The following is a 72,089-nucleotide window of genomic DNA, read 5'->3' as shown; positions in this document are numbered from 1 at the left end:
ACACTGTTACTAAGGTTTGACACGCCACTCCCCATATTGAAGATCCCTGCCTTTCCATTGGATGGCACTTGGCAGCAGCATTCACTTTTTTTGTTGATCACACCTCGTGTATAAATCATGAAGTCAGTTTCTTGTATACCCTCCACAAGTTACAGGAAATATGAGAGGAAATATTAAAATACAACTGTCCAAATTTATATTTAAAATTAAATTCAGACTTACGTGAAACTGATTTGTATAAATGGTTAATTTTTTAAGAAAAATTGTTCTTCAAGAATCACCAGCTCTAGATGTATTTATATTTGTATTTCAAAATAATTAATCAGAAATTTATTACAATGTTTTCACAGCCTATAAAATACTTTTAACAGCTCCAGCAATAGTGGCATCAGCAGATAGATCCTCCTTAAAATTAAACATTATCAAAAAATTGTTTGCAATCTTGAATTGTTCAAAAGCAACTCAGATTGCTTTCAGTTAACAATTGAAAATGAAGTTGCTAAAGGTATACATTTTGATCTCATAAATACATTTGCAAAGGAGAACCAGAAAAGTTTTGTAATTATTCAAGCTATCACACTAATAAAGTATTATTGTAGTATATAAGATTATGACACCAAAATATTATTTTCTTCAATTTGTAAGTTTGTGTTGTTATCTATGTATCACTATTATCCCATGATATGAACTGAATAGTGTGCCCCCAAATTCATATGTTGAGATCCCAGTCTATGTGACTATGTTTGGAGATAGGGCCACTAAAGAGGTACGAGTAATGAAGATTAAATAAAGTCATAAGGGTTGGGCTCTAATCCCATAAGACTAACGTCTTCATAAGAAGAGGAAGAGACACTAGACGTCTCTCTCTGTGGACACAGAGTAAAGTTTATGTGAGTTACAGCAAGAAGGCAAGCCAGGAAGCAAGGTCTTACCAGAAACCCTGACAGCAACTTGATCTTAGACTTCTAGCCTCCAGAATTGTGAGAAAATAAATTTCTGTTGTTTAAGCCATCTAGTCTGTGGCATTTTGTCATGGCAGCCTGAGCTAATATGTGCCTATCTATTTTATAAATAATAAATATTTTAAAGAAAAATCTTTATATTTTAATACCTTTAATGGCATTTTCCCTTGTTTATGAACAAGGGGCTTCTCAGTTGCCTTTTGTACTAGGCCCTGCAAATCGTATAGCTGGTCATTCTCTGAATTGAGGTCACACTCCCTGCCTCTCCTAGGGCCTCGGAGTAGTTCTTCCCTCTGCTCCTTCTCTCTCTGGATCAGCTTTTCCTGGTTGCATACAGCCCGACAAGACCACTTCCATCCTGACTTGACATGACCTTTCAGGTCAAATGCTCAGCATCAACCCATTAATTCTGTCTTAGAGCCCTAACTTGACATTTCCAAAAGAAAGAATCTAATTGGCTTAGCCCAGCCTATGAATTTGTTGGTCCAGTGTAAGCTGTCCATTTGTTCCAATTGGTCGGGGCCACACATGTGTACTTGGCTGTCCAGGTTTTCATTGGCAGGGGTTTACTCAAAGGAGGTGGTGTGAACTGGGTTTGTGCTCTCAACTGAGGCAATTGCAACACTTACATGGAGGATAAATTGATATCAGTTCCAAGCTCAACTGATTTTTTCAAGGATGTTCAGCATCTACACTTCCAAATATTAAAAAGAGAATGCAGAAACCAATGCTCTGTACTGAGAAGTATTTTAAGGTTGTGTTGCTCAGCTGTCCATTAACAAATAATCCATTAAGAATAGGATTGGACAGTGATTTTCAACAGAAAAATGTAGTGTCCATGCATTTTCAGTTGAGGGTACTTTAAATTCATTTTAACATGGATTTTTGATAACCTGTCTCATGTAACATTAAACTGTGTTTGAAAGAGTTAAACAGCAAAAATATAAATAATAATGGGAATATCAATATTTTCATGTGAGGTAAATTTTAATAACTATTTTCAGTAAGATTCACATTTATTTAAATATAAGTTTTGCTATACATTTCCAGAAGCAAATTTCTAAGATTCCTGTTGAAATAAAAATACAAATTAAAATCATTGATTTCCAAAAAAATTAATTCAGTCTTATTGACAACTTCTATATTCTGGAACACAGCAATGGAACAAAGTTCCCTGAGGGGCTGAAACAGCTCTCACAAAACCACTGCACTAAAGCTCATTTGCTTTAATTGTAGAAGAGGGACTCAGTCCGAGCATATTTACTCTTACTTTATATACTCTCTAGAAACTTCTTTGTGTAGTTTGCCAGTCCACAGCAAATCAACACCAACAATTTATTAGTGTAGTGAAAATAAATGAATAAAGAGTAGAAATGCAAAAACAATGTGATTATTGACATCTGAGAGGAAACTGAATGGGAGGAACTATAAAATCACAATAGTTTGGAGACATTCAATGCACACATGTATGTATTTACCATTCTCGCATACATTTAATAAACATGGGCCAAATGCCTGCTGTAAACTTATCACTGTGCTAGGTGCCCAGGATGTGGCACCTAGCCATATCCTGGTGGTGGTGAAAAACTCAGTGCTTGCCCTCAAGGGCTTATGATCGAGCTAGAGTTTGACAAATAAACATGCAGTTATGAGATAGTATGGAGAACGGTTAAGTGCTAGATAAGACTGAAGCCAGGGCGATGAGCCAGAATGCATTTAAAGTATTCCAGGTGAGGTGATGAAGCCCTACTTAAGACAGCGGCAGTGGGAATGGAGACATGTGTTAAGACTTGAAAGATCAAGGAGGTAGAATTTCTAGTGTAGGATGACTGATTGGACGTGAAGGGTGAGAGAGAAGGAAAAGTCACAAATGTCTCTTCAATTTCTGGTTGGTGTGAAGATGGAATTAGAAGCTCCAGTCTCTCCCAGAGGGCATTGCCTTTGTACAGCTGACATTTGAAATGAAGACCTGGGAATTACTGACGAAAGGTCGGAGAAGTGTGAAATCCATTTAGTAGTGATTTTCTCTGTTGGGGAATAACTCACCTCATCCTAAATGAATGGTATACAGAGCAGTCCTTGTAAGTTCCTTGAGGGCAGGGCACCCATCATTTGTCCGTGTGTCGCCAGTACCCCAATATGGTGGCTCCTTAATAATAATTTATTTATCTGACTTATAGAAACCAATTAAAATCACTTTGACCTTTTCTAGTCATCTCCCTTTAGGGAATAAGACTGAGGAAATTTAAAGATATCCTTTGTCCTTAAGCAGATAGCTATCGGCTGCAGATATATTTTTCTTTCAAACAGAAGTTTTCTTAAGGGAATTGAAAAGTCCACGTTGTCTTATTGGATCAGATCTGCTGAAAACCATGACAAGCAGCCTTTCCGTCTCCTCAGGTTTCCAACAGTGTTTACAATAGTCATAGGCGCCACTTCTCTTCCTGAAGCTGCGGGGTATGCAGTGAGGCAAGCACTGGCACCTTAGGGCACTGGGAGTGGCCCTGAGTACCCACAGGCACTCTGTATGCTTACAGGTCCAGGGATGGGGGAGCAATAGAAGCCTGTCATTCCCTAAAGAAAAGCTGGTCTCATTCAGCCAAACTCAGGGGACAAAATGTCCCCTGAAACCTTTCTGACCCCCTAGATGTTTACTCAGGGATTTTTATTCAGAAAAGAGGCTCATCTGTGAGAGGCAACCTGTAAACAGTTAATTAAGTCAAGATGCACTTAACAGCTCAGAATTAGGTCAGGGTTGGACAAAAGGAAAAACCAGTCTAGATGTATTATGGAGCATCTATGGAAAGAACTATTTTCATGATTTTAATCACTGACATCTACTGGGGAAATACTATTTTTTCATTTGAATGCTTAATTTTGAAAGCTAAGCCTGAGAAGTAGAAGTATGTTATCGTTTATCAAATTGCTATGAGTACTGGTTGATGCGTCTGAAAAATCAGCTACAAAATCTCAGTTGGCTTTGAAGCAGGAACAAAAACAAAATAAAACAAGAATCAAATTGCACAAGGAAAACCAACTTCCAAAAACACCCCCAAGAATGTTCTTTCTTGCATACGAAATATAACTTCTTATATCAGATTGCCAAATTTGTGAGTTGAAATAGCAGATTCTGTCATTACAAAATCTCTGGTTAGATGAACATCATTTGCAAGGATATGGATGTTTGAACTAAAACTACACTGGGCAGTGGATGGTCTTGGTCTAGCTTTATGTCTCTTGATTGGAGGAGCCATTTCTTTTGTTTTGTTCTGAATCCTCCTGAAGGAGCTGTAGTATTCTGCAAACCTGAAAGTTGCTCCAGAAGTGTTTCTCGCTAATTACTGAAAGAGCTAACTCTGAGGTGAACCGGTCCTACTTCAGCCACCTCTTTGTGGGGAGATCATTCTGGAAGCATTGAGCTGGGAGGGAGGCCACCTAGGAAAGGGTGCACAGCCTAGCTCTTGGGGGCAGAGGGGAGGTGTGGAGGGATGGGGCACTCATCATCTCTCCCTGAACTTGCTGCCCCCAACCAGCGGCCACGTGACCGTGAGACTTGTTCACCCAGAGCAGACCCCGGGAGCAGGCGTGGCCTGAACATAGGCAGCAAAAGAAGTTTGTGGGGGCAGCAGGATTTGGGTGGGCAGGGCCAGGCACAGGGACTAACCGGATTCTATTTCTGAATGCAAAGCAGGCCACGGATAATGCAATCTCCTGTTAAGGACGGATCCTTGTCCTTAGTGCAGGGTGGTGAGGCCATGACAGACTTTCCTCTGAGAAGACTGTGGGATCAGAATGAGCCATTTTTGGATATAAATGTCAGTGGCTTTGCTTGCAGCATAATTGCTGTGTGCTGCCTCCCTCCATTACTTTCCTTGCACTGAACCACCCACCTCCCTTGAAGTAGATTCACAGAGTCGGGTTGGGGGAGGTGGCAGAGCTGCACCTGCTCACGATTCTTTCCCACTCTCTCAGCGGGTGTCTCTAACCTCTCAGAATTCTGACCCTGAGAGCAGAGAGGGACTCCAGCAGGCAGAGGGTAGACATTCTACCACATATGTGAAGACAGCTCTGGCAGCTTTGGAATTGAGGGCAATTTGAAGTAAGCCCAGGAACTTTCTCTGTCAACGATGTGCTGACTTTATATACTCTGAGATGAAGTCTGGGCTTTTCAGAAATTTTACTGGGGGGACAGTGGGGGAGTCTCAAAATTTAATTCGTAAGCACTAGCCTTCTGTATTTTCCCTTGAAATACAGATGTGACACAGAGATATTTATGTTTATCAACTACCCCCATTAGATATATAGGTCTTTACTAAATCCTTATAAATGTTGAAACTTCAATAATTCTTTTTTTTAAAGATTTTATTGGGGAAGGGGAACAGGACTTTATGGGGGAACAGTGTGTACTTCTAGGCCTTTTTTTCCAAGTCAAGTTGTTGTCCTTTCAATCTTAGTTGTGGAGGGTGCCATTCATCTTCAAGTTGTTGTCCTTTCAGTCTTAGTTGTGGAGGGCGCAGCTCAGCTCCAGGTCCAGTTGCCATGTTTCTAGTTGCAGGGGGCGCAGCCCACTATCCCTTGCGGGAGTCAACCGGCAACCTTGTGTTTGAGAGGACGCGCTCCAACCAACTGAGCCATCCGGGAGCTCAGCGGCAGCTCAGCTCAAGGTGCCATGTTCAATCTTAGTTGCTGGGGGCGCTGCCCACCATCCCTTGCGGGACTCGAGGAGTTGAACTAGCAACCTTGTGGTTGAGAGCCCACTGGCCCATGTGGGAATCGAACCGGCAGCCTTCGGAGTTAGGAGCATGGAGCTCTAACCTCCTGAGCCACCAGGCTGGCCCCAATAATTCTTTTTTATCATACGTACCACCTAGCCTCAAATGGCATTTGAAAGACAGACTTATTGAAGGTTAGGACACTTGCTTATTTAACTGTACATTTATATTTCAGATTCTATACAAACCAAAGATGGCTTCTGTAAGGGAGCATCAGTTCTATACCTAGCAGTGTTAAAATATTCAGAAAATTCATTGCACTTACAACTACAGAATCTAATTTGGTTCTTTTAACATTTGAAATTAAAGTCTAACGTTTCACAAGGTTGATGAGTTCCTTTTTCTGTGACTGAGTTGAAGAGCTATTATTATTCTTATGGTCACAGACTCTACTGTTTGCTAATTTCAACCTGATAGACATCTTGTGGGACTATTCATCTGCAGCTGTATTCATCTGGTTTTATTCCTATTTCAAATATAATACATGTTTGAATGTTCCCGTCTGAGCTTATCCACCAGTCCTGTTTTTTAAAGTTATTCACATTTGTTTCCCAACTAAAGATAGTGTGCACTTAAATGCCTGTGTCTTTGCTCATTCTTTCCAATGCTTTTGTTTGTTCATCACAGATTCAAGCAGAGTGTTGCATACTGTACAAGGTGCTGGAGATATTGCATGCCATTTTCATGTTTTCTACCTGTTGGGAAAGCACAGTAATACAGTTTTTAGATTTGGGCATACCTGAGAACTTGAGTGCAGTAAGAAATGAGATAACTGTCTAAGCTATATATATATATTTAATAGCTAACTCTATACTTCCAGTGAACAAATCTCATTTCAACGTTAACTGCCTTGGGGTTTTCTGGATAATTGGGATGCGAACAAATATTTATTCAGATTGAAGGGTAATATAGGCAATGTTTTCAAAATGTACACGGCTCTTAATCGATCATTTATTTGTACTTCTCTGATACATAATTGTTCCGGTAATGTCTAGTTCAGCTCTAGGAGTCAGAAAGAGGTTTATGGAAACAAGCTGGTTTTGAACTTTATTTGTGTGCAGTAGTGCCTTTTCTGACAACTCAAAAACTTCTTTAAGGAAAAAAATACTGAAAGGGACTTGTTTAAGAAGGATAGCAATGAAGAGGGAAATTTTGTTTTTTAAAAGTGACATTTTTAGACTCAAATGGATTTTTTGTTAGGGTGAGAGCTCAGAACTGTCTGCTTCGTCCTGAATTCTTCAGGTGAGAATTTCTAAGCTCCTGTGTATCACATTCAAGGAAAAGCCTTGCTTGGCTCCCCTTAATTATCTGCAGAAAGCAGATCTATGGCAATTTATGAAAAACAGAGAATGAGTTACTAGCTAGTGAACTTCTTGAAAGAAAAAGGGGAAATAAAGATGATTTCAAATACTGCTTTTTCGACATAGATATTAGGTTGATGCAAAAGTCATTGCTGTTTAAAAGGTTAAAAATAATTATAAAAACTGCAATAACTTTTGCACCAACTTAATATTTAGTAGTAGAAGAGATCTTAGAGATCACCTATTCTAACCCCCAACTCTGTGGAGAAATCCTCTGTACAAAAGTTTCAGCAGCAACCAGCCTATGCTTGAATCCTTCCCGTAACAGGGAACTCAGTACCTTGTATGGTTAAGAATTAAGAGCTGCCACTTAATTATGGAAAACCCTTCCTTCCTTGGAACTGAACTCTCCCTCTAGCAACTCCCAAATACATGTCCTAGCTCCATTTTTCTAAGGCAACAAACACATGTCAAATGTCCTCATCCACTGGAAAGTCAAATCCTGGATTCCCTCCACACTTCCCCTTATGTCCTGGCTATAGACCTTCTTTGAAATATTTTCTGGTTGGTTAAAGCCTTTGTTATAATGTGATGCTCAGAATGAACATATGATCCAGATTTTTGAGACTAGGATTTAGACAATGTGGATTGCTCAGAAGAAATATTAGCAAATGTTTTAATTATACTTCTATTTATATTTGTTTTTTGGTAAAGTTAAATGTTTAAAGTTCATCATTATGTCCAGATTAGGTGTTTCCACTTGAAAGTGTTTATATGCAATTTCTCAAATCGTTTATTTTGGAAGCTGGTGGCAACACACGGGCAGGAAATAATGGGCCTTAGGAAAAGCAAACACATTCTATTTCCTAATGGTCACTAACCATTTGTAACCAAGGCAAGCTTACTACAGAAAGAAACAGCTGAAGTGTAAAGGCCAAGCATTTAAAAATCCTGTTTATTTCTTTCTTGCATCCTAAAATTAGTTAACAGAAATCAAGGAAGGGATTTGTTTACACTACATAATTTTTTTTGCAGTGGGACTGCCTGCCTGCTTGCCTGAGAGCTTATTACTTATTAACTCATTATTACCCGTGTTTAGGAGACAGTGTTTGCATTTCATAAGTCTGTGTGAATCATGTGGCCTCCTCATGTCCTGCCAGGGCTCAGGTATGCCCTCTTTCAATACTGGCAGTTTTCACCAAAGCCAAGGTTTTCAGCAATGCCCTTCATCATAGAAACCCAATCAACCCAATTAATTTGCCAATAGTTCTTTCCCGTTCAGAATTTTAGACATAATCAAAACTTTGGAAACTCAGAAACTTTGTAAGCAGATTCTCATAACCATAAACATACTTGTTTCTAACTTCCAAGGAAAAAGGTCTAACAGCTCTCATAATTCCAGATGTCTTGCCCAATGGTACAAAGCTGACCTTGATTATGGAAACTATGAGAGTGACACAAAATTCAGGAGCTTTGGAGTTCAATTATTGTTTTTCTTAATTAAATATGCATACATTAGGGCATATATAATGTACATGCTCAGTTTCAAGAAGAATAATCAAAGAAATACCCTGTTTGTGTGTCTAAGGAGAGTATTAGCAATTCCACTGAAGCTCCTGTGAGCTTCGTGTACTCCCATCTCTGTTACGTCCTTGGGGGAGTCACGCCCCTGAGCTTTGTGTTAATCATTTCCTTGTTTTTCTTTATAGTTTCACGACATGTATACGAATAGTGTTTAATTTTGTATGTTTTGGGGCTTCTAGTTGTATGTTTGTGTGTTTTTGGACTTAACATTTATGTATTTGTATGTTTGGAGACTTTATATTAATGGAATAATTTTTCCGGGAATCACTCTTTTTGATCATGTTTCTGTGATTCATTCTTGTTGCCATGTATAGGTGTAGTTCATCCATTTTCACAGCTTTCTTCTTCTGACAATTATTAGTGTTTTCTCAAGGTTGCTTTCTTTTTTAATGAATAATGCTTCTACAAAAATTTCTCATATATGCCTCCTAGTGCTTTTTTTATTGCTGACATTTATCAAGCACTTATTTTTGAATCAGGCGCTCTCCTAAGCACTTTAAATGTATTGATTCACTGAAGTCCCCCATAACCCTATGAGGTAGGTGTAATTATTATCCCCATTTCATAAATGAGGGAATTTGGTCCAAAGAGGTTAAGTAAATTGCCTAAGGTGAAGCGCTAAGTAGAGACAAAGCTGGATGTGAAGCCAAGCTTCTTAGCTTCAGAGTCTATCCTTTCAGTAAGCACACCATACAGATTCTTCTGCTAATCAATCAATTTGAACAATTCTAAGGTTTGTTTTCATTTGTCCACATATCCTTTTGTTAAGCCAAATGCTGACAAATTCTTTTAAAAGTAAAGTTTAAGTTTTTTAAGTGAAAAACTTAATAAATATCCAATATCCCATGTCTCTTTTTGGGGGAGGTTGGAATTAAAATTCCCATTGTTTTCTCCCCCTCACGTCAAATATTCTGAAGTGTCTGCAATTACAATCAATTTCAGATTGGGGTAGAATGCACTTTATTAGAGAAAAGCATCGTATGTAAATTATCTTAAGTATATGAGCCCTTTAAAAGCAGCATCTAATTCATATACTCCACAGACACCAGTTCCAGGCACAGGCACACGGTAGATGGTATTTTTCCTCATCACTCACTGTTCACTGTCTCAGTGGCCTGTGCCTGAAAACATAAACACGAGCCATATGTCCACCTTCTGAGTTGGTGGGAAGCCTCCAAGCATCTCCTAATGCAGAGACTGACAGATTGAGAAATCAAAAGAAATATGTTGAGAAAGTAAGGGAGAAAATACCTCGTCTGCTTCCAAATTTAGCAAAGTGCCAGAGACAGAATTTTAGGAAACACATGAATAGACATTGTTTCCTCCAGGACAGAAGGAGCTTCTCTCAGCCGGCACACACACAACGTAACACACAAGCCCTCCCTCTCCTTTAAGGGAGCCTAGGATAGAGCAGTGCTTTCGGAACCTTAACCCGGCATCTTCAGGCATTCAGAGATGAAACGCAACTGGAAAATGTGTTAAAGACTGAAAGTAGCAAAGTACGCAAGAACTGTTGCAGCTGCCACAGTTCCTGCAGAAAAGAATCTGCAGGAATATCGGTGATAAACATGAATGTTTATCCAGGATTTACAGTGAAAGCTAAGGTTGCCTGCAAGCACTTGTCGCTGAGGATCCTGAAGACTAAGAGGAGAGGGAGCAGGAACAAAGCACCGGGGAGTCTAACGTCTAACGTCTCAGAGGGAAGATAAATGACCACCTCCCAGTCACCCAGTCACTTTGCAGAAGCAGCGATTTTCAGGAAATAACATTCTGGAGAGGTTCAGTTATCTTTAAAGGACTCACAGTACTTTGCTCTTAATAACTGCAACTTCTGCTTGCTAAAAGATTTTCTGAGCATTAAGTTGAGAAAAAAATAATTCATAATCTGTCATTTTGAATAGCTCTAGTTGAATAAGATTGGTGCTTCTTAAAATTAACTTAAGTGTAGCTAAAATAAGATAGTTTGTTATATATTTTTGAGTGAAAAGAGCAAGTTATAAAAAGTTCAGCATGATCCCTCTTTTTGGGAAAAAATATATACATATATGCATTGAAGTGTCTGGAAATTTCTACACCAGGGTTTATCAATCCAGGCTATACTATTGATGTTTGGGGCTGGATAACTCTTTGTTATGGCAGGGGGGAGGGCTGACCTGTGCATTGTAGAATCCTCAGCAGTATTCCTGGCTTCTCCCCACTACAGGCTGGAGCACCCTTCCCAAGTCTTGACAATCAAAAATGTCTCCAGCCATTGCCAAATGTCCCATGGGAGGCACAATCAACCCCAGCTGAGAATCATATCTCTACACTACTATGTTTAGAGTGGCTAAATCTGGATGGGAGTAGTACAGGTAATTTTTTGTTTTTCCCCGCTTAATTTCTAGTTACACTTCAGTGAATATGTGTACATTTCTCTCTATATTAAAACATAACATATTAGAATACCCACAGCCACAGAACTATTTATTAAAAAATTATAGGCACGTGCTTTTGAGCAAAGTCTTCGTAGAAACTGTAGATAGAAGACGTATGGAAGATATAACGTGAGGAACCACAATGGAAATAGAGAAAAACAGTTCTTCCAAGATAATTTAGCAAAAAGTGATCTCAGGTTATGGGAGTGGCCAGAAAGAATTTGATTTATGACCCAGGTGCACCGATCCATGCTGCTGGAACTTTCTATTTGATGTTCCCATTAGAGTCACCACGCTGGCTGGACTTGCACTCTGCATTGTACGAATAGTTTTTCTTTGCACTGATTTCCTTGAGTTGAGCTCAGCCTGGGGACACCAGATCTTTACCACGTTGGAGGCTGACAGGACAAGTGTCCCTCTCCCGTACTTTCTTCCTGTGCACAAGATGTGGCACCAGGTTTTACTCACTTTGTAGTGGGGGTGTTTTCATTCACCTAGTTGTTTGGAATTTGTGGGGTGTGGAAATAGAGCCACCGACAGATGTTTTCATGAAGACAACTTACCTACTGTGGAAGGTGTGTAAGATCCTAGAGCCAAGAGACAGCCAGTGACAGCATGAAGAGTACTTTTCAAAGATCCTGAAACCTTCACTTCCCAGCTCCATTTGGACCATGGGCCTAGGAATTGAATCCAATGAGGTCCCAGGGAACAACTTCTTGGCAACTGCTGAGGCCGTGCCCACAGAGGTGACAGGATGTATGACAGCTCCCACCCACACAGATAAACCACATTTGAGAGTGTGTAACCTTTGCCCCACAAGAAATACCTACCATATGCTCACATTTGAATGTGTGTGTGTGTGTGTGTGTGTGTGTGTGTGTGTTGCAAAGTACGGAAGCAACATTTGAAAAATGCTCCAGACTTCTGACATGCGTAGAACGACAAGAGATGTAACAGCTATTCAGAATTAGATTCCCTTTTACAAAACCGCTGACAGATTTCAATCTGAAGGCATAAGGTGGGAAGCAAATTACTATTTTACTTTCAGGTAAGAAAAACAAAGTGAGGCAAATTCTGCCTTTTAATCAAAATAGTCATATGTCTAAATGGCTTCTTCTTGGTGCCAAGCACACGTTCTGGCTGTTACTAATGATAATAACAATCACATTACTAGCACTTGTGACGTTCCAGGCTCCGAACTAAGTGCCTTCTATATTCTCTTTTATCTTCAAAACAACCCTAAGGGAATTGTCATCCCTATTTCATAGAGGGGACCCTGTAGGATGTGGTAGGTGCTCAATATTTTGTGAATGAAATGAGTAAGCCAAACTAGCATCAATCGCTTTATTTTCTTTTTGCTCTTAATAACAAGTTACTCTTTCCCACTCCTGATCTTCTTTTACAGCTAGTATTATAAATCCTCAAAACTGTCAGAATCATTTCTACAAAGATTGAGAAGAACAGAACACTCTGGTTAATATAATTCTGCTCTAAATTAAACCATTAGATCAGAAACGGTTTGGACTTGTGTACTATCTCAAGAGACCATGACTCCAGAATCCATCTCTACTACCAGGGCTGTCTGCCTGTGCCAAAAATATAAATAAGGAAATATGGTGTCTGTTTTCCTGAAAGAGCATCAACGGATTATGAGCTTATGATTAAAACAAATATATATTAAGGTAAATCATATGAAATTGCTATTTCTGCAGGTCAAAACCCAACATTTTATATGGTTCAACTTAATAGATTCTGTCATATTTTAAAGCCGTGTGATTGTAGAATTTAACTCTTTCACTGTGTTAATTGATTTCAAGTTTTTTCAAAATGTGTTAAAAATCCACAAAAAATAAAAAGTTGATATTTTGACTATTTTATGCGTTTAATAACATTTTGAGCTGCTTTGTACATAAATGGCATTATTCTTATTTTAAACATTTGTTATATGGTAATAAATTTACCATTACATTGAATTTTAGCAAAAAATACTCAAAACACACTAAGTGGCATCAATTAAATTTAAGTATAGATAAATTAGAATCTACTGGCATTGATGACACAAAAAATTTTTTACAAAATGTTACACAACATGGCATACAAAATATCTTTGTTGTTGATAGAACAAGCCACAGGAAAACATATCCGAACACCCAGCAAAAGAGTTTAATTTTCTAAGCGAATGGTGAAGGAGATGGGAATAGTTACTGGAATTTAACGAGGACAGTGTTGTTTTATGGTACGCTTTAGTTCCCACAATAAATGATGCCAAATTTTTAAAACACTTCACCTTACATATTCATTTAACTTATTTCTTTTGTATGCCTTTGTTTACTTATTGATTTTAAGATTATGTGGATGGGGAATATTCATTCATATATATTCCAAGGAGTCTTTGAGGCACTGTTCATTGTAATAGAATAATATAATAGCAACAAGTGCTAAACATGTTCTAGTTTACAGACTATGTAAATATCTTTTAAAAACACATCTCCAGAAATAAATGTAATTGTCTATTATAAAATAAGACTTTTTTTTCCAGGCTAGTCCTCTACTAGCCTGAGTTGTTAAGAGGACATTTTCTGACTACAAATAATAATAACAATTTGTGTTTATACGCCACATATAAGCATTAATATGACCCAAGTAGCCAACAGCATGTGATAGCAGGAAGATCTGTAGCTGATTTATTCAGTCTGAATGGATTATTATGATTGAATAGTGGGTTAGGGTCCTCAAATGTGACCAAGTTGCCACCCACTTAGTGTGTGTTTTAAGTATCTCATCCTTCTTCCAATAAAACAAATTCTAAAAATGTAGTATTTAGAAAATGAATATAATTATAGAAAATAATAGACAAAGAGGCCATAATATCCCCACCTGAATAAATTCCTCATCCAATTTGGCAGTTTTGAATACTTACTGGGTAGAAAGCAATGGCTCAGCCACTGTACCCAGGTGCCCCCCTCCCCCCCATTCTAAGAGACCCACAGCCATGTACCAGCCACCTGTATGAGGCAGAACGAAACAAGTGCTCTGAGAACAGAGAGAAGAAATAAGGAATTCTCGCTGACACAGAAGAATCTGAGTAAACTTCTTTTATCTCAGGTCCTTTATTGTTTGGTCACACATGCATGTACACTCATGCGCTTTGAACAGTAGGGGTCTGGCAGAGGCAAGTTTGGGCATTAGTCTTCCATTTGTACATATAATCCCCATTCCTCCAAAAATTGCATGAGATAGATTTCATCTTCTTCCGGTGGCTTGTCTGGAGCCTGCTCCTCATAGAGTCTCGACAAAAGGCCCTCCTCATCCGTATGCTCCTTATACTCAGGATACTCGTATCCTTCTGAGTCGTGTTCAAAGCTAGGTAATGAAGGCAGACACAGCCTGCCGGTCCGAGGGTCCCAGTCAACCAGTGTGGTGGATGGCTCTTCCTCTGGCCCCTCTTCCTCGTCTCTGTGCTCCTGTGGCTGGTGGTCCAAGTCTCTGAGCTGAGGGGTATATGAACACAGTCGTGTTTGGGGGACTGTGTCTGCCAAAGCTGCCTGTGGATCAAATGATTTCCCTTGTAGGACCATCTCCTGCAAAGTGAGCTCTTGATTTCCAGACCCCACACAAATGCCAATAGTTCTTACATCATATTCGTATTCAACGACTGTTTTATCTGTGGGTGTTGCTCTGCTGAGTGACTCTTGCGGGCTTAGGGAAGTCCCTTTCCTGCTTTCCTCAGAGTCACAGAGAATGTCCATCAAATGTGAAGCGTACCCTAAGTGCTTCACCTCCATTTCTTCCTGATGGGGCTCTTGGTGCTCGCTGGGCTCATTCAGGTCCAATACATCGTTGCTTTTTTCCATTACACTTAGATCTTTATGAGAAGTTTTAGAATCTTCCAAAATATTGAGGGTGATAAAGTTCATCACAATTTTTTCAGCAGGTACAAAGAATCTTTTTTCAAGTTCATTTCCATAAATCAAAATCTAAAAGAGAGAAGAGAATGGTTTTCACCTTTTCACTTAGAGAGACATTAAAAACAGCTGTTAAGCAGAATTTATACTGTCATCGGATCTATTCTTACCAACTCATGGACGTAAAAGCTATGCTTAGAATATACAGAAAACCTCATTCACATGGACCCAAGACATATGAAATGCATATGGAAGTGAAAAGTGGTTCACTGGGTGGGTATTTGTTCAGGTCAAAAATCAGGGTGTGATTCTCTAACTGTCTGAGGGTATTCAGGGGAGTTATTTAATTTCTCAAGGCTTGATTTTTAATTCTGAAAAATCAGAATTTGCCACATGAGGAATAGCGAGGACTAAGTGAGATAGAGTTTTTGAAATTGTTTCGTTAATTATAGTTTACTATGTATTTGTTAAGAAGCTGTGATTACCTGAGCTCTCAGTCCTCTTTTGAATATCCTCTGGACCTGAAATGGGGATGGGCAAGAACACTGGACATAAAAGGGATATAAGCACATAAGTAGGGATGGTTTTACTCCTGCCAGTCACCATCCTGTTCATGCTATAATAAAGCCAAAAAGGGAAATCCATTGGCCAGTTTATGGCAGATGGAGAAACTCTAAATTATGTCAGGAAAACTTGTTTCAGATTAAAATTTTGTTGGAGATATGTGGAAAGTGCCCGTTTAGGTTGCCGACGATGAGGTATGTTACAATCCTCATTGTCTATCCAATTATGTGATTTCATTTAACATTATGAAAGAGGTCCTTCAGCTTCCTTTTTTTACAAATGTTCTGGTTTCAAAAAGTTGCATGTGGTGGTCTATTCTGTAAATTTTCCTCCCAAGAAATCTTCATATGCCATCAAAAAGCTAACTATAAAACTACCTATATACAGGCTGATTAAGAGGAACATTTTAAATCTGAACTAACGGGAATACATGAATGTGTCACATACATGGGAACATATATTTTAATAATTCCCAAAGGAATCATTGTTTTGTGGTTAAAATGTGCTCAGTCTTTCAAATCCCTTTGGTGCATGGTCCAGAAGGATAAAGTTTATTCCTTTTCCTTTATTGCTTCTCCTTACTGTGAATCATTAAGTCCTAGCCATTTTCCTCCTAAATCTCCGTTCCATGTCTTGGTCTCCAGCCCTATATCCCACTCTCCTCTTTTAGACTCTCACCTTCTCTCGTTTGGAAAACTGCCATAGTTTCTTAGCAGCTTTACTTGTTTCTAGTCTTACTTCCCCTAAAGCTGTCTTAGACCTAACATCCAGTTGGATCTAAGACACTCCCAACACAAAACCCTGCAGAGATTTCTCTTTGCCAGCAGAACAAAGCCCAAGCTCCTTAGAATAACAGCCCAATTCTCCCGTTACCTGGCCCTACTACCCACTCTCCAGTCTCAGCTTTCATGACTCCTTATGATTTAGCAATAATATGTGGTTTCCCAAACAGCTACCCACCTCTGTTCCTGCTGTTTCTTCTGCCTGCAGGAGGTGCCCTGGCTCTTACTCACTATTCATAACCAAGCCCAGGCATGAAACTTCTCCTGAGCCCCCACGTAGGGTTTCAGCGCCTTCCCTGTACCCCCAGCACACCCAGTGCCTGCTTTCATCTTAGCCTTCACATATCATTTTGAAATTCTCATCTCCAAGTAGACTTGAACCTCTGAAAGGGCATGAATCATGATTTAATTTCTCTTTTACCTCAAGACCTTGTCTAATCTGGTCATTAAATATAGAATCTTTGTCAAAGTAAGGGACTCTTTCTCTTTGGCTATGTTAGTGAGTTCATCTAGTAGAGAAACTGTTTTTTGATTCATCAACTCTTTCATTTTAAACTCACTCTGCCCATAAAAGGAACAGTATCTATTGAGGGCCTCCTTTTCTAGCTTCCTGGAGGCGTTACGACTCCTACCACACCTACGACTCACCAAATTTGCTGGGTGTTTCTCTTTGCCAACACGGGTGTATCTGTACATGGAGAAGCCCATCACAAAAAAAATAAACACGGTAACAGATACGGGCAAAACATACCAGAAGATGATTTTAACCTCCAATGCTGATGTTTGACCTGTAAAAATAAAAAAAGTAAATAAAAGGGAAGAGGGGTAGATAGTTGTGGTTTGGTGTGGTGGGAAGACACTGCAATGTCAAGAGGCAGAGCACTTAAATTTAGGAATTCAGTTTTCTCATTTACAAATTGAGAAGCTTGAGCTAAATATTATAAGGGGTCTCAGAATTCTTTCTCTCTCTGAGAATAGGTGGTCTTAAACAATCATCTGGACTCATCTCAAACCTTTAGAGTAAGGATGAGTTAAAACCCAAGTCAGCAGCTATTCCAACATTTTATGTCTGGCTCTGAGACTCATGCTGGTTGTTGTATTTGAAGGTAAGTATGTCTGAAATTAAGGCAACTCACAGCACTTCAAACAGCAAAACTCTCTTGTGAAGACCCCACTAAGTGGCCCAACTTTTCCATGCCATTCATTTAACTCAATCTTTTCCATGTATTTAGTATAGGACAGGAATACATGTTGTCACCTTCTATGTGACTAATGGAACTATCCTCATGCAAGTTGGCCAGACTTTCTGGGTACATCTGGAGCCTGGGGATCTGTGTAGGGAGATGGCTGAGCTGGTATGTACTGAGAATGGCAGTAACTCCCCACCAGGGCCTGATGTGCTGTACATTCGAGTTGAGTAAAAGTCCATAGGGAATGAAAAGACCTGATGAATAGTTTTAAAGAAAATTGTTCTGGTCCATACTGATCAGAGAATACAGTTGATGAACAGGACTCATTATGACTAATTTATGTTGGTTAAGCTTCTATGGGGAACTTGGAAGTTGCAATGGTTAATTCTATGTGTCAGTTTGGCTAGGTCACGGTACCCAGGTTTTGGTCAAATATTATTCTAGGTGTTTCTGTGAAGGCATTTTTTTAGATGAGACTAAATTAGATCTGAGCAAAGAAGATTACCAGGAACGGGGGGGTGCAAATGCAGGCTCTTGCACCCTGAACAATTCCTAAAGGGTCCATCTGTCACCAGGTTCCACACAGAAAGGTGCCAACACCACAACGCAGATGTTGCAGGGGGTTCGGCACCACCTGCCTCTACTGAAGGCTACCGCTTAGTCCAGTCCTCTTAAAACAATCCCTGGTTTTGGGACTGAACTTGCCCGAATTCAAAAAGAGCCATGACAACAACGACCAGTGGCAGTTAAGGTACATTAGCACATGTTGGCTACAATAAACCTAACACACTGTATCTGTATTGGAAGATTGTGGAGAGAAAAAATAGTTTTCAAAGCACAGTCCCCCAAAAAAGATAATACTGATTTTTTTAAAAAGTAGGTCCTCAGAGCAGTGTTTTGGAAAGGTATTTGGGGTAATCTAACATCTGGGATATCATGGAAAAGGTCAGAATCTGACATGGGGCCTCCTCCTTCTTTTGTTACCTTTCCTAGGCTAGTGAGAAAGTCACTCCATCTGCTTACAGGGAAGTATTTAATTTAATCTGACTCTAGTGGCGTTAGCTGTGCCAATTGCTTAAATGACTTCCATTGGAAATTGATTCTAACCATTTGGCCACTGACCAAGCTGTTAGTAAACAGGGTACTTTTTCCAAATACAAAAATGATTTCTTCAATCTGCTTTGGTTTGCCTTTTGCTTGGTTGGCATTTTAGTTTTATTTGACATAAGGTAGAGAACCCTTCATTTTAAAGGGAAAGGTATGATAAGGACAGATTAAAAAATAACACATTTCACTTTTGATACGTACTCACAAATTTCCCTTTTTATTCCTTGGGACAGTTTCGTCATGAAACGTGGGAGGTGTGAGGGAAAAGGAAAGCAGGGGTTCTGTCACTGTGCCTATCCCATAGCTGGCGATGGAACCAAGGCTTGGGGGCAAAGGTTGTGACATTTGTCTTACGCCAGCATGTTTGGAAGAGAGAAACAGAAGAATAGCGGATGAAGAGTCATTCGATGATGGTAAACTTGAGGGTTTATTTTTAATTTTCAGGTTTTGAGTACAAGGTCCCCTCACCTTGCGGGAAGAATATATAAACAAATGTCAAGCTCCTAACTCTATGTCTTTGACTAGGAAGGAGACTCTACCCACAGTTCCTTGGCAGCCAAGTTCAGAAAACACTAGAAAGAGGCAAATAAAAGGAAGAAGAGAGAAGCAACTGCAAGGATGAGGCAGTAATTACTGATTTGCGGATCCCAGACCCTTGTTCAGTCAATGACTTATAAACGCAACTTGTGGAGCCTGTAATTTATATTCCTGATGGGGAGCAAAAGATTCTGTCTTAAAGTGTTTTTAAGATAATGTTTTGTTTCTAGCAATAAAATTGTCTGATGTTCTTGAAGACCACAGAACTTCTATCGACCAGAGTGTAATTTTAAAGAAGAAAAAAGATGTGCGAAAAATTCCTAGGTGTTATTTTAACAAGGAAGAAACTTGTTGGCAGCAAACGCCAGGACCTGTGAAAACACTCCCTAATGTTGGCCAAGTTCAATGGCAGACGCCCAGGCTGCTCAATGCATTTCTGGTGATGGCTGTTTCTGCCTTTGCCTCAACCTGTTTCTGCAGAAATGGATTTGACCAAACCTTGTCTACACTGTCACCCTTCCTTCTAGTTTTCTCAGGTTTTCTTCCTCAGAGCAGCTGAGATTTTTTTTTAAAGTTACCTTTCAATGTACTGACACACTGCTTCTTGGAAGGCTGAGCAAGGCGAGGAGGCCCTGGCACAAAGGACTCCACCTGGACGCAGTACAGAGTGTCCGGCTCCAGCCAGCTGAGCAGCAGCGTGTGGTTGGTAACACACTGGGACCACTAGGTTAGGGAAATGCAAACAGCAGTTAGAGGCAAAGATTTCCAGTACCACTCCAGACAAATTACAGGGAAATAGAAGACTGAGCTACCATGAAATCCTTTCCTATCACTAAAAACCTTCTTTTCAACAACAGCGTTAAAATACCCCTTTCCTTCAGCTAGGCAGAGCATGATCAGGAACTGGAATTCTGGGAACAATGTTACATAATAACATACGGATGCGTTTCTTATTCAACTTTGTCCCATGTTCCTGGTAACACTTTTTTTCTTTCTTGGAGAGTGACTGACAGATGTTCTACAAGTAAAAGCTGTCCGTCAAAGTGAGGTGGGCAACTACTCCAATAGCAACATCGTGTCATACCCCATTAGCAGAGAGTTTCTGTAAAGGAAATTTGAAGAAAGTTCTTTAAGTTTCTACATAGCAGCTTCAATCGTATCTTAGATGGCATCTCTTTTGAATATCACATCTCCCCATTTCCACATGCAGACGATTAAAACATCAGGCTGCTTGTTCCAGAATTAACTGCAAAAAGTGACAGAGACTATAAGCCCCCATTGCAGGCTTACCGTTCTGTTTGATTTAGTATTATATATAGACACATTATACTTCAGGTTAGAGTATATTTGTTGCATGGAAACAGAACTTTCTTCTGGATTTTTCTTCCACTTCTCTGGAGCCGTCAGAACAATAGAAATGGATTTCTCATCAGTAGTCAAAGCAAACTCTGGTGGTCCAATTTGTGCTTAAAGGGAAGGGGAGAGGGAATTACGTTAGATGTAGCAATCACCCTGGATAAAAGTACAATATAATCCTGCTGGGATCAAAGCTCTACCCACCCTCTTATCTGAGGTACCTCAGAAGGTGGGCCCAAGTTATGCTAGTTCTTGAAACCACCATTTCGTGCACCCTGACACAATGTTCAAACAGCTAATTGAAGTTCTGTATTTACTTACGTAGTTTCTTGTTACATGGATAAACAGTACTTGGTGATGGTAAATGCAATGAAAAGTGTTTACAACACTCCTGTGACTTAAAATGTTGGTGATAAATAACATTAACATGATTTGGTAAGTGGCAAAAATCAAACATGGAGAAATGAAGCACTGCTAACGACCTTTGGAGATGTGATTGGAATGATCCAAAACAGAGGCTAGCAAAGTTTACCAAAAAGGCCCCGGCAGTGAATATTTCGGGACTTGCAAGGCCATGTGATCTCTGTTGCAACTATTATTTAGACTAGTATAAATGTAAAAACCATTCTTAGCTCTTGGCCTGTAGAAAACAGAAAGGGGGGTGATGGTCTGAGGGCATAACTTGCTGATTTCTGATCTAGAAGGACCGAGGGGAAAGGCTCCAGCTCCACGACCTAAGGGGAACTTGTAAACTTCACTACGTCAGCTCTGAGTGGGTCCTGTATGGGTGAGTCCCCTACAGAGCAGGGGCGGAATAATTTAAAAGCAAATACCGGGAAGTTGGTGCCTTAATTCCGAGTTATACCTAGATATTAAATCATCACACTACCAAGTTTATAACAAGAAGAGATTTAGTTTGGTGATCAGCACAATCTTTAACCAATCTCATGGGCATAGATCAATGATTTATAAACCCACAACATTTTTAAAAAATCTGTCAGTTGTTCCTCAAATTACACAGTTTCCACTAAATAATAAAATAAAACCAAAATTTGAGAATATTGGCATCTAGCATCAATTTTGGATCTGGGAGCAATCTTAGAAATCACTTGGCCAAGCGTTTTGTTCTAAAGAGGAGACTGCAATCCAGCCTTGGGATGGTCACTCCACCAGCTGATGGACAGAGTGTAGAATAAAGCCAAGCAGAGCACTGGCCTCTTGGGCAAGGCTGTCTGTGAGGCTGAGACAGGTCCACACTATGTGGTCAAATGAACTGGATATTAACATGTGTTTAACAGACAATTGTGTTACTTACTTTCTAAGAAAGGATAGAATCGTCCAGTTTCTGCCCATTTGGAACAATTGGTTCCCCACACGGTCTTCACTTTGGCATAATATTGATGTTCATAGTCAGAAGTTTCAGCAGACAGATCACAGTAGGTCCTATTGGTATTTCTGCATTCAGATTTATTCAGCCATTTCTTTTGCCCATATCTGCTGAGAAGGAAACTGAATTAATAATGAGGTGCCCTCTATGCTTTACAATAGGAAAAGAAAACCAGTCATTATATAAAACTGAATGGAACTTAAGACCTTTTCTTCAGAGCAACAAAAGCGCCTGTCATTTAGATAAAAAAGGATCTACTTTTGCTGCTGGCAATTATTTTCATTAGCTGTCAGGAACGTGACTCAGAGTTTCTGTAATCACCTTTCTTTTCTGTGAATTATAAAGTGGCTAGTACATTTTGAAAGCATGTATTTTATTATTATTCTTGGGCTACAGTAAAAATTTTACATATTGTATGATCAATTCTTCTAGTAATTATCTATGTAAGTTATTAGTCCACCATGCATACTGAGGTCAGTTTGATTGGTTGTTTTAAGAAAAATATTCGTCATTTATTTTTCTTGGAAGAAAAATTACCTTGATATTCTCATAAAATTTAAAAATCTATTTTCCATTAAGGGTTTGGGGAAAATTCACTAGGTTGGAGCACATACCAAAATCTGCATTTTCAATAAGTATTGTGATTATGGCAATGATGATATTAACTGAGTTGTTCACATCGATTTTTCTTTTATTAAAAACACAACACCCAGAGTAAACAGGGAGGGGGAAATATTTTGAGCACATTTCAGGTGGGAGACACTGAGGTATAGAGCCAGTGACAGAGAGGGGGTTGCACGGGAGGATACTGAAGGGATTAGAGCAGAGGCGTTGGGGTTGCAGAAGGATCACTCTGGTGGTCTTAGGGAGAATGTGATGGGTTAGGAGTGGCAGACTGGAGAGGGGCTGAGAGGATACTGCAGTCATCTAGGTGGAAGATGTAGGTGGCCTGGACAAGTCTGGTGGCAGTGGAGCACATGAAAGGACAAAAGGAAGAAATATTAGGAGATAGGACTCAGTGACTGAGTGCATGTAACTGATGAGTAAAATGAAGGTGTTAAGAGTGACGTCTCTTTCTGTCTGGGACAGGTGAGTGTTGTAACATTTACCAAGATACGGAACACAGAAGAAGAGTGGTCTTGGGAAATGGGGAGTGGGAAGTAGAAAGGAGAGATAATGAGTGCAGTTGACACACTGAGCTTGAGGTATGTAAAAGATATCCAAACGCAGATGCCCATAGACATTGGGCTCGGGAGGGAGGTCTGAGTGGGAGGTAGTGATTTTGAAATCAATGGCCTAAGACTGCTCATTGAAGGCGTAGGTGTGAATGAAATTATCCATGGAGACAAAGCAAAGCCAAGGATAAAATTTCAAGAGCATCACGATTTAAAGGTTGGATACAAAGTACACTTAGAAATAGCAGCAGAAGAGAAAGAAGGAAAAACACACATCACAAAAGTCAAGGGAAGAGCATGTGTTAAGGAGAAAATGTCAACTTATCAAGTGTTGCCAAAGCTTAAGTCAGAATATGGCAACAGATTCTTGAAAGTAAATGTCTCCTCGTTCATAAGTACCACACCTGCCAGAAGACACTAGAATATTATAGTCAGGTATTGTTGACCAACTTCTTCATCCAATTTATCATCATGGCCTAGGGACTTTCAAACTTTTTTTGACTGTGAGCCACAGAAAGAAATACATTTTACATTGTGACCTAGTTCACAAAAACATACATATATCTAACATACTAAAACAAAGTTTTTGTAAGATACTACCTAAACTTTAGCACGTGCCATGCATTCAGTTATTTTCCAATCCAATCCACTCCATACCATCCCCATTCTTTCCATTAAAAATAATGCTAGTTATGTCAATCAAAATTGATTTCATGGCCCACCAACAGGTCTGGACTTGTGTTTTGAAAAATATTGACATCCCCTATTTGACCCTCCTTCCACAAACTTTCTCACTCTGACAAGGGCTGGGCAGCTTCCCATGACAGGGGTTGATGGAAGAGAAAATGCTTTCACTCGGCTCTGTACAAAATGCTTTGTAAGTCTGATAAACTGATAGACATGAATCATTCAACGAATACTCCAGTAATGATGTTTATGCAAGGCAAAAAGTCATCAGGGGCCCTCAGTGGCCTCTGATTGCTTTCTGGACATGGCAGGAAACATTTATCACGTGTCTATTGTGTGCCACATGGTACTTAGTATTTGCTCACTTTATCTCATTTAATTATCATAGGAGGCAGGTGCCATTATTTTCATCCTATTTTACAGATGAGGAAACTGAGGCTCAGTGAGATTAAGGGAACCAACTGCTCAAGTTCATATGACCAGTAAAAGGCTTATATGGGATTTGAACCACTTTTTCCTGATACTGTGCTTTTAGTGCTACACTATATTTTCTGCACTAAATTCTTTTGGTAGATATAATTTAAACTTTTGTTCAAATTTCATCTTTTACTTGCAAACAAACCTCACTCAAAAGTATAATATGTAACCTGCCCAAGGTCACCAGGCTAGGTTCATAGCCTGACTCTGAACCCAGCACTGTCTGACTCTGGGAGGAGCTTGGAGCCCTGTCAGTGAAATACACCGCCCTCTGTTCCTGTCCACTGCCCACATGAATGGGTGTGTAAGAACTCCAGTATAGCAAGTTTGTTTTTACATATTCTTTTTCGAAGTTTGCACAAGCTAAATTATCTGCTATCACAGAGCAGTGATGAATCTCCCATTTTTCAAAATCCTTTTCTGAATCACATAGACATAGAAAGGACAGAGCAAGCTCCTTACTCCACCTAATGGAATAGGCGGTAAGGGCATCTCATGAGCCATTTCTCTTTGCACAGTGATGTCCTCTTTCTTAAAACCCCATCTCCTGGGATACTCCTCAGGAATGAGAATAAGGTTCTAGATAAATGAGGTCATGCTGAATAGCAGCTGAAGTCTTTCACTGCCTTCTGTGGTCAGCATTTTTTTGCAAAGACAAAAATGACTGTATTCTCTTTTTGTTTTTTTAATGGTACATTAAAAAACACAATCAGAAAAGTATAATCTTTAATTAAAAGAAAGAAAAAAGGAAGGTATAATCAAGAGAGAAATAAATCACCATGAAATATATTACCCTGAAACATTTGGTATGCAGCTCATTATGCTTATATGTAACCAGAAGGATAATTAGATAGTTAAATATATAGATAAAAACTGGATTATACCAGATACAGTTTTAAGAAAAATACTAATTTAACCTGACTTGAACTTTAATATAAAAAATAAATTGAAGTAAATTACAGGAATTGCTGTAGTTCAAATGTTTCATCATCGCAAGCGATATTAGTTCCTAAAAATATTTTAAATTAAGAAAACAGTTTATTGGAAAATATTGAGAGTTTAATTATTAAAATGAAGTATTTTCATTTTAGATCGCATTTAATGATTTGCTACTGTAAAAATCAGTACACTTACAGTTTTTCCCCACCTTCTGATTTGTTATATTATTGTTTAGGTTCAAACATTTACAAGAAAGTTTGATAATCATATTTCCCATCACTATTTAGTCTTAGTTCTACATTTTGATGGTTACAATGCGTGCTACCAATCTTTTTGCCATCCTAGTCATTGCTAATTTCTTTTTTCGGTAATATCCACCGATATTACCTTCCATATTGGAGTTAGTGACTTTATCCTTAGTTAGTGGTTTTTATCCACCCAAGAAGGTCTCAGGAGATTGATATCCTGAATTCCAACCTGCTCGAAAATGCATCTGTTGAACTTGATTAGTCTTTAGCCACTCCTATTTTTCCCCTAGAAGATGGATCACTGTCTTCTGCTGCCAGACAGAAATCACCTCATCCCCTTGCCTGACCTGAGTTCTGCTTTTGCTATGATGGCCAGAAATCATTTCATTGTCTTAAAGTTCAGCAACTTCATGAGAAAATGTTTTGCTATTCTTTTATTAAATTTTCCTAGACATAACATACATGTATGATAAGCAATTTCAGACAGTCATTACTACCTGTTCGAATATTACTATCAGTTAGTTGTAATAGGTTTCTCAACTCTATGTAACATTTTTATTTCCCATCATTTCCTTAAGTTCTGCCCATTAAAAAAAAAAAAAAGCTCTTCCTCTTGTCTCAGAATCTCTTCTTTGAGAAGAGACTGTTACTTTGAGCTTTCTCATTAGAAACATGTTGCTTATGGACTCAAACTATGAATAATTATTTATCTGAATCTTTCTCCTACTTCCTGGGAAAGCTTTTCAAAACTTTTAACTTGTGTTCATTTTTGTGTGTCTCTCCCTTCCAGTAATTATGGATAGGTGCTGTGCTGGTTTCTTTGGGACCATTACTGCTTGAATGGAGCCAGCTGTTTTGTTGCATATTAGGTGAACGGTTATAGGAGAGAGGGTTTGTCACACACCTGCTCACTGAATTATATTATTCCCTTTGCCTGGGAGCCTGCTCATCCTCAGGTGTGGGACTACGGGAGGCTGATGTGGCTCTTGGCACGTCTGCCAAGTCACTCCACCTCACTCCAGCCTTCCCCCGGACCTGTGATGTCACATGAACCTGATTTCTCTTTCAGCTCCTCCTTCTCTGACGTTCCGTGGCACCAAACCAAGGCTCCATGGGGACATTTCCTCAATTTCTGGTGGCTAAGATTACACATCCTTAGATTGTTAGGTAAGCCTCTTAGTCCTGTGACATTTATTCTTGGGAAATCATTTTCTATTGTTAGTATAAGAAGGTATAGGTTTTCTTTTAGCTTTTGCAGTTGTTTTCCTTCAGATTTCACAGCATTTGGCTTGTATGCTTCATAGTTTGTGACGGGGTTGTGGCCATTTCCTTCTTTGCTTTGAAGACGGGTATTGTCTATCTAATTTGCACTCTTTCTTGCTTGCAATGAGTTTTGCGGGAGAGGTGAAAAGTAAAAATGTCCAATCACTACTATCTTTAACAGGAACAGCTAGCTGCACAGAATTCTGCCCTCAATTTCACTTAAAAATGTCTGTAATTCCAATAAATTTAGATGTTTCAGAGATGATGGAGTTCCCACTTTGTTCAGCCACAGAATAACATTTTGACCAACTTTTCTCCATTTAAATAACTTCCCCTTTCCTAAGCACCCAATACTACTGTTTCCATGAATAAACTGTTTTCTAATTTAATCTAACAAAACATAGCAAGAAAATCAAAATGAAATCATCTAAAATTTGTTTCAAATATTTATTTAATACAAAAGATGGTTTATCTTCACACAATTCATAGGAGTTTGAGTCTTATGTTTAAAAATTAACCAAAAGCAAAAGAGCCAACTTACATGAAATACTGCACTGTGTAAGTAACTTCCATCCCTGGTAGGCCCTCTGGAGGACTCCACTGTAGGACATTCTTCATGTTTATAGATGAGAAGGTGATGTTTGTAGGCTTAGGCAAACCACCAGAGACACAGGGAACTGAAAAGAAGCAGCGAGACATCCAGGTCTTAGTAGAGAAAAAGGAAAACAGAACTACGATGGTAGCTAGGCTCTAGATACCGCCTTCCAGTACCCATGCCCTGTGTATTTCCTCCCAAACTGGACCTAAGCCGACACCGTGAGTCACTTCAATAAACAGAATGTGGCAGAAGTGACTCTGGGACTAAGCCTTAAGAAGGCCTGGAAGTTTCCACTTTTGCCTTTTGGAAGCCCTTAGCTGCCATGTAGAGGTTGGGCAATCCTGCTGGAGACACCATGTTGTGAGGTCTTGTGATGAGGGAGAGGTTCCGTGTCCCAGCTGAGCCCAGCCTTCTAAGCAAGGGGCCGGAGTGAACAGTCCATCTTCTGGAGACATTCTAGCCCCACCTGCCATAGATTGAAGCTGCATGAGAGACTCCAAATGAGACTAGCAGAAGAACCATACAGCTGAGCCCCAGTTAACCTTCAGAATTATGAGAAATAATACAATGAGTGTTTTAAACCACTAACTTTGGGGGTAGTTTGTTATGTACCTGCAGATAACTGAAACAATCCCTTTACTAGATACAGAAATACAATTTAGAATAGATATCCTCAAAAGCCCAGAGTTCTGGAGGTTGGAGTGGGATTAGCTTTACTCAAGTATATATAAAGCACTAATTAGAAAAGAGTGAAAGAAGATTATTTATTTATTTAAAGATTTTAGTGGGGAAGGGGAACAGGACTTTATTGGGGAACAGTGGTGTGTTTTTCCCCTGGAGTCTCATCAGCTCCATCCAAGTCAAGTTGTTGTCCTTTCAATCTTAGTTGTGGAGAACACAGCTCAGCTCCAGGTCCAGTTGCGGTTTTTAGTTGCAGGGGGCACAACCCACCATTCCTTGCGGGAATCAAACCCGCAACCTTGTGGTTGAGAGCACGTGCTCCAACCAACTGAGCCAGCTCATTGACTTCATTCTAGTTGCGGAGGGCGCAGCTCGCTGGCCCATGTGGGAATCGCAGTGACAGCTCTGTTGCACAGAGCCTGCTCTCTAACCAACTAAGCTACCCATCTGCCCTGAAAGAAGATTAGTTAATTAAATACTGATAAGTTCACATAAGTTCACAGTCTAAGAAAAACTGTATCTTCATCCTTTGTAGAGAAATAAAGAATTGAGAAACTGCCATAATATTAGAAAAGGACAGAAAGTAAGTGAAGGATAGTTTCTTATAAAAGAAAACAAGGAAATTCTTGAATTCAGATAAATGAAAAAATTCAGTGGTAGCATGTAGGAATCAAAATATTAATTTAAACTACTGGAGAGATCCAAGTACTGAGTTATAAACAATCAGATTATATGAAGAACTTATCCTATCACAAATTGTATAGTCTAGTCAGCGAACTTGGAAAAACATCAAATTTTGATACTGTAAATCAAACTTAGGAAATAAAATTTAGCTAAGTCCCTAAAGCTGGTCCAATCTTGGCTAAAGTCCCATAATTCTCGTGTACATTAGCTGGGACTTATGTCAGAGAAAGGAATTAGCTTGATGCTTATGGTAATCTTTGGCTGAGATTAGCTCATACAATGCATTGTAATTCCACAAGCCAAATGAAAAGAAACAAATTCTTTATTTTAGAATTAAACTTTGTAATCTGACCCTGATGCTAAGCCAAAATAATTTCTTTAACATGTGGCAGAGTAACCAAAATATAGGCCGTTGACTGTGTGTTTATGTGTGCATGTGCTATATTTGTAATGACTCCTTTAACCTTACCATTTTTAAAAAATACCTCAGTTTTATGTTTAATAAGAAGGTTACATACTCAAAGAGAAGCACTATTAAGTGATCACCGTGTGGGTGTGTGTGGCGGGTAGTAGAGAGGATCTCAAAAGGACACAGCCTCCCCAGTGTCTGTCTTTGATTTCTATTCTTCTATACTAACCATAATATATCATACCGTACTATATTCTAACCATACTGTATCAACTGCTATTGGCTTTTTCTGGAAATTATATCCAGTGACTACTGATCAGTGATCTAATACTGCTCTGTGCTATCACTAGGTTCTGAATTTTAATCATATTTTTGAAGATGAAACACAGAACACGGGGAGGCAGCACCATGAAGTATAGTATTTCCCAACCCTGCAAAAGTGAGAAATACTTTCAACATAAAGAATCCCAAGGATCTTTCCACATCTAAACGGCTGTGGTCCTACATGTTTAGATGGCACTAACATGTGAAGAGTGGTTATCATCTTGTAAGAGCTAAAATTAAAATAGACTGTGCATTGTAATATCACAGATGGAAACATTACCACCAACACATGGTTCCACAGAGCTAATTGATAAGGAACTAGAATGTTCTGGTTTGTGGCAAATTGAGTTTGGAGATTTAAAATACCAGTTATCTTAGATTTTAAAATCCAGGCATATTTTCTCAATGTTCACGCTATCCAAATCTTTACAACATTAGTTTCTGTTTATCTTTTAATATAAGTAAGCAATTGACAGAACTCTCAAGTTGCCTAAAACATACCCAAAAATGTTTTAAGAAATAAGTTGTAACAGAAAAATGGATTATTTTCATTTAAATTTCTTGGTCACTGTCATGAGGAAACAAAGCAATTTTGCTTTTCCGAAATGAACTTTACTCTGGAATGTGCCGTCAATCGTTAATGTTTATTGATTCAACAGACATTTTGTTTAATGTTTTGTAATTGTTTAAATAATCCCCTAGAAATGCTATGCCAATTATCAAAATGTTACCAAACTATGGTAATAGTAGATTAATTAAACAGAATTAATAATGTGACAATAATATTAAAACATTAAACAATTTTTTTTCATTATGCCATTCTATTTTTTTTAAAAGAAAATATATTTTGTTATAAATGTTGTGAAATGTGTATACATCTCTGCAAGTCTACATTACAGGGAAATCATACGTATCACAAGTTTGGTAGCCAGCTTCCAAGATGGCCCTCAGTAATTCCCTTTTCCTCATAGCCTGTACAGTTACCTCTCACACTATATCTGGGTTGGTCTCTGTGACCAATAGCATATGACAGAAGTGATGGCACATCATTTCCAATATTAGGTTATAAAAGATCTGTGGCTTCTACCTTGCTTCCCCTCTCTTGGAATATTTACTCTGGGGGAAGCCTTATTGTGAGCAGCCCTATGGAGAGGCACACGTGACAAGAAACTGAGGCTCCCAACAGCAGGTGAAGAACTGAGTCATGCCTCCCGCCAAAAGGCACACTAGTGAGCTTAGAAGTGGATCCTTCAGATGGCTGCAGCCCCGTTTACACTCTTGGGATGGACCACCCAACTAAGCCATCATTGGATTCCTGACCCTCAGAAACTGTGTGAGATAATATTTGTGGAATTAAGCCACTGTGTTTTGAGCTAATTTGTTACATAGCATTGGATAACTAATACAACAAAGACTTTAAAAAATGAGAGAAACTAAGATAGATTAATCACCAAACAACAGGCAAATTAAACTGGAGAAAGAAAAATGTGTCCCCCTCCAATTCCAATAATGTTACAAATGACTCCTGATTTAACAATCTGAAAAAAACACACATGTTATTTTAATAAGTTGCTTTTATCTCTATAAAGAAAATTAAAAATCCAATGAGAAGACTAGAAATTTATTAGCTTTTCAATAGCAAATGAAGATCACAGCAACAACTTTTTGGATTTTTTTAAAAAAAGATAAATGCTTAAAGTTCATTGTAAATACACTGACAAAGATTCAGAGTAGTAAACATCGACTAGAAATACATTATAAAATGCATGTTGCTGTTCTGTACACTATTTCTGGAAAAAGAATATCCCAGCTTGTTAGTCCTGCATATTCTTCATTTGGATTGACATCATTTTTCTGCATAGACAGAAAAGCTAGCAGTTTTGGATCATCTCCTTGTCATTAATCAAAGTATCATTCAGGAGCAGCCCTACTATGAAAAAAGAAATCAGGTTGTAGTATCAGCCCATCTCTACATCTCCCCAAGACATAAAATATTTCTTTTAATGACATGTTCTGCTAGTTTCTAAGCAAATTAAGCCATGTAGTCCTCTTTCTTGACATCTTGTCTCTCTGCTTATAGAAATTTTATTTCCAGAAACAGATATTTATCAATTGTTGGGGGTTGGTAGCACCTTATTTATCCGTATCAGTTATAATTTTTTGTTAATTATGGAATTTTAATGATTTGTATTTGATTAATGGAAATAAGTGGTTCTTACTATGGTGAGGTCTGACCTTTCTGCAAAGAGGAGTTATAAGGACTGCTTGCTCCCTTGGATTAGTTCTGGTTTCATCAGGACATAAGAGGTCTCTAGGCATGATTCAAAATAACGTTGAGAGTGGAATCCATTCATGACAGGCTAAGAGATTCTATTTTAATAGTAGATATAGTATGCGAATAAAATTCAATTTGCATAAGACTTGAAAACATAATAAATACTGTGTAAACCTTTATGTGTTACAGTGTTTTGTTGATGTGAGGCAAATTGGCTAGCATATAATAAACACAGTAGCTAACATTTATTGAATCCTTCCCATGCAGCTAACACTACTCTATGTACTTTATACAACCAAATCATTCAATCCTCACAACAGCCCTCTGGAAGGGACTTTTATTATCATTGCCATTACACAGATGAGGAAACTGAGGCACAGAGAAGTGAGGTGAGCTGCACATGTTCACACAGCTCATAAGCAGATGAGCTGTATTCAAAATCTATGCTCTTAACCTCCTCGCTCACTTGCTACCCTTGGAGTAGAACAGAACCTACTTAGAAAGGGTCTTAGGAAACAGTCATGGGGTGGGAGGGCAATGCTCCAGGCCAGACCCCTGAAATGGGGAAAATTGTGCCCAAAAAAAGACAGTGAGTGTCCTTGGAACTGTCAAAAGATCAGTGTGTTTGGAAAAAAGTGAGGAAGAAAAGAGTGGCCAAGATGAAATTGAAGAAGTACAAAGGAGCTAGATCTCCTTCTTTGTAAGCCCTGGGAAGGAATCTGGATTATATTTGAAATTCAGTGGTAAACTATTGAAGCCTTGTAGGCAGGGGCAGTCATGAGCTTATTTCTATTTCAAATGGATTACTTCACTACTGAGGGGAGAAAAGATTGGATGGGGCAAGAATAGAACTGGAGAGACCAGTAAAGCCATAATTACAGCAGCCCTAGTGAGGAAGGCTGAGCTTGCATCCAGATGCTAGCTGTGAGTATGGAGATGGGTGGGCAGCTCGGAGCTCAGTTTTCAAAGTAGAAACATCAGGACGTCTGGATGAAGTAGAGCTGCAAGAGTCTCATGAGTAAGTGAGTTGCTGTATGATGAAAGTTAAATTAACAGATGAGGATTTATCAAGGAATACTTGCCCTTTTATCTGTTTTGATGATGCAAAGGAGTGATAAAAAAGTAGAAGTAGCACTCTTTTTAAGGAGGAGAACTAGCATATTTAAAAAAGAAAAAACAATTGGTAACTAGTATATTATTATGGTTTTTAAATTTTTGCATAGTTTTTAGGCACTGTGTTTGTTTCCATTTTGAGAAACATAAAGAATGTATAAACATTCCAGTTGAGGTAAGTCATTTTTCTAACCTGCCAGTACTGATAAGATAATTTAATAAACATCAAAGTGAAAATATGTCACGCCCACATAGATATCAGGAGTCATGTGCCAATTTATAGGTAGCAAAAGCATTTTGTTCACATAGATTCATGGCCTAGAATGGAAGTACAGCTCTGATTCTCTGACAGTTCATCGATTTCACTTCCCAAATCATAAAGCTGTTGGACTGACACACATAGTTTTATTTCTGGGAGTGCTGTACCATTGCAACTTTGATTTGGTACACAAGTTTCTTTGTGGTCTTTTTTGCAATTCTTCTAAATGTACCATGTTCACCAGCTACATCAAATTACCTGAAATACCCTAATTTACTCTGCTTTCCTGTGCCTTTGCAATTTTGGTGTCCTACTCCTACAGTATCGTTTGGACCTAAAAGATCCCTTGTTCCTTCATGTGTACATCCATTTAATGAATATTGCTTTGTACTATTTTAGCAACTAAAATATGATGACGCTGTGATGTCAGGTAGGGCATATGTGGTCTCCACTAAAGAAAGTGGGCATTCCTGGCAACAGCCATCTGGGTAACAGGCTGGTCTTTGAAGAGAAAATCGAACTCAGAAGACCTCAGAAATGGGCAGGGCATCTGAGTTCCCTTTGAGTTTTCCTGACCGGAGTATGGACTTTGAGTAATAGAGGGATACTTGAGATTGCCCCCTTGAATTGTGGGTATTTACGATGGCCTCTGCCAGAACAAAGCTGTGAGGGGTCTGCAACGAAGTGTCTACGTAATGAACTTCCAAGTAATGATTGGTTAGCTATATCTTTAAGTCATCATTTAGATTTGTGTCCCCTCTCAGTGTTTATTTTCCTTTTGTTATATCTTGGCCTTTGGGAAAGCTTTCTAGCCCGCTTCATCTATGTTACAGCACATTCTCTCACAGGGAGAACGCTCTGTATCTACTGTCAGGTCCTTCTAGTAGGAAGAGAAGCGATAAATGGCATTCAAAATGCGTAAAATTATGTGAACTTCTTTAGCAGAGGTTTATAAAATGTGGCTGCTACATTGGTTGCAAGAGTTACCTTGCGTACAGGTCTCCAGATGTAGTGAAATGGTATGTGATATTTTCCTAATGGTCTCAAAGTTAATACTAATGTCATCATCTAAATATGTTGCGGTTTTAATTATATGCCTAACAGTAAAATGCATTTCCATTTCATTATATGAGTACTGTGGGAAAAGCCTTAATGCTTTTAATAAATTAGTGCCTGATGAACACTAATAAAAAGTGGTGAGTTTCTCTGAATGAACTCACAAAGAACTAGGGTAATCAGTCTTGTGGTTATCGAAACCCTGCTTTTGGGAGCTCTGAGGCATTCCGACTTTGCTGTTATGGAAAATAGAATATATTCACCCACCGATAAGGAAAACAACCAGACTTCTGGGGACTTCCCCTTTGGGGCAAGTGTTCAAGTATCTCAAGGTCATGAGTAACTAGCAAAGCCTCAGCTTTGAGAAAGCCCGGCCCAGTCTTGCCCAGAGAAAGTCTCCAGCACCCCCAGCCTCTTCTGTCCTTCTGCAGCTGGAGTAGAGTGAAAGAATTACTGGGCTGTGAGCTGTTTGACGTTGGGCATGTCTAATAAAGAGTATTTGTATCCCCAGTGCTTGGTAAATAAATGCTTTAAAACTGAAATAATCAGATGGGGCACTGGTGAGACTCACATAAATAATGAAATCGGGGTAGAACCCAGATTCCCATGAGCATTTGATTGAGGGTGGAACAGCCTGAACCACTAAATCTTGATGGCTTGAAATCAGCTTGGTAAACTTACATTATACACGGGGGATAAGTACAGTCAGAAGATACTCAACCGATGGTTTTTAATGAAGAAACAGTAGCCCGTGGCAAGTGGCTGCTACATATTTCTAGTGTTTCAAGTGTCTTTTGAAATAGGAAAATACCTTAATATGGTGTAAGACCAAAAAAGAGAGAAAAAAAGAAAAAGAATAAAATCATCTCCTGAATGAGTTTTCTATCGTGGGGAACGAGGTTAAAAAGAGTTAATGTACAAAAAGCACCAGAGGGTGATTAATCAATTTCAGGAAGCAAAAGTTATAAACAACTCATCCTAATCACCACCAAAGGAGAACCAAACAGTATGGCTGCCTTCAACAGATTATCTTAAGTATTGTTCTAACTTCACCATGCTGAAAGGCATGTTTTCTTTTGTGTCAAGTTATAAACTAATTCTCTTGAAAAATATTAACTCCTCTCTCCTCCACTCCCCCCTAATTATATATCAAGTTCTTTTAAAAAGAAAGTCATCTAGACAGCACTTAAAATGTAATTCAGGAACTTTCTACTTAAGAAAAGATACACAACTCTCTTCAATAAAGGGCAGGACATAGTTTGGTATTAATATTAGTTCCTTTGAACTTGATTATCTTCCCATAACCACAATCCCCACTATTATTTATCTGCCTGCTCACTGCTGTATATGCATGCTGCCTCAGTTTCTCTATAATAATACTTATATACATGTACATATAAATATGTAACTAAGACACTTATACAGGGCACTTGCCCTATCTCATTGGCTTCTAATAATTATGTGAGTAGGTCAGAGAGAAGTTCTAAGTACAAGAGTTCTAGAACCACAGTGGGGCCTACTCTCTGATCTACCACTTACCAGCTGTGTGCTGTTAAGTAAGTTATTTAACCTCTGTGCCTCAATTGCCTCATTTGTAAAAAGAAACAATGATACTATCTGCCTCTTAGTCTTTGGGATGATTAAATAGGATTCTTTACAGAGACCTCCTAGAGCAGTACCTGACACAAAGAAAGAGCTCGATAATTATTAGCTCAGTATTTTTCTCCACAGTTAACTATTATCATTTTAGCGCTGAATAGATAACCTGTTTTCCCCGAAAACCTAGCTGGACAATGAGCTCTAATGCGTCTTTTGGAGCAAAAACTAACATAAGACCCGGTCTTATATTACATTATATAAGACCCGGTCTTATATTATAGTAAAATAAGACCCGGTCTTATATTAGTTTTTGCTGCAAAAGACGCATTAGAGCTGATTGTCTGGTTAGGTCTTCTTTTCCGGGAAACATGGTAGAAGCCCAGAGAGGCCGAATGACGGCCTGTGGTTATTCAGCCGTATGGCGGATGCGTGAGCCCAGCGTTCTGACAATAACAGGACTCTGTCTACTAGGATCACTCACCTACTGCCTTCAGGAAATGCTCCAAAGAACAGTGTTGTGGTAAGAAGGGATTGTATGATCACTGTAAATTTTGCATGTTAAAGATGACTGCTTCTAAGGAGAGATATAAGAAATTCAATGAGAAAAACCCAAGTGTTTCTTCCTCACTGAAGCTTTACCTGGTGGAACATCAGGTAAACATCATATCCCTCAATCAATAGTTACTGGGCACCGACTATGTGCTAGAAATAGAAACGGATAGGTACTAGGTTAGGGCAGTAGAGGACAAATACACACAGAAGGCCCTGTTCTCATGGAGTCGATAGATATTTTTCTCAATCTTGGACACCATCCATCAATATATGCCAATGTACCCTGCTAGGTATTTGCACATTTATATAGATGAACTGATGCATAAGTGTTATTTCTTTATAGCCACACCCTGATAAGTAAATCTATGTGCTTAAACATGTTTTTGAATATTGCTGTTGGTGTTTAAAGAACTTTAGAGATTACGTTTTAAAATACATGTATTGTTTACCCACCAAAGAGAGTGTACATCTTCCAAGAAGCTCCTTCGGGAATGTTTATACTATAATTATTCCCATGGTACTGCTCAGCTCACTTAGTGGCATTTGAGACATGCTTCCTTTCAGCTACAATTATCTTCAGGGATAGCTAATAAACATGCCAAAAATTCCATCTCATTATTTTATAGTCACACCTCATTTTTGCCCAACATAGATAGCATTTCCCAGACTTGAGAGTTGATTACTCAAGTCTGTTGTAAGGGCCTTTGAATGCTTTTATATTCAAATCACAAATCAAAGAGGAAGGTTTGCCACTTAAGGGGTTATTCTGACCAAGGTATACCAAACTCCACCTGGAACTCCATAAAAAAGGAGTTTAAGAAATACATTGTTGTGAGATTTGTGTGTATAGCCTCCTAAAATACCTATTTTGAATATGCCATATGTCAGCCCCATTGTTAGAAAACCAGTCCTACTACCTTATGTCATCTCTTGTATGTCTTTCCTTCCCTTCCCTTTTGGAAATTAGTGTTTTGATGGCAGAAGCTTGACTTTCTCCACATTTTGTGATCTTCAAAGTGTCTTAATTGATAGTAATGAATGTCATAATAACTGGAAAAGTAGGTAAAAAAAAAAGTAAATGTGGGTTGGAGTCTCTAATACTTGATAATTTGCTTCAGAAAGGAAAAGATAAAAGAAACAACAGCGTCAAAGACAAACCACTTGGGACCACTAAGGTATTGGAAAGAATAGTTGTTGGGAACTCCAAATTCAGTCAATAGGTATTTATTAAATATCAACATACTTCATCCAGTTTACTTTTCAAATCATTTTTACAACTAGTACTTCTTTTATCCTCACAGAAGCAATGTGATTCTTCTGTTAATATCTCCATCACTTGAAATTTTCAAAGAGAAAATTAATATAAAAATGGGAGAAAAAATAATAGAAAAAGTAAGAGGCTTAAAAATAATTATTTAGTGAAGATTTGGAAGAAATTATCTAATGGAGACTTGGAAGTAATTGATAGTATTTACTTCTGTTCATTGTTAATTGGGATATTGAGGCAAATTAGGTTGATGGTGTGATTTTAGACTTTCCAATGAAATGGAATGAAGACAGAAGTGTACAGTCGCCTCTATCTCCTATCAGAAAGGTGAAACACTTTTCAATAGGCTAACTTTCCTCTTCAGTGATAACTAGATGCTTTGTATTTTGAGGGTGATCAGGACTAAGATCAGACCTCTTCAGGGGTGAATTGTGGCCTTAATAAAGTTGTGTAACTAAATGCAATAAAATGAACAGGGGTTCCACATAGGCCTTATTGAAGTTCAGCTCTTTGAGGTACTTATCTTGCCAAAAACATGTGAAAAAACAAACAAAAAAATACTGGTCAGGATAAAAGCAGAGCAATGTGAAGAGCCTACCAATGAAGAAAAGTCAAAGGAGCTGGCGACACTGGAACTTCTCCAGGAGCAACTCAGAGAATGGATCAATTAAGACCTTCCCTTTGCTCCTGCTCATTACAGCTAATAGAAGCCTTCAAAGGACTGTGTTGATTCAGGAAGTGAGAAATAGCACGTAGGACACCAGCTCGATCTTAGAAAACCACAGCTGTAACACTTGTGCTTTTTGATAACTATTTGTGGTTTGATTCAGTATTGCAATGAGCCACAGAACACAGTGACTTGTCCAGGCCGCCAGTGTCCTTGAGGTCAGGCTGCCTGTAGCTACAGAGCTCCTTCCTCCCACCTCCTTGGTAATACCACTCTCGAAAATATCATCCTCTTTGTGGTATTTTGATAGTTGTTGTTGGGTTTTGTTTGTGGATTTGTATAGTTTCATAAGAAAGAAATGTAGGCGTGAAAAAGGAATATTAACTATCTGGTAATTTATAGATAGCAAATGGCTTAGAGCAGGAGTTACCTTTACTGATACTAAATATTAATCCTTGCTAATATTTTAAATGACAACTGTCTGAATTTATATGACATTATAATTATTTCACATAATATGGATGGCAGTCTACTTACGGCTATTTATTGAATTTATGTTTTTCCTTAAAAGCATTTGTAGTATTTATTGATAGTAAAACCCTGATTTGACATCTCATTTCTTCTAATGCATCTTTCCTCAAGTAGATGGAAGGTGATGTGAATAAACACACTCACTGCAATTCAAAAGGCTCAATTAAAAGGCCCCTTTTGATTTATACATGATGTAATACAGAATTGTACACCTGAAATCTATGTAATTTCACTAACAATTGTCACCCCAATAAATTTAAAAATAAAATAAAATAAAATAAAGAAAAAAAAAGGTCCCTTTTTATAGGAAGTCCTGCCTAACTCCTATATTAGATCAATTGCTTTATTCTTCGCTTTGAGTGAATCTTGGTCTCCTCAATTCTGGCATTTATACTTTAATGTAATTACCTGTCTGAGACTGAAATTTCCATAAAGAAAGAGATCTTGTTTTCTTGTTCACCTCAATGCCTAGAACAGTTCCTGAAAGGTATGCATGCATGAATGCATGGATGAATGAAAAGTTGCTCAAAGGAAGACTATTTAAAAAATCACATTGTCTCAAGTTATATTGTAACTTTTGAAAACTCAAAATGGATGCATGGGGTATTAAGGTAATTCTTTTTCAGTAAATCTGATCACCTCAAATATCTCATTTCCCTAAGGTATTTGTTCCTAAACTGCATGTGATATTCTATTTTGTATTAAAAAATATGAGCCAATTTTTAAAATAACAAGGTAAGGCATTTAGTAGATAATTTAGTGAATCTTTTGCAACACATATATTTTAATCTAAAATAGAGGAGAAAGGCTGGCTTAGAATTATATAGATAGTTAGCCTTAAGTATGAAAATGGTCCTTATTGGAGCGAGAGGAAGGATTTTGCAGTGAAAGCGACCCTTAGAAAAGAGGAGGCAGGAGGTAGAGATCTGAGAAGAGTGAGCCCCTCTGCTGAAGAAATTTAAACTTCACTGATTTTATTACACACCCACTGATGGCTCGCTCCCTTTTTTTTTTAATTGAGGTATAATTGATATATGACATTAGCTTCAGGTGTACAACATAATGATTCAATATTTGTATACATTGCAAAATGGTCGCTCTCTCTGATGTTCATGGTATGGAAAGTACAGCAGAAGACCTCATCTCTGCCCTCAACATACTCAGGGGAACCTTTCAGGCATGACACTTCTGCAAAAGTTTCCCTTTGGCAGTGGACATAGACTAACAAACAGGCCGAAGAGGAAACTGCTGCACGAAGCTGAAAAGGGAGCTTTTCTCCACTTCGGAAGCCAAGCCCACGGAGCCCGCTCACCACCCTACAAATCTTTGAGGGTATGGTAGGTGTCATGAATTCAATTTAGTCCTCAAAAGAAATATGTTAAATCCTAAGCCCCAGTACCTCATAAAAATAACCTTAAATTGATATAGGTTCTCTACAGAGAGGTAATCAAGTTCAAAGGAGGTCAGTAGGGTGAGCTCTCTTTCCAATATGACTGGTTACGTATACAAAAGGGAAATTTGGACACAAAGAGAGCCATGCACAGAGGGGAGGTTACGTGATGCGATGAGGAGGACACCCCGTGAAGGCAGAGGATTAGAATGCTGATCCACAAGCCAAAGGACACCAAAGATGGCCAGCAACCACCAGAAGCTGGGGGAGAGGCATGGAACAGAGGCCCCCTCACAGCATTCAGAAGGCATCAACACTGGCAACGTTTTCCTTCCAGAACTGTGAGATAGTAAATACATGCTGTTATTCAGCGACCCAGTTTGTGGTGCTTTGTTATGGCAGCCTTAGGAAACTCCTACAGGAGGTAATGACTTGGAAGTAATACTGGGAGGAGATTCAAGAGAGTAGCAGTTAAATGGGACTTTAACGCTAGGTTTCTATTAACAAGAGGAATTCTGAAAGATAAAGCAGAGGAAATACTTAATTTTAAAGTTTCCAGCCAGCATTCTGTGGGTTTTTTTTTTCTACAGTTCTCTTGTTCTCTAATTTTATATGTAACTTGATACATCTTGGAATTGATTATAATGATTTAATTCATCTATTAGCTTTTGCGTCAAATAATCATAAATGTGGACCAAGAAAAGTAAAAATGCTGTCAGAATATCACAAGCATAGCATAAGTGTAATGTTATAATTAAGACAGATAAAATGATTTTGCTTATTAAAATATATGCTACATTTTTTATTATCATGTAGGTAAACATGTCAATCACACCTGGTAAAACTGTACATTGAAGAAAAAGATGCAAGTTAAAAAAATCATCATAAAAATATCAAGCATATAATGAACGGTGCTTTTAACCAAAGAATGCAAATTTACTGAGTAATATTTTGTGAAAAGTACTGTCAAGCGCTAAAAAAGGCAACACAAAGATATGCAATTTTATTAAAAATATTATAAAAACAGTATTATAAACAGCTTTATGTTGAAATGCTTAAAGTATTATTTTTTAGCATTAATAATTCTATTTGCCTATTATCTTTGTCTGTAATCAAAGTTTATGTGTAAATGGAAAATATGCACCTTACCCATGACTCCAAGAGTCGGAGCTATATAGAAAGGTACACTCAGAGCAGTGAGGCTCCCCTCTTATCCCTACCACCACCCCATCTCCTTATCTGGTCTCCACAGCAAATACTGTCTTTCCTGAATTTATTCTGCAGGAAGCAGAGTAAACGACGTTACAGGCGGTAGGACTGCCATTCTGAAGAGTGAGGCAGGTGATACCTTCAGCCGCATGCTTGGATCTTGGGTTATATGATGGTCTCCAGACATGCTGGGGATGGGCCTCAAGCAGGAGGAAGCCATGCAGATGTACACATACAAGAAACCATCTCATGTCTGCTCCAAAGGCAATGGGAGACAAAGGGGAGGAGATAGTAAAGGCGAATGGATCCCTCAAACAAAAACAGACAACCTTCTCTGCCAAAAAGATGACTGAGAAGACTGCTGAAGCAAAAACCTCTGTTACTGCCTTGAATAACACTTATCCAGAAATAGAAAAATTCTTTCCCTCCCATCCTCTAGAGTTTGAGAGTTTCAGCCTGCCTGAACAGCATCAGATTGCACGCCTCCTCCTGAATGGGGTGCCTGTCATTATCCTTGATGAGGAGAGGGAACCTGAAAAGCTGTTACACTGCTGGGCCCCCTTACCTCTGAAGATGCCCTCTCCTCGGGGGAGTCTAATCTCTTGCAGACTCCTGCAAGCATTCTGTCCATCCTGGATGTTGAACTGCCGCCTCTTTGCTATGACTTGGATATTTAAATGTCTTAGCACTTTATAGTTTGTATGTATGTATTTTTGTATTAATAAAGCAATTTTTTGTTTAACTGTCGAAAACAAATGACAAGCTTGTTTGATGAAAAGAACATCTGAGTGGGCAAATCCTATACTGGCTGTAGGAAAGAACCCAGACTTACACCTGGTTCTTGACCACTAGCACATGGTATGTTTAAAACAAGATGTTTTCATGCAATGTTGAAGAAAATATTGGAAATAATTTAGTTTTGAAATGAGTTTGGCTAGCATGGTAAAGGCATACCCCTGAGGAGTTCTGATTTGTGAAGCAGAAAAGAACTATCTTGTTAAGTAAAAACAAATAAACAAACAAACAAAAAAACGCAAGAGTATTTCTACCTGCAACGTTTCATGTAAGAAACAAGGGGGATATGAAAACACATATACAATTATCTGCTCATTATTCAAAAGAAATATAGTAAGAATCAACCAGAAACTAAGGAGACCTATGGGAGGTGGTGAAATATAGGAACTAGGTCATAGGGATGAGGAGGGAGCGACACGTCTCTGAATGTACCATTTTGTATAGCTCTGGCTCTTAAACCATAGTAACGTTTCACAAATCCTTCCAATACCCCCAAATGAACAAATAAAACCAACCATCCTGTGGAGGAACCCCAACTGAACAAATGATCCTAGCCATACTGCAAGTGGATAACATAGAAGAGCTGAAGAAAAAAAGGACTAATCTAAGTAATTTTGATCAACAATATCTTGAGTGGATATTGTTTTGCTAAAGACCAAAGACCTATACATTAGTGCTATAATCTAGTTAGTAAATGTGCTTCTCATAAGAGAAACTATTTCTGAAACTATTTTATTCTGAAACTATTTTATACTAAAATTGAAAACATTGGTAAACGTATTGTAGTTTCTCATTGTTGGAGAAAGAAGCCACAAATAAAGAAAGGAAGGCCATAAAAACAGACACATAGTTCAATGGAATAGAATAGAGAGAACAGAATAGAGAGCCCTTATGACCCAGCAATTTCACTCCTAGGTATCTATCCAGAGAAATCCAAAATGCTAATTTGAAAAAATTTATGCACCCCTATGTTTATTGCAGCACTATTCACAATAGCCAAGACATGGAAACAACCGAAATGCCCATTGGTAAATGACTGGATCAAGAAATTCTGGTACATTTATGCAATGGAGTATCACTCAGTCATAAAGAGGAATGAAATCTTTTTTTTTTTTTTTTTATTAATTAATTTATTTATTAGTTTCAGGTGTACAAAACAAGGTAATACTTAGACGTTCATCATTTATATCCCTCATACTGTGAACCCCCCTCCCCCCATCCACTATCCCTCCGACCTCACACTGAACCATCACATTATATATATAAAATTATAGTTGGCATTCATTAATGTTTAGCTTCTGATGTACAATGCCATGATCAGGTATCCACAGTATCCCTGAGGTGGTCTCCCAAATAGGACGCATGTCCATCGGATACCCAACAAAATCTTTACAACATTATAGAATACCTTCCCCAAATTAATTTTCAAAAGAAAAACCCTGAGGCCATCTTGTGGTTACCAGCTGCTTCCAAATCCCTTCACCTTTCCCCTTATCCCCAACCCCCTCCCACACACCCATCTAACCACTCTCGGTTTTTTCTCTGCGTCCCCAAAACTGACTCTGATTAGTTCATTCACATAGTCTTTTCTTTAGATTCCATATATAAGTGAGATCATATGGTACTTGTCTTTCTCTTTCTGACTTATTTCACTTAACATAATGTTCTCTAGATCCATCCATGTTGCTGCAAATGATAAGATTTCTTTCTTCTTTATGGCTGCGTAATACTCCATTGTATAAATGTACCACAGCTTCTTAATCCAGTCATCTACCGATGGGCATTTTGGTTGTTTCCATATCTTGGCTATTGTGTAAAGTGCTGCAATAAACATAGGAGTGCATACAGATTTTTGAATTGGAGTTTTGGATTTCTCCGGGTAGATGCCTAGGAGTGGAATTACTGGATCATAGGGTAGTTCCATTTTCAGATTCCTGAGATACCTCCATACTGTTTTCCATAGTGGCTGCACTAATCTGCAGTCCCACCAACAGTGCACTAGCGTTCCCTTTTCTCCACATCCGCGCCAGCATTTGTTGTTTGTTGATTTATTGATAATAGCCATTTTGACTGGAGTGAGGTGGTATCTCATTGTGGTTTTTATTTGCATTTCTCTGATGGTTAGTGAGGTTGAGCAGAGGAATGAAATCTTGCCATTTGCGAGTATATGGATGGAACTGGAGAACATTACGCTAAGTGAAATAAGTCAGGTGGAGAAAGACAAATATCATATGATCTCACTTATATGTGGAATCTAAAGAATAAATGAACAAACTAATCAGAAACAGTCTCATAGATATAGAAAAAAAACAGGGTTGCTAAATGGGAAGGGGGTGGGGATGAGAGAGAAGGTGTGGGGATTAGAAAGCACAATCGGTAACCACAAGATTGCCACAGGGATACGCAAGTCAGTTTGAGGAATGTAATCAATCATGTTGTAAAGATTTTGTAGGATCTCAGATGGACACTTGTCTTATTAGAGAGACCATTTCATTGACAGTGTAGGTGCCTGACTACTGCAGTGTACACCTGAAGCTGAAGCTGAATAATAATGAATGTCAACTATAATTTAAAATATATTTAGTCACAGGATGTGGAGTACAACATAGGGAATAGAGTTAGTGGAACTGTAACAGCTATATACAATGTCAGAGGGATAATAGATTGGGGGATGGAGGTTATTGCTTTATGAGGGGTGTAAATGTCTAACTATTACATTGTTTTGTACACCTGAAACTAATAAAAAAAAGAAAAGAAAAGAAAAGAAAGAAAGGAAGGCCAATATGAACTCTGTGCTGTTGTATTGAAATCAGACGTATCAATGTAAGGTCATCATTTTTAAAATGTGTATTTTCTCTCCCTCTCTCTCTCTTTCTCTCTCTCTCTCTCTCTCAGAAATACAGATGTGTGTGGATGACTGGGTTAGTGTATATATTTATAATTCCCAGCTCTGTCCACTGAGAGAGCCTATAAACAAGATCCCAGTAGCAACGAGCATGCCTGGCACCCCGATCTTGGTTTCTAAATATTATTCTCCAGTAGAAAGACCTAAAGTCCCTTGGGAAGTGGTTGATACCAGGCCTGGGAAGGGGAAATACAAGATAAACCTAGAACGTTTTGTGGTGCTAGAAAGCAATGAGGGGCTCAAAAAGAACAGGTATTGTGGAAAGGTCAAAGGAGCCAAACTAATAAAAGAGCTTTAAATGGCCAAAGCTGGAACAATTTGAGCAGCAAATGTAATAATAATTGTATTGGATTACAATTCAAAAATAAAGAGATGCCCCAGAAAAAAAAAATCTTTTTCTCTATACCACAAATACAGAAAGAAAGAAAAAAAAAGAAAAGAAATCAGGTTAATTAATCATTCTGGTTTACTGGATTTACTGGATTCTAACTGGTAGAGTTTAAACTTAAAACCAAAAACACTTCAGTTTCCAAATGTCATGGATCCGTTAAAAGTTTTATTTCCTAAAAATCAAAGAGCACAAATCTGTACTTTGCAGGTCGTACCTGCAAAGTAAGAAAAAAAAAAAAAAGATGTGCCTAGGCGAGAGGGTATTTAAAAACGCTGCCTCTTTCTAGATCCCATTCTTTTCGAGCAGATCCTTTCAGGGAGTTTGGTTTTTTGCAAGTGCAGACCAACTCCGCTGCAGGGAGGTCCCTGTGAAAGGGCAACAGGTCCCGGCGGCCCACCGAGGGGCGCAATCCGGATAAGGCTTCTTAGCGCGGCCGCCGCGGGGGTGGCCGGAGCCTGCGACGTGCCGGCGACAGCGTTGCGCGCGGTCAATGTCACAGACAGCACGTTGCGAGATGAGGGTACCACTTAGAGCGACCACCGCCAAACTTCCTCCAGCCCCGCAAGGGACAGTGTGACTCACGGAGTCGTGCAAACTTGACGCAGAACCAGGTGTGCGAGCGTGGCGGTGAGTTTCTCCCCGGGGCTCCCTGCGCAGACCCCAGGCCTCCCGCTCCACCCACGGAGGAACGAAGCGCGGCGGGCGGGACGGAGCCCCGCAGCGCTGGGCTGTTGGAGGGGCGGCTCTGGCAGGGCCGCGTCCCGCACTTGGCGGTGCCCGGGGGCGACCCACCTACCTGCGCGTCCCGACGGCGCGGCCACAAGGAGCAGCAGCAGGGGGGGCAACAGCGGCAGGACCAGGCAGCCGGGCGCCGGGGCCCCTCTGGCCGCCGACCTCCCTGGGGGCCGGGGGCCCCACATGGGCTGCCCGACCGAGTCACATCTCAGCGGGAGGCCAGCGGAACCCTGCGCCCCCCTCGCCAGCGGCCGACTGCGGCGGCGGCGGCCTCGGCTCAGCGCCCCCGGCCGGCGGCTCCGGCTGCGCGCGGCGCTCCGCGCGGCCCAGCGCCCAGGGAGGTGGTGCGAGGTCCGCGCCCCACCCGCGTTCCGCCCGAGCCCCGGCTGGATGCCAGGGCGAGGGGAACGGCCCGTGATTTCTACTCCTCAGCCTCTCGTTGTTTCCGTTCTGAGCGTCTAGGAGAGTTTTCACGGCCCCAACCAATGAGGTCACTACGGCAGGTAAAACCTCACTCCAGCAAAGGGGGTGAGGCGAGCTCCCTGAAAAGTGATTCTGGTATTCAGGCCTGAACGTCACGTCTCTAAGGCTTTTGACATGTGGAAGAAGAATGAAATGGATGTTTCTCAACATGCTGTCGGGCACTCCGCCATACGTAGCATTTGATTTCATTTAATCCTCACCACCTGGGAGTCGGTATTGTCCCATATTTTCCTGAAGAGGAAAGGGAAACTCAGAGAGTCCAAGTGTAAGCCTGAATCACGTCTCCCAAGCCTGTGAGCAGCGGTGTGGGAACTTATAGGCCTGATTCAAGGTCCCGTGTTCCTAACGGTTGGGCAGGGGTTGAAATTAAGAAATGTATTGAAATAGGATAAAGAAAATCTGAGATACAGTCTCAGCTCTAGTCCTTGGCAGGGAGTTATAAAAATTGGTCTGTAAATAGAATAAACAATTTAGTTCAAACATGTTCCCTCTCTTTCCCTTACAAACACCTGTTTTCAAATGTACAGATGAAGAAAAACGACCGTAAAATTAGATCAACGACTTTTATCTTAGAAAACAGAATCTTCAGTAATTGAAAAAAAGATTTTTTCTGTGTGGGGGGGGAGGGAGTGACAGGATGGTCAGGATTGGCAGAGTTCCCTAAATATGCTACGTCCTTCTCCCCAGAAAGACTTGAAAATACAGGATGAATCCAGGTCAGCTTGTCCCTTTGGCTGGGACTTGGCTTTGTGATGAGGAACCCAGGACTCTGCAAACCACAGCTGTTTGTCAGCCGTGTTCTTTAAGTCCCACCAATAGGGGGCGCTGGAGGAATACCGACAGCTGGAGGAGGAGCGAAGGGACTTGCAGGTTCTATGTATGGTTCTTGCTGGCAATACGCCCCAGTGGCTCTGTCCTGGCGTGAGCAGCTGGTTATTGTTCCAGTTTCCTGCTGCGTCTTGTACTCCCAGCATCAGCCTCATTGCACTGTTTCAGGAATACCAACAATAGGTCGGCCATGTCCCGTTCTCAGAGGTCTGAGTTCCAGTTTCCTCGCTTCCTCTTCCAGGAATGTAACCTCCACGTCTTCCTTTGTTCCTTCAGTCCCAAGGCTGGTAGTTGCTTGCTGTAGTTACTCTGTCACAGTCTCATAATCCCCTTTTTACTTTTTCAGTTCTCCAACTTCTGTTTACCCAATTCCTCATAGCAAATTCTTTCTTTTAAAATATCAGGTATGGTTCCTGTTTTCTTGGCTGGACTCGAACAGATTCAGTAAGGATTTAAGGAAGGACTGAACATGTTAGGAAGGACTCTGTCTTATTGTAAGTACATCAGCCGTTGTTTTGAGTTGCTGTTCTTACTAACTGTAAATTATATTAGTTTAGCACTATCATTATCATGTCAAGTCCAGTGGGTTAAATGTGTATATTTGCCACAGAAGTATTTTGGGCTCATTATTTTTTGATATCTAAGCTTTAGAACTTGTATGCATTTCTATTCAAACATGAATTGTTCATGGTCCTAAAGGGGATAAAGCAGAGAAACATGCAGCCCTCCCTCCCTTATCCCCTCACTCTTCATAAATTGAGCAGTAACAGTTCATTGTTTCCTCCCACTAGGAAGGGGAAATGGGTAGGATACTTGGGACTTGCAGTCCTTTGCCCCCCATAAGTGGGCTACCCCCTGTTTGTGAGCCAAACAGTAGAATGTATACCCCTCCTTCCTCTCTCCTTTCCTCCTCAGGGTCCCCTTTGCACTTGTCAGCGGGCAAGTCAGAATTTCACTGTTAATAAACTCACCTCTCTGTCCTCAGTATGCTGTGTTTGTTGTAGGATGAGTGTGACCTCAGGAATTTGTAGGTGTTACATTGGTGTTTCCCAGGCATTCAATTAAAGAATGCAGTCATGACTTTTGTTTTTACCTGTGACCCAGAGCTCACCTTAGGGAGTTTCCTTTGTACCTTTAAATTCTTACCCTCCCCTGTGAACTTCAGGAAGACCAGTCTGAGTCCCTCCCTGTGTAAACCTTCCCAGTCAAATCTTAGTATATCCTTCATTAGATTTTTGAAATGACTCACCACATTCAAATGGATATTTTCTTTTACTTATAAATATGACAACCCTCGCCATGATTTACCACGCTGAGATCTTAATTTTTGGAGCCTGACATATGGATTTCTGGGCTTTCTGATCAGAAAGGCCATAAACCAACACCTCCCACCCTCAACAGAAGCGCTAACACTACAAACAAAGAATACAGACTTTTCCTATTTCAGTTGAACTCTAGTTTCCTGGAATACTACTACTAATAATTCTCCTCCACCTCTTCCATCATCATCATCATCATCATCATCATCATCATCATCATCTGAAGTTACTAAATTCTTACTTTGAGCCAGATATTATGGTAAGAATTTTACATGTACTGCCTCCTTAGATCCTTACAACAATCCTGTGAGTGAGTCACGTTACCCTAAGTTACAAAACGAGGAAACAGGCTTGGACAGGTCATTCACTTAATAAGCAACAGAACTGGGATCTGAATCCTGGTTAATCTGATTCCAAAGTCTTTGATTTTCATTACTTCCTTATATGCCTCTTACTCTTAGGAAAATAAAGCAAATATGTTTGAGTGGCAAACTGTAAAATAGCATACATATTAAGATGCATACTTATTAATTTATGAAAAAATGCATCAGTGGTGTAATTTCCATATAATAAGCTCAATTGTGAATTGGAACAGATACCCATTCCTGGACACTCAAGTAGGGCCAAGGGCACGTTCAGTATGTACTAAGGTGTATGTACCAAGGTTCAGTATGTACTCCAGAGTAAACCTGCAGATTAGGGGACAGGTGTTAGAGGGAAAGAGTTGGCAAGATAAAGTTCTCTGAAAAGGGTTGGGGATGGGGACAAATTTGAAAAAAGGAGAGAGTCCTGGGGAGATAATAAGCATTCAGTACTGCAATTTCTAAAATCCTTGTACAGTGGTACATTGGTTTTCGAATGTAATCTGTTCCGGAAGACGATTCGAGTTCTGAAACGTTGGAACACGGCTGATAGCTAGGTCTCAGGATCTTGCACTCAAAGGAAGCCACGTGACATGTTCGACTTCCCAGGCTTGTTCAAAAACCTAAGCATTTATTTCCGGGTTTACGGCGTTCGTAAACTGAAATGTTCGTGAACAGAGACATTAAAAAACCGAGGTACTACTGTAGTCTACTCTTCCATTCTCTGTGAAAATTTGAAGCTACTAACAATTTTTATATTACGCCGTCTGCTTAAATCCAAATAATATCTAATACTTTAAATCCCATGGAATCCAATCTCATTCAATCTTCCTTAACTTTTTCAATTCTTTTGAGAAGTGGTTCATGCATTTTTTTTTAAATTTTGTAATTGTGAAGTATAATACGCATACAGAAAAATGCACAAAGATAGATGTTACAGCTCAATGAGTTATCACAAAGTGAAAGTGTTGATAAGCATCACCCAAGTCAAGAAATAGAACAATGCTGATCCTCCCCTACCTCTTCATTTCTGTGCCAAATCAGTGTGTATTCCATTTTACCAGGCTTCTCTCACTCAACATTAGGCTATGAGAGTCATCCATGTTGTTACCTGTAGCTGTAGTGCAATGCTGTGAAGTTACGCCACAATTCATTTTTTCACTCTATTTTTGATGACATTAGGTTGTTTCTGGTTTGGAGCTATTAGCAATAGTGCTGCTTTGAACATGTTTGTATGTGTCTATTGCTTAGGTGGGCATATTTCTGTCAGATACATACCCAGGTGTGTAATTGCTGCATCATAGGACAGACATAATTTCAACTGAAGTAAATAAGGCCAAACCTGTTGACCAAGGTTGTAGCAGGGTACACGCCCATCAGCTGTAATGAGAGTTCTTTTTCCACATTCTTGCTAATACTTTCAGGCTAATACTTTTTAGTATTTTCAGACTTCATAATTTTAGCTATGTCAGAGGATATATAGTGGTATCTCATTGTGGTTTTCATTTTCACTTTTCTGATGATTAATGACATTTAGAACTTTTTTGTAAGTTTATTAGCCATTTGTGTCATGCATGGATCTGGTTGCTTCTTGCCTATGTTTTTTTTCCTGTTAGATTGTCTTTTTATTTTATTTTTAATTTGTTTGAAGGAATTTGTTACATATGCTGAATATGACCCCTTTAGCACTTATGTATGTTGCAAATATTTTCCCTCTTGTTGTGGCTTGCTTTCTACTCTCTTACTACAGTAATAAAAGAAGTTCTTAAATGTGATATAGTCTGTGACAGGGAGAGAAACTCTATCTCTCAAACATAAACAAGTACTTTAGAAAGTAAATGAATTCTCTCAGGAAGGCAAAGGGGAAAGTCCCTATTCTGGATACGAACATTTGGCTGAAGAAGATAAGTTTTATTATCCTTTGAATGGGAACATATGGCTCCAGGTCTAACACCCTTGCAACATGAGGTGCAAATGAGTCTGGGGAATAGGAGATAGTCTATGATGTGCCGATTTCCTTTGCTCAGGAAGACAAACTGTCCAGAAATGTGAAAATATTCATGGAGTTGTTTTCCTGACATTCTATTACATGAATACACCACATTTGATTTATCCATTCTCCTGTTGATGAACATTTGAGTTGTATCTTACTGAGGTGTAGGACTCCTTAATGTATTCTGGATTCTGGATGTAAGTCCTTTGTCAGATATGGGATTTACTCAGTAAGTTGCAAATATTTACCCCCAGTGTATTGCTTGCCTGCTTAATTTTTACATTATCTACAACAGCAGAAATTTTTAATTTAGATAAAGTCCAATTTTTCAATTTTTTTCTTTTTAGTTGTGTTTTGGTATCCCATCTAAGAAATCTTTGTGTAGCCCAATGTTGAAGATGGTTTCTCCTAGAAATTTTATAGTTTTACCTTTTACAATTAAGTCTATAATATATCGTAAGTTAATTTTTGTGTACAGTATGACAAAAAAGTAGAGATTCATTCTTTTTGCGATGCACCGTTCCTCTTAATTCTATACCATTTGCTCAAAAAATTTTCATTCCACATTAAATTGCTATAGCCATCTATTGACCATATATGTATGGGTGTATTTCTGGATCTCCATCCTTCTCATTGGTCTCTTTGTCTGTTTTTACACCAATACCAAATTTTAAAAAATAAACTTTTTAGCTTTTATTTTTGTCCTTTAGAAAGAAAATTTGCAAAGGCAGTACAGAGAGTTTCTGTATACTCCTTACCCAGTCACATAGCCATGGTAAAATTTTAAAACTAAGAAAGTTACATTGGCATATTACTGTTAAGTAAACTCCAGACTTTATTTGGATTTCTCTAGTGTTCCCATTTCTGTTCCAGGATCCATTCCAGGGTACCACATTGCATGTAGTCACTGTATCTTCTAAAATTCCTTTGGTCTGTGATAATTTCTCAATCTTTCCATGTTTGTCATGACTTTGCCAGTCTTAAGAAGTTTTGGCCAGGTATCTTGTAGACTTAATAAATATCTACAGATAATTTTAAAACATTAATATGAGAGTTTAGAAATGTTTCTAGACATGAAGTCAATATTCAGAAAGCAACTGCACATCTGTATAGCAATACTAAACAGGTGAAAATTAAATACAAGTATCATTTAGAATGGCATGAAAGATACCTAGGGCCATAGACAATCTTTATGGGAAAATGTACGAAATTCCAATGAGTGAAATAGAAAATAAATTTTTTAGGTGGAGACTTATAGATTGCAATTATGGATTGAGGACTCAATATCTGTTAAAATTAGGTCATAGATTCAATGCAATTAAAGTCAACATTTTATAGATTTCCGTGAAACTTGACAAGGTGATTATAAAATCTGTGGGATTGCAAAGGTCCAGAAATAATCAAGACTTTTTCTTTTAAGTTCAGATGGGAGCACTTTCCCTTCTACACATTAAGACTTACGGTAAAATTACAGTAAGACAACGTGGTAGGCTAGAAGATCAATGAAACAGTATATAGAGTCTGACATTTATAGACATTCTATAAATGATAAGGGGGGTATTTTAGACTAGTAGGGAAAGAATGGGATTTTCACCGAATTCTGGGGAAATTGGGTTATTTCACACAACATACAAAAATTATGTAAGGTGCACGGGAGAGCTGTTATGGGTTAAATGATATCCCTCCCCCTCAAGTTCATATGTTGAGGTCCTAACTCCCAGTTCCTCAGAAAGTGACCTTATTTGGAAATAGGGTTGCTGCAGATGTAATTAGTTAAGTTAGCATGTGGTCGTACTGGAGTAGGATGGACCTGTAATCCATATGACTCATGTCCTTATAAAAAGGAGAAATTTGGATGCAAACGTACACAGAGAGAATACCAGGTGAACAGAAAGGCAGAGGTTGTGGTGGGAATGCATCTCCGAGCCAAAGAACACCAAAGACTGCTGGTAAACCACCAGAAGCTAGGAGACAGGCATGGAATAGATTCCCTCCCAGTGCTGCAGTGCTCACAGAAGGAACTCACCCAGCTGACACCTTGATTTCAAACGTCTAGCTTCCAGAGCTGGGAGATAATAAATTTCTGTCATTTAAGCCCCCTTTGTTATGGCAGCCCTAACAATAGAAGATTTTATGTATTCTGAATACTGGGCAACTTTCACTTAATTTTAAAGAATATTTTTAACTAAGAGATTTGTGATGTTTGGTCATTTCTTTTCTATTGTGAGATTGAAAACTACTATGGAAAATGGAAACAGTACTCCCGACAGAAACAATGGCTTCTGGAAGGGTTTATAAATGGCCTCAGAAGTTACTTCAGTCAGTACCATAAAGAATGGTGGTAATAAAGAAGATGAAAATCCTTGCAAATGTTGAATGACCTTGGCATTCACGATCACCAAAAAAGATCTCAATGCAACAACTGTTGGTATAATAATTCAGCTGGTGGTTGCAACTGCCAGGCATGCTAATTATCCAGAGGATGTGAAAAGAAACTAAAGAGTCCTGTTTTCTGATGTGGAAAGACGGAGCACAATATTAATCATCTATTTTGGTCCAAGTCCTGAGGTAGTTTGGCTTTGCTCACTTGTAGCATAGTTCCCTCTGCTGGGTAGTTTAAGGAATTTAGATTTGAAGAGCATATTGGTCATTTTGGAGTTTTTATTTCAAAAGGGGCCTAAAATAACCAAAATAACCTCAAATAGAGCAAAATTGGACAATTTACCCCAAGATTTCAAGACTTTATGCTATAAATTGATAAATTAGAATTTATCAATTGATACATTAGAATAGGTTAAAATGAACAACTGTTCATCAAAAAAAAACTCGTCTAGTGACTGAGAAAATAGAGCAGAAGAAATTTGCAATGCACATGTACATCAAAAGAATGCAGAAAATATGAATACCTCCTACAAATTGATGAGAAAAAGATGGATAATCCAATATAAAAATGGGCAAAAGTTTCAACAGGTACTTCAACAAAAGAAGATATCAAAAATATCTGCATTAGCCAAACGTACATTCTAGAAATGATAACACGGAAGGGCAGCCGACAGTTCTTTTTTCTTTTAGTCCTATCTTACCAGTAAGCTGAGGGTAGATGAGTGTTGGTATAATGTGCATGTACCAAAAAGCAAGCTAAAAATATCTGACTAGTTCAATGCAACATCTTCATTGTTTTGTTAAGAATGAAGTACATATGCATGTACAAGCTATGAAATATGAATTGTGTAATTTCAGCGATTCTGCATACAGGTTAAATACTCTTATAGATGCATTGAAAACCGCCATTGCACAATATCAAGGTAAATTGTGAAATTCATGCTAATATCTAAGCATTTTAATTTTTCTTCACTTAGAGTGACATTAAGTAGCAAATAAAGGAACACCATGACAAGTTGAGAGAGATCATGCAAAAAAGGAAAAGGTTTTGTATTTTAGTACCTTTAATGGCACTTTCCCCCACTTTTTAAACAGAAGCTTGGCATTTTTACTTTATATTGAGCCGTGCAAATTATGTAACCAGCTCAGTTTACGAAACAGTAATTTTAATCCTGGATATATACTTAACAAAAATAAATGCTGATTTTTGTCAAAAGACACATATAAAAATGTTAACAGATTTATTCATAATACCTGAAAACAAGAAGCAACCCCAATGTGCTTCAACAGTAGAACATATAAACTAGCATATTCATATAATGGAATACTAGACAGCAATGAAAACAAATGGATTGCTGCTACATGCAGCAACCTGAATGAATCTCACAGGTGTAACGCTGAACAAAAGAACCCAGACCCTAAAAGAGCACATATCCTACATGATTTCATTTATGGGAAGTGCAAAAACAGGCTAAATAAATGGGTATTCATAGAAGTCAGAATACTGATTACATTGGAAGTTGGGGGAGGAGACAAAACAGAGACTTCTGAGGAGCTGGGAATGTTTTCTATCTTGATGTAGGGGTGATTAAACTTACACATGTCACATATGTAAAAATTAAAGAAGCTGTACCTTCAAACATACGTGTAAGTTTTACACCTCAAAAAGAGGAAATAAAAAGTTATCTGTCCCAAAGGTAGCATGATGGATGTGAAACACTCTCTCTCTTTCTCCCTCTCTCTCCCTCTCTCTCTCCCTCCCTCTCTGTATGGGAGGATACCGCCCTTAGCCACCACTAGGAGGCCTGTATTGTACTGTTCCCGTTGAATGCACTTGGGGGAGAGGGCTGAATGAAGTATGTGACCATCCACATTCCTGACTCTGCCTTTTCATTGAAACAAATTATTCATAAATAGTGGTATTTTGTAATTACGTGACACTATTTCATATTGGGTCTGAATTCCTAATTTAGAGATTGAATGAACTTATGCACTCTGCTATCTACAGTGTGAAAGTTAAGCTTAGGCTCATAACCTCTTCATTTTTAGAAACAGAATTAAAATTGCTTTCATATATAATTATTTTTATTTCACTACTGACACCTCATTTTTTAATTTTCTCTGGAATCTTGATTTCACCTGACAGTTATTTTTATCACTTGCTTTTTCCTATGTGTAGAATGCTCTTTCCGTGATATATACATGATCTGACTCCTCAGTTCAGGTTTTTGCTCAAATGTCCCCAGAGAGACCTTGGAAGAGTATGATCGCCATTCAGAATAGCCAACCCCTTGTCAAATTCTGTGTTCTTACCTGTTACACTTTTCTCTGTAGTGTTTCCCATGACCTGACATTATGATAGGTCTACAGATGTGTGTATGGACATGTCTGTGTACATTATTGCCTGTCTTCTCCAATAAGAATGTAACCTCCAAGAGGGTCAGAATTCCTCGTTTACTCACTGCCTGGCACCTGGTAGATACACATTTAACATCAGTTGAATGACAACCCTATTTTTAAAACTAGGAAACATGGAATATTGGAGTTTTGCCTTTTCTCAAATGTTGAACATTAACATTTATTAAAGTTTACAATGCAGTTTCAAACATTGCAGCTCTAGGGAGAGATGAATGATTATCCTGAAAGTAAAATCTCAGGAGAGAATATGGGAGGGCAAATATTACTGGTAGAACCTACTTGATCTGAATTCAGAATCTTCCTGGAGTTACACAGGGTTCCCAGACTTGGAAGGACAAAAGCAGAAGCCAGCAGCTGCAGCAGAGTTAACTCCATCCTTCACCACCTGTGTGCACTGCACATCAGAAATGCACCCAGCCAGCCACAGGATGTCACTGTTCTCTCACGCTCCTGAGTCTGGGTGTCCAATGGAGAGCCTCTATCATGAATATGCAAAGTCCTCATTTACAACCGTGACAGAGGGCACAGTCTCACCTGTGCAGACCTCCTCAATATGGGATCACTTACTTTTCCTACATAAAATTGATTTTCGGTTCTGAGCAGCACAGAAAGGTTTAGAAGAGATGAGTGATCTCAAGTGCAGCTCTCAGTTTTAGTTTCAGCCCTAAAATAGTGTTCAGAAGATGGACCACATTTGCCAGAAGGAACACAGCTGCCATTTCTCTTTCAGTCAAGTGACTGACTCTTCTACAGGCCCAGGCCTGGAAGCAGGACTGGAAATCATTTGGATTTCACAGCTAGTTTAGATGACATTCAAAGATAACACCAAAATCCTCCCACTGAAAGAAAAAGAAAACCAAAAAGCAGGAAATGAAAAGCAAGGTTTTTAATGACCAGTTTATGTCAAAACATAAAAGTTGCTGTCATCTTGAAAGAACGTCTTAACTGCACAAGATTAGCATTTGACTCAGAAGTATATCTGTAGCCAGTCCTATTAAGCTTTTCAACCTACAGGCATTATCTGTTCATCTCCCATACTTATAATAGAAATAGAAATATAATAAAAAGTAGGCAAGTTGCTACAGCCTCCTTACTCGTTGCTTTTCCGCCACTCCTTTTGAACCTATGCTCACATTTATCATTCTTATCAAGATATGAATGATCCATAGGAATTTTCTATACTCCCATAAGGAGTATTTCCTTTAAAATTTATTTATTTAATTAATCAACAGTTATTTATTGAATACCACCTTCTACTGTTTTAAGACCTGGGGACACAGCAGTGACACAACACGTAAAGTCCCTGTTACTGTGTATCCCATATTGAAGTGTTCAAATAGAAATCAAAATTGTAAACTAAAGGGACATCACCTAGATTGTTTCTGTAGCCCTCAGCCAGTGAGGGGAGAAACATTTGGCCTTCCCATCTCCAAGACGGTGGCTTGTAGCTCAATGAGCAAACCAGGCTCTAGTGAGGCCACCACATCCCAACACCAGCCACTGCAACTGCTTTGAAGAGGCTGTTTTCTTCATATCCATTTTTGCTCTCTCCAATCACTTCAGAACTAGCCAAAGAGATCTTTTTAAAGGTAAGTCTCGTAGCCTTTCTTGCCTCAGACCCTTAAGATGGTTTATCATCACTCTTAAGATAACAACTGTAGGGACAAAGCCCCAAAAAGCAGTTTCCAGGCTCTCGGCCTCACATAGAAAGGTGCTGGCTCAGGTAGTAAGTGGCCATCAACTGTGATTGGCTGGCCATCAGCTGTGGCTAGTTGGCCGTCAGCTGTAACGCATAAGCCATTGGCCACTAATATAACTGCTGTGACTACACTAGCAGAAAAAATTGGGGACTAGCAAGAGAGGATTGCAGAGAGGCAGATGCCGCCTGTGAGAATATAGTGATATGACTCCCCAACTTATGGCTCCGTGGGTGTTCCTTTTTGGCCTCACCATGTCCTGCGTTCTTATGTGGGGAGCAGGAGAAGAGACCCCACCTTACACCCCGCAGGCTGCCCCACACGACAAATGGCACAGCGAGCAGGGTCCCCTGCGTGACACATGGCGTAGTCGGCAGGATACAGTGCTGGCCAAAGCTCTCCGAAGGGTGGTGGAACAGTTTGTGTGTATGAACACTCAGTCACAGGAAGACCAGGAGGAGCAGCTGCCGCAGAGCTGGACCCCCGTGGAGGGGTGGGAAGATGTGGATGGTTTCCCAACCAGCAGAGGCCAGAGAAAGCAAAGGTTGTTGCCACCCTGTGGGCTGGAAAGTGCTTGCTGAGGCAGCCAGGATGCAGAACTTGTAGTCCCAGGAGGAAACGCTGCTGAGTCCTCCATGGGAGATGAGGGTGAGGTCAAGGTCGTCCCTCACCCCGAGGACAGCCTTGGCAAATGACTATGGACTATAGGGAATTGCCTTTCATCCCTAATTTAATGGACCACTTGACTGTTTGGGAACATACCACCATGTAGTGGAACTGGCGGATGTTTGCTTTTGTGTCTTGACTGGCCGCCATCGAGAATATGTAAGCACCTTGACTGTGAGCCACTGTTGTTCCAGCACGGTACCCTGAGAGGCCCAGAAAGAGTGGTGGTGCCCTGAGAGCCCTGGCTGAGTCCAGGAAGTCTGGCTGAGCCCAGAGAGAGTGGCAGTGCCCTGAGAGCCCTGGCTGAGTCCAGGAAGTCTGGCTGTGTCCAGAGAGAGTGGCAGTGCCCTGAGAGCCCTGGCTGTGTCCAGGAAGTCTGGCTGTGTCCAGAGAGAGTGGCAGTGCCCTGAGAGCCCTGGCTGAGTCCAGGAAGTCTGGCTGAGCCCAGAGAGAGTGGCAGTGCCCTGAGAGCCCTGGCTGAGTCCAGGAAGTCTGGCTGTGTCCAGAGAGAGTGGCAGTGCCCTGAGAGCCCTGACTGAGTCCAGGAAGTCTGGCTGAGCCCAGAGAGAGTGGCAGTGCCCTGAGAGCCCTGGCTGAGTCCAGGAAGTCTGGCTGTGCCCAGAGAGAGTGGCAGTGCCCTGAGAGGCCCTGGCTGAGCCCAGAGAGAGTGGCAGTGCCCTGAGAACCTGGCTGAGCCCAGGAAGTCTGGCTGTGCCCAGAGAGAGTGGCAGTGCCCTGAGAACCTGGCTGAGTCCAGGAATTGTGGCTGTGCCCGGGGAGACAGGTGGTACCCTAAGAAGCCAGGAAGTCTGGCTGTGCTCAGAAGTACTAGGGTGGTGACCTGAGATACCCTGGCTGTGCCTGGGGAGACAGGTGGTACCCTAAGAAGCCCAGGAAGTCTGGCTGTGCCCAGAAGTACTGGTGGTGCCCTGAGAAACCCTGGCTGTGCCCAGAGAGCCTGGCTGTGTCCAGGATATTGCATTCACCTCCAAGCTCCTCGCACAGGACCCCTCGCGGAAGGCGCTTGTCACGTAGATTATGAGGCGAGACCCTGTAGGGGTGGAGTGTGGGGACAAAGCCCCAAAAAGCAGTTTCCAGGCTCTCGGTCTCACATAGAAAGGTGCTGGCCTGGGTAGTAAATGCCCATCAACTGTGGCTAGTTGGCTGTCAGCTGTAACCCATAAGCCATTGGCCACTAATATAACTGCTGTGGCTACACTAGCAGAAAAAATTGGGGGCTAGCAAGAGCGGATTGCAGAGAGGCAGATGCCGCCTGTGAGAATATAGTGGTATGACTCCCCTACTTATGGCTCCGTGGGTGTTCCTTTTTGGCCTCACCATGTCCTGCGTTCTTATGTGGGGAGCGGGACCAGAGACCCCACCTTACACCCCGCAGGCTGCCCCGCACAACAAATGGCACAGCGAGCAGGGTTCCCTGTGTGACACAACAGTCTTCACCATTGCTGTGATTTGGCCCCTGCCTGCTTCTCCAGCCTCATCTGGCACCATCCTTCGCCTTGTTTCATTTGCACTCTCTAGAGACTTACTGGCCATTTCTCATTTCCTCTCACTGCACTTTTGCTTATCAGAGCTCCTGTCATTGCTGTTTCCTTTGGATACTAGACTCTTCTGTAACCAGCCCTCCCTCCCCTTCACATACACAGTCACCCTTTAGTGTCTGCTTGAACTCGTCACTTCTGGGGGAAGCCAGTCCCCCCAGATGAGTCAGGGCTCCCCTACTCCACAACTCTGATAACAATCAGACCTCTCAAATGCCTACGCCTGTGCATTGCCTTTCACGTTATCCTATCCCACTTCACCCTTGCTGAACGTTTTGACAGTTGTTCCCTACAACATGCCAGGATATCAGATCTCCACTTATCACCCTTTGTGGGGTCCTTATTGCCAGCTGGCCGGCCAGTGGGCAATCTATCTTGAAAATCCCATATTAAAGTCAGCTTGCTAGGACCCTTTCTGCAACTAAGTGTTTTGGGTTGGGTCCCCTGGAAACAGCTCCGCGATGGAGGTTTATGGGCAGTGGCTTATTGGTGAGTGCTCCAAGGATCAACACGGGTAAGGGAGCGAAGGAAGTGGTATTAATAGAGTGAGGTTGAAGTGTGATATAGCTGTACCAGAAACTTCAGCCAATCCCACAGAGGGTTCCAGAGCTCGGAGGGCCCCTCAAGAGTTGTCCCATTTGAGGCAAGGGGCTGCTGGACCTTGTAACCTTGCATCCATCAGTCACTGGGTACCAGCTGCTCTGGGACAGGGGAGCATAACCTTGGGTAAGGCAGCTCCCTTCATCCAAGGGCAGTCCCCCGGGAAGGACACACCTGTGACAGCCGACACTTCCGGCAGCTCGGAAAGGAATATCCTAGACTAAAGTGGGGAGCTGGTGGTGCAATGTAGCATCCATAGGGCAACCCAGCCAGGCTTTTAACACAGTGGGGTTTCAAGAAGTTATTGATGTGTTCTTTTATTTCTATAAAACGCGAGCCTGCTACCCTGAACTGACTCTGCTTCGCTACTCTCTCTGCTCTCAGATTGAATCTTTGTTGACCTATTCTTTTATTCTTTTGAACCTAAAACACATGTTCCCCTGGCAGAAAAGAACTCGACTAAAGACGCAGTGCGGGGTATTTTATGACTGCCCTCTTTTCAAATACTAACTTTTATTTCTGTTCTCTTTCAAAATTTGTTGAACCCTTAATGTTACCTCTTTGTTTCACCTTTTGATTTCTGAGCTTTTCGTAAAGGTGTCCTAAAACTTTATTTTTAGGTGAAGACTTCGTGATAGTTATGAAATATTTATTACTATGCTAGTGGCAGTAATAAAATGAAAACTAGACAAAAAAACAAGGATATTTTTCCATAGTATTTAACTATATTGTGAATTATTTTATTATTTTTCAAGTTGCTAAAAATGATGCATCCTTACTATTTAACCTTAACTTTGCCATGGCAAGAGCTTTTTAATAACTGTCTTACATATTGATGTGTGTATGTTATCTGTAGATTTCTGTAAACAATAACCACAAACAAGAATGAATTTTTAAATGAATCATTTCACAGCTCTCCAAAAGCCTACTAAATCCTATGCCATGTACTCCATAATTCTTAATGATATATTTATTTATATTCTCCTGCATTCCCAAGTATGTAGTGAAAACTGAAATGGATATCACTGGATTGCTACAATAGCAATCTTTTGTCTATTTGACCTAATATCTTTAAAAATGTTAGATTATTATATTTTGGTCTTTGAGTCTATTCACGGTGTTGAGCCATTTCATATGATTCAGCTGTCCCAATATTCAATCTAGTGGGATTAGCACGAGACTAGAATCTAGCCTGGGTTCTAAAATGAGACTCAGCTTTCTCTAATGTGAAAGAGAATTAAAGTTTATGTCGTATTTTGCTGTGAGATCAGTTAAGAAAAATCTATGTAGAAGAACTTTGAAAACAGTGAGATGTTTACAAAATGAAAGGATTGTTACGAAAAAGAGAAAATAGAAGAAGAAAGAAACTTAAAGGACATAACTGACTGTGTACTGTGTTCCAGATACTTTAGACAGATTATTCCACAGCTACACTGTGAGGCAGGTGTTGTTATTCTCATTTTAAGGATGGGGACACTGAGGCAGAAAAAGGTTAAATAACCTCTTGATGCTGCTGACTGATAAGTTTCTAAGCCACGATTCACCCCTAGCTTTTTGGATTCCAAGCCCTGCCTTTTTGGCACCGCACCAAAGCCAGCTGTCGATTAACTGTGTGCAGTCTATGGGTATCAGTGTCCTCTTGTGAATTTCTCCATTTGTTTCCCCTCCTATCTCTTTCCTGGTTACCTCCGGCAGTATCCCTTGAAATCTTAGGGAGGCCGTGGTTATAATTTAAAAATCTCTTGCTTTGGGCAGTGCAGTTTATCTCATTTCCCATATTTGTTTTAGATCCAGAAATCTGAATCTGAAAATGTGTGTTATCACTGCTAGCTATGTATGTTTTTCAATATTTAATTTTAATCCTTCGAAGGAAGATATCAGTTTGCAGCTGCATCTCACAGGTCAGTTCCAGAAGGTGAGAAGGTGTAAATGAGGTGTTGACTCAGTTGAGGTAATTTTGATGAGCACATGCTTGCCTGTAGGTCTACAATGTGGTGCAGCTCCATAAAATCCCAAGCTTTATGGGTTTGAAAGCATTAACTCATGTCTTAGGAACATCCCACAGAGATTATTGTAATTCTTGTTGTGCTGCCTGACCATCTGCTTACCTACAGGAATTCGGTCAGATGGAATGGCCACGCTCAAATCTAGGCTGAGAAAAGAAATGTGAGTACACCTCAGTCCTTTTCTGTTTTGTGGAAGCAGCACTTTTTTTTATACCCTGTCCAGCATAATAATAAAAAGTAGGTTAATTTGTGACTTGCTTCAAATCGATCAACGTAGGAACATAAACAGTTATCTTTTTGCCCTCTTGTTGTTCGATGCGACTATACCAGTGATCTCATGCAGCATGTCTGTAAGTTAATGATACTTAAATGCTTGCTGCCTTGTATCCTGTCAGGGTGTCTACTTCATTTCAGTTTGCAGATTTAGCTAAATCACAGGGAAAAATATACGGCAGCTCTATTGGGTCACCTAATCACTGTTACAGTGGAGGAAAGGCAAAATGTGAGGCAGAATGGCCAGATTCCCTTTCTTGTCCTCCTTCCCTGATAATCAAATATTAATTTTTTTAATGCACCTGGATAATTGAATGGTAGCTGACAGGAAACACTCATCGTAGTCCAGTAAAGAGCTTGTATGACCTTAAGAATGTCGTGATTCTTAAAACCACACTGAAATTTCTCTGAAAATCATATAATGATTACATATTAATTTCTTGGTTGCATGCAAACAATATAAAAATACCAAATTTCAACTCCCCTCATCCCTTTCCTTTACTCATATGACCTCATATGGTCATATGACTCTATCCAGTACAAATCTAGATGGAGTCCATTTAGTATAAGAACTACATTTTTTTTTCTTCTCTGAAAATATGAGTGTACTATTGCAAAGACTGATTAGCATACAGTGCACATGAAACTACTGTCATGATCTAATGCCTAGGTGGGTTAATTATGTCCTATTTCATCGCCACAGATTACATACTTAACCTATGGGGCCACTGGAAAACCAGGCAACATAGTGTAAATCGATCATCATGCTGGGAAAACAACCAAAACGCACAAAGATCCCTCCTTTCTTTCCTCATTCCCTCCCTCCCTCCTTTCCTAACTTCCACAAGTATTTTATTGATGCATTGTAAATGCTGGCACTGTACTGGTCTTGAGGACTCAGAGATGAACAAGCATACACAGTCCTTTCCCTTAAGAAGATCACACTCTAGTGGGTGAGATAGACATTAAACAGATAATTTCACCAAGAACCATAGGATTTGTAATTGTGGTCAGTGCTATGTCTGAAAATTCATGGATGCTATGGAGAAATATGGAAGTGCAACTTTGTATTAGTATTCCCTTTTCTTTTTTTAATTGAAATAAATTGGCATGTAACATATTAGCTTAAGATGTACAACATAATGATTCAATATATGTATGTAATGCAGAATGAGCACCACAATAAGTCTAGTTAACATCCATCACCACACAGTATTTTCTGAAATGAGATAATTTTCATTGTTACTTTGTTGTCCAGAAGAAACATTCTGGCATTCAGCAAGCATCTTGCATCACTTTCTTTTCTATTCTCCTCTGTAATTCTTGACCAGTTTCAGCAACTGCCTGTTGATGTTTTGAGCTAATTGAATTTCATGGGGAAATAGTCATGGTTCTAATCTTTTGCTTAGTCTAAAAACCATTATACATCCCTCCCCCCAAAAATAACATTTAAAAAAATCTCCTCTTATGTTTCTAGTCTGTTTTTCTTAGACACACTTTTGACATCGCCCTGTTGAGGTACATGTATTTTTTCAAGACTGCTAACTTCCACCTGAAGAAAGGTCTGATTTTTACTGAAGCTCAAAGAACTTCTGAGTTTTTTCCTTAAGACAATGCTGATATGTAACTAGGGTCGGCTGCAGGGAAACCTGGAGGAGAGAGGCGTTATGGTGCTGGGCCAAGATGTGTAAGAGTAGGGAATGAGTTGGCACAAACCCTAGGTCCCAGAATCGTGTGTGTTACTCTGGTACTCTAAAGTTTAGCTCTGAAGTTTAGCTATGTAATTTATTATCAGTTGGTTTGTCTCCCTCTTAGTTTATTTATAGAAGCTTTCCCAAAAAAGTATTCTGTGACTGCTTATATGGGATGTTAACAAGTATTACATGCGGAAAAACCATAAGACTATCCCTGGTCACATAAGTTTCTTTGCTGCCAGACTTCTCAGAAATTTTAAAATCCAAGGCACATTGTGAGTCACTAACAGAGGAATGCTAGACAATATATATTCAAATGTATTTGACGATGAGCCTAGTTTTTAGAGAACATGTTATAGGAATAGTATTGCTTGGAATGAAGTTTAGAAAACAGGCTTAGATTACTTTCTAAATTAATTTATTCTCTTGGGGATACCAATGGATGGCAAGGAAGATGTTAATAACGTAAAATAATAGAGAATAAAATGAGTCTGGGATTAAAGTGCTGCTATAGATAATTCACAAATTGGCTAATTCATGTGGACAAATTATTGAGAACTGACAGTATTTAATTTCACAACAGAATGGTGAAGATGGACACTAGTGTAGGTTTTATATATACTGTGAAATTTGTCAATAGCAATCTGTTCCTAGGTATTTTGGGCTCAATTATATAATTAGAATCATTTATTTTATTTCTTTCAATCCACCAGAGTTGATTTTTTAAAATTCTAGATTCACTCTTTTGATTTAAGTGTCACTAGTTTTTAGTATTTCCATCCTTATTTTATTGGAAATAAATTTTCTAATTAGGATATGGCTTCACTAGAGATGAATAAAAGTGAAATATAACTGAATGCTGCATGATGCCATAACACTATAAAAAACATATCTTCCAGTTTGAATTGGTCTATGAAGATCCCTTTCTGTTTATTTCAATACCAGCTTTCCTAATTACTCTAGTTCCTATGTTTAGTGAGACTTTATGATGTCTCTGGATTCTAACACATGTTGTAATTCAATGCCAAATTCCATTTCCTAACTCACTGATAGGGGTGAAAACTACAGTTGTACTTTTTTCTCTCCAGCATCTGAAAAAAACAAGTGTGCCTTCTTTTCTGAAACTAGATTCTTAAATCTATCTTGCTTTATCATCCTTAACTCATTCTCCATATAGAAAGGAACTTGACTGATAAAGTAGAGACACATTTCAGGTAGGTAGAAGTTAAAAAGAGGGTCCCAGCTCACGCACCAGAGTGAAGGAGGGAGGTTTCTGAGGCAGTAGAATTGAGAGGAATGGGTTTTGATTTAGACGTCAAAGTTTAAAATTCAATGTATTCAAATAGAAATCTTTTTAAATTAAAGTGCTCTAAAATCCTTGGTCATAAACTGTACCAGATTAATAAATTATTATAAAGCATTTTAAAATAATGACAAATTATTTGAACATTAAATAATAATGAAAAAGAGGTAGAGCTTAAGATCACCTCTGTCCTAGGATGTTCTCCTTTCACTCCAGCTCATGGGACATCCCTCCTTATTGTCAGATTGGATTTCACAATCAGTTCGATAGTGGGATTTCTTCCTTTTATTTATTTATTTTAGAAAAAATAATCATTAGACTATAATCATAATATATTATTGACTTTGAAGATGTAAAGGAAGTCTGACATTTATTCAACAACTATGGATGGTTGGATATCTTATATACACAGTATAGGGAGGGCATCCTCTCTGTGTTGGGATGGGGAGGTGGTTATTGAACACATGGTTTAGGTCTGTGTCTTGGGAGAGCTGTGGCTCTGAGAAGGGAAGGGCTCAGCCAGTTGCATATGATCATTCATGCATTCATGCATTATGGATGGAGCACCTACTATATACATGCCAGGCAATGTGTTTTCAGCGTCAGAGCCCTGAAGAGTTTCAAGTTGAGCTGAGGCCTGGACGTTGCTCCAGGGATGGCTTAGAACAGATAGAATGTTTTATAATAATAGACCAAACTTGTTTCAGTTCTCCTCTGCTATTGGGGCTTGCAGGTATTCAATGAGATGGTTCTTTCTGCTCTGGAGAGAGATTTCAATTAAACAGGGATTGTAGTTGTCGTAGTTCTTGGGCAATTTAGGAGAATGCTAAGGATTTCCTATGGTTCTTGAAACATCATACTTTAGGAAGAGCTTTCATAGGAATTAATTTAACCCTTATCCTTCTGTGAGATCGAGACTGAGACCTGTCACTGTCACTATGCAGTAAAGATCAGGAGTGTCTGATCTTATGAACATTCTCATTTCTGTCCCCCACTTACCTTCCCAAGGCTTAGAAGAGGTGCCAGCAAACTATAATGTGTAGTCCAAATCTAGTCTGTGGGCATAACCCAGCTGTTTAGGTTTTTTGTTGTTGTTGTTTTTGTTTTTGTTTTTAGGAGGGCACAGCTCACAGTGGCCCATGCGGGTATCGAACCGGCAACCTTGGTGCTACCAGCACCACACTCTAACCAACTGAGCTAACCGGCCACCTCCAGCTCTTTTTGAATGGCCTAAGAGCTAAGAGAAAAAAAATATATAGATGATATAGATACAGATATAGATAGATTAGATAGATATTTATATCTGTCTAATCTATCTGTCTATCTGTCTGTCTGTCTATCTATCTATCTATCTATCTATCTATCTATCTATCTATCTATCTATCTAAAAGCATTATAAAAATAGAGTATGTGACAGAGACAGTACATAGCCCACAAAGCCTAATATATGTACTGTGTGGCTGTCTTATCCATTCGGGTTTCTGTAACAAAATAACAGACTGGGTGACTTATAAACAACAGAAATTTCCTTCTCACGGTCCTGGAGACTGGAAGTCCAAGGTCCAGGTACCAGCAGAGTCGGGTGAGGGCTCTCTTCCCAGGGGCAGGTGTTTCCTCATGTTCTCGCCTGGTAGTAGATGTGAGCTAACTGTGCCATTGATCCCATTCATAAGGGCTCTGCCTTTATGACTAATCCTCTCCCACAGGCCCCACTTCCTAATATCATCACCACAGGCATTAGATTTTCAACATATGAAAGTTAGGGGCAGGGACACAAATGTTCAGGCCATATCGCACTGGCCTGTTACAAAAAAGTTTGCCAACCATTGTCTTAGTTGCTTATGTACGAGTCTTCATGCTGTCTACAGACTATTAGTATAACTTACTCTGGAAAAACATGTGAAACAATTAATAGTAATTCAAAAACTTGCCAAAATTCTTGTAACCTATTGTTCAAAACAAAGCAGTTTAGGCTTGTTCAAGAATATGAAGAGTACCAGCTTAAAAACAGGTTGTACATGGCCCTGGACCAGTAATGTGTCAGAACCAGTTTGCAAGACTTGACTGTGCGCAGATGAGTATCTTCCCAGCTCCAAGTTTAGTGATATCAACTTGGTAGCTTGAAGTGGGCCATGATGGAAATAAGTACACCACAGAAATTGGCAAGATCTATAAATTGGGGCCTTATCTCCCCAGAAAGCTGGTTTTGAGACATTTACTAGTACACCACTGAATGTCTTTTGATGTTTAGTCATTTATAACCCACACTGACGTAGCTATTCTAGTAATGAAGAGTTTTATAATTTCATAGAAGCTATTTTTTGACACGGTGTTGATACATTTTCTTAGAACCCAAAGCCAAGGGCATATGTAGATATATATCATCTCTATCAGAGGAATGATAAAATTAACTACATTATTGGGTTGTTGTGAGAATTAAATATGTTAATACTTGTAAATTTTGAAAGGTAAAACATTTAAAGCAGTGCCAACACTTGCCAATTATTCTACCAATGTTAGTCTTTATATATCCACATCCAGATTCTCGCTCTGTGGAACAGAGCACATTCAGACAAATCCCATCTAGGTCCCATGTAGAGATAACTTTGGGCTTGGAGTCAAAAGAATGGACTCTCCATCCATGTTCTGTTCTTTTCTAGTTTGCGTCTCAGGCAAGTTAACCTCAGCATGCCTGACTCTCCTTATCTGCAGGAAAAGCTTAATGTCACCCACCTTGCCACTTAGTGGGAGGATTAGACAAGATGATAAATGGGAAGGCACTTTGCTAATGGTAGCACACCACACAAACATAAGGTGTTATTATCTTACAACAGTATGATCTTGAAAAGTACGCAGAAGACTCAGACTGACATTCTGTTGAAAAGAAGAAATAAATGAGTCACATCTTTCTTTGCCTCTCATCCCCTTCTGTCAAAAGTGGTGAATCACTACCAAGAATGTAAACGAGACTGTCATAAAGAGTCAGATGAAAGTTTTTATTCCACTTGGAGTAGCTCTGATGGCAAAACTAAACTATCGACTGGAAACCAAAATACTGAACTCTACTACTGCAGAAAATAAACATAACTCTGTTCAATGTAGTTCATTTGGTTTTCTCTTATGTAAAATATTTCACCCTCTTAAAATGCAAGTTGTGCTATCTACTTGCAAAAAAATGATTTTATATTGATGTAATTTTACTACTATTGCAAAAGTTTGTGAAGAAATTTCTTATAAGGTACTATTCTAAACATAGTTCATAAATTAATTAATAAAAAATGAATAAAATAACTACAAATTAAGCTTCCAATGCAAGATCGAGTTGGGAGAGAACAATCCTTTTATGAATATTTGCCACTAGCTCTCCAAAGCCTTGCTACTCAGACATTAACGTACATATGAATCGCCTTCAGATCCTGTTTAAATGCAGATTCCATTGCAGCCAGTGTGGAAGGGAGCCCCATTTAGTGCATTTCTGACAAGCACCCCGGCCATACCCATGCTGCTCTTCTGCAGACCACAATATGAGTAGTGGTAGAGGCTATGCAATCTTTAGCAGGAGGAAAAAATTCTTAGAGCCTCTGCTAATTGACTGTAGGTTCTATTCAGGCTGTCAGTGGTTGAGGTCCTCAAGAGATAATGGCCCTCGTTTTATATAAGTTCTACACTATTTGAAAAATGTACCAACAGGGTGAATATTGAAGCAAAAGTAACACCTTTATTATTGATGAGAGACTAAAGTGGAGGATGTAACATCACATGAGAGCCAAATGGACTTACTATGACCCATAGACAGGCCAGTGTCCGCACCTGCCCGAGCAATGCAGGACTGTGGCAGACTCCTACGAGAGAAAAGCAGAGAAGAGTTCCTGCTCTTCTGGACTAGCTTACTCCCAAGAGGAAGAAGGGCAGCGTGCGATTGAGAATGCCTAGTTATTCTTCTTAAACTGAGCAATCAGGCGGTTAAAGGGATGGAGAGCAGCCTGGAGTTATAGTCCTTCATAGGAAGTAAACATCCAGAGGACAGAAGAAACAGTTCCCTTTAACGTCAGGGACTGCATCATCTCTCTTTATTTTTTAAAAAAGAGTTATTGACTCATTGATTTTATTTTTCCAGTTTCCTACAAACAACTTCCTTCTTTTATTCCAGAGTGCTCCAAACTCATGACTTGATAGTTTATTTCTGTACACTTCCTTCTGTACTATAAGTGAGAGGAGGGCCAAGAGCGAGGCCTAGTGTGGGCACCCTGTGAGTTAAAGGGGAGTGGATGTGACACAGGACCTCGGACCCCAGGCAGAACAGAGCAGGGAGCTCACCACACACACCTGCTGTCTTTGCACCAGGCAGCGCCAGCTCAGCAGCATCTCCATCTTTAACCCTTAGGAAGAAGATGCCTTAGAAGGGGGCAAATTCCCCAGGAATCATTAGCAACTTTAGGGGATTGGTGGGCAGTCTGCTCCTGTTTTATCAGCATTTCATCTGAGCTGTGCTTTTGTGCTGCCCAGATAGAACCTCTCGGAGTCCAACACTGGAGACCAGCCACAGTTACACAGTGAAAGGGAGGAAGGGATTACCACAGGACAGTGTAAGGAGAACAAGGGAAGAACTTCAAAGATTTCTTCCAGACTCACTGCCTCTACCAGCTGCCTTCCCTCTCCATATCATCTAGATAGTGGACGGAAAACATCAGAGTAATCAGTAGAGTTTAAATCTACATCAGAAAGAAAAGAACTATGAAAAAAAGTGCAGAAGAAAAGCTCAGAGAGTCACCAGAATTAAATAGAATTGATAAAGATGGAAAATAAGATACACCAAAAAAAGATATGGCCAATAAGCATGCGAAAACACACTCAATATCATTAATCATTAGCGAGATGGCAATTTAAAACCACGAGATACCATTACACCTGTTAGAATGGCTAAAAAAAAAAAATGACAGTGTCAACTATTGCTGCGGCTGATGTGGGACAACCAGAACTCTCTCATTCTTGTGGTATAATGGTATCATCACTATGGAAAATAGTTTGGCAGTCCCTTCAAAAGTTAAACATACACCTACCATAAAACTCAGACATTCTACTCCCAAGTATTTACCCAAGAGAAATGAAAAGATATATCCATACAAAGACTTACAATGTTCATGGCAGATTTATTTGTAATAGCTCCAAACTGGAAACAATCGAAGTGTCTTTTAAAAGGTGAATGTATATTTAAGAGGCTAATGTATTTAAAAGAAATATTAGTTTATATTTTGGGGCACACAATGTATAAAGACGTAATTTTGTGACATCAACAATCAGAAGAGGTGGGGATGGAACTATAAAGGAACAGAGTTTTAGTATGTTACTGAAATTAAGCTGGAATAAATTTAAATTAGCATATTATAACTTTATGATGTTAAATGTAACCCCCATGGGAACCACAAACAAAAGAGTTATGAATATACACAAAAGGAAATGAGAAAGAAACTTAAATGTTTCACTACCAAAAATAAACTAAACACAAAAGAAGACAGTTATGCAGGAAATGAGGGACAAAAAAGCTATAAGGCATATGGTAAACAAACAGCAAATTGACAGAAGTAAGTTCCTCCTTGTAGCTATTTAAATATATATGGATTAAAATTTCCAGTCAAGGGCCGGCCCAGTGGCTCAGGCAGTTGGAGCTCCGTTCTTCTAACTCCAAAGGCTGCCGGTTCGATTCCCACATGGGCCAGTGGGCTCTCAACCACAAGGTTGCCAGTTCAATTCCTCGAGTCCCACAAGGGATGGTGGGCTCTGCCCCCTGCAACTAAGATTGAACATGGCACCTTGAGCTGAGCTGCCACTGAGCTCCCAATGGCTCAGTTGGTTGGAGCGCGTCCTCTCAACCACAAGGTTGCCAGTTCAATTCCTCGAGTCCTGAAAGGCATGGTGGGCTGCGCCTCCTGCAACTAGAAAACGGCAACTGGACCTGGAGCTGAGCTGCGCCCTCTACAACTAAGATTGAAAAGACAACTACTTGAAGCTGAACAGCACATTCCACAACTAAGATTGAAAGGACAACAACTTGACTCGGAAAAAAGGCCTGGAAGTACACACTGTTCCCCAATAAAGTCCTGTTCCCCTTCCCCAATAAAATCTTAAAAAAAAAAAATTCCAATCAAAAGACAGTGATTGGCACAATGAATAAAAACATGTAATCCAACTCTGTGCTGTCTATAAGAGACTCACTTTACATCCAAAGACCCAAATACATTGAAAGTGAAAGGATGGAAAATGATATTCCATGCAGTTAGTGACAATAGAGAGCAGGGGAAGCTATTCCAATATCTGACTAATATTTGATAAAATAGACTTTAAGTCAATAAAGTTTAAAAGACAAAGAAAGACATTACATATTAAAAACAGTTGTAGTACAGCAAGAAGATATAGCA

At 39.5% G+C, this 72,089-nt stretch overlaps 1 protein-coding gene across 1 annotated transcript; it reads right to left on the bottom strand.

Moving 5' to 3' along the window:
* Window positions 1-12,898: 12,898 nt before the first annotated feature.
* Window positions 12,899-46,405, bottom strand: IL20RA (interleukin 20 receptor subunit alpha). Its single transcript, XM_081044349.1, has 7 exons — window positions 46,152-46,405; window positions 27,192-27,327; window positions 21,790-21,968; window positions 20,409-20,584; window positions 19,697-19,841; window positions 16,933-17,072; window positions 12,899-15,010 (listed from the first exon to the last, which is right to left on the bottom strand). Exons 1-7 carry the CDS (start codon window positions 46,273-46,275, stop codon window positions 14,219-14,221), a joined length of 1,692 nt encoding a protein of 563 aa, XP_080900475.1. The 5' UTR covers window positions 46,276-46,405; the 3' UTR covers window positions 12,899-14,218.
* Window positions 46,406-72,089: the final 25,684 nt, after the last annotated feature.

Source organism: Rhinolophus hipposideros (assembly GCF_964194185.1).
Source record: "Rhinolophus hipposideros genome assembly, chromosome: 3".
Taxonomy (NCBI): domain Eukaryota; kingdom Metazoa; phylum Chordata; class Mammalia; order Chiroptera; family Rhinolophidae; genus Rhinolophus; species Rhinolophus hipposideros.
This window is presented reverse-complemented; position numbering and strand designations above follow the sequence as displayed.

Coding starts and splice junctions, on each gene's coding strand:
- IL20RA (XM_081044349.1), bottom strand. CDS start 46,275: ATGTGGGGCCCCCGGCCCCCAGGGAGGTCGGCGGCCAGAGGGGCCCCG. Junction 19,842..20,408: donor ATACTAAATCAAACAGAACG/GTAAGCCTGCAA, acceptor TCCCTAACCTAG/TGGTCCCAGTGTGTTACCAA. Junction 15,011..16,932: donor AGAAACACCCAGCAAATTTG/GTGAGTCGTAGG, acceptor TCTCTCTTTTAG/ATTTTGATTTATGGAAATGA.